Raw genomic sequence first — 72089 nt, 5'->3', positions numbered from 1 at the left:
TTGATGAGAATATAATTATTACTAAAATAGACTACCTTCAACATTTACATTTCAAACTAACCATAAAGAGCAAATCATAAGGCATCGAGATTGAATTTGGATGTAGAGGGAGTTCCTGTCATTCACAACAACATGAATAGACCTGGAGGACTCTTTAGTAAGTGAAATAAGCCAGACACAGAAAGATCAATAAGTTGATCCCTGGAAATAGTGGATAGAACACTGTTTACCAGGAACTGAGGAGGATGAGGGGTGGGAATGGGGAAAGATTGGTCAACAGGTGCAAAGTTACAATTAGAAAAGAAGAATATATTCTGGTGTCCATTTGCACTCGAGGGGGATTATAGTCAACACAAATTTCTTGTGTATTTCCAAGTATCTAGAAGAGAGGATTTTTGATGGATCCACCACAAAGAAATAATAAATGTTTGAGATGATGGATATGCTAATTACCTCAATTTGATCATTACACATGTATACTTGCATTATTAGTACATCACACTGTACCTCAAATTTTTAAAATTTAAAAATTAATACTGAAAAAAAATTAATTTGATAGAAACTCTAAGTGTTCATGGCAGGTCCCTCACATCCCTGGACATTTTGTATGTGACTCTAGATTTATAATAGCGTATTTGCCTGTAAAAGCAAGCTCTCAGCTGACACTGTTCTTTGGGATACTTCCCTCCGGGTACTGAAGCAGATTAGCTTGAGCAGTCAGACAGAGCATAAGCAATCTTGAGTCAATAAATGATGAATGCAGCCATAAGCCCAACTCCCATTGCTGGGGCCAGAGGAAAATACGAAATGTCTGTTGTAATTTATGGCTGAGGCTGGAACATCAAGAAGAATTGCTCTTCTGCTTGGCTTATTCCTGTTCCATCTTCTCAACCTCCTCTTCCACCTCACATGTTTTGCTTATACTTCCAAAATTAAATAGACAAGTGAATCCGCCCCTAAACATCTGCTTACAAAGAAGCTAATTTAAGAGACAGAACTTTTACAAACATAAATGAGACCAAAGAAGTTTGAATAAAAACAATCATCTTTGTTCTATCTAAAAAAAAAACAATTATTTTAGAAAATTCCTTAGATATTTCAGTTTTAACATCATTAAAACTACCCAAGATCTTAAAACATGTTAATATCTTTAAAATATGGAACCATATTCTAAATATGGCTCTTTAGAATGGTCTGGTCTAAAACGGCCTTTCAATTCTTATCTACTGCAAAAATTCTAAGTACAACCTATATTTAAGCCATTGTAAACTTCACTGATCCTATGCCAAAAATTATGCTAGTTATGCCTAAATTTATTTTTCAATCTTTTTCCCACTTGTTGAAATATAACATTTTGAGCTCCAAACCAGAAATAATATATTATATAATTGTCCTTTTATGTTTTTGTTTTTGTTTTCTGAGACAGAGTCTCACTTGGCTGCCTAGTGCAGAGTACTGTGGCATCAGTCCAGCTCACTGCAACCTCAAACTCCTGGGCTCAAGAGATCCTCCTGCATCAGCCTCCCAAATAGCTGGGATGACAGGCTTCCACCACAACGCCTGGGTAAATTTTCTATTTTTGGTAGAGAGGTTCTCACTCTCACTCAAGCTGGTATTGAATTCCTGAGCTCAAAAGATCCACCTACCTCAGCTCCCAGAGTGCTGGAATTACAGATAAACTGCACCCAGCTAATTGCAAAGAAAAATAATATTTCAAATTAAATTGTGGAGGAAATAAAATATTTGGTGTAAGAAAAGATTACTTGATAATTTCAACATTAATAAGAGTGAGGAAATAAAGTTTATATCAATAAAAAAGGAAAAAAGGATATTTTCTGAAGTTATTTATGTTTAATTATTACCAAAATAATGGATTGATACATTTATGTTTATGAATTACAAACTTAAAAATAAGGTCACATAAATATTAGGCAATAAAAAGGAAAAAAATAATCAGGAATGAAAAACGACTTTACTAGAAACCTTTTAGAAATTAGGAAGATAATAAACATTTTCTTTACTGAGAGCAATAAACTAAAAGATGCTTGGATAACTCTCCAAAACACCCCTAAAAAAAATCACCATCACACACGGCCAAAACACAAAAAAACTAAAAGTGTTGAAAGTGGACAGAAGCAGACAATGCTAGTAAAGAGCATATTCTTGAAGGACAGTTTGGGGGATCTTTATTAAATAAGATTGTGTTTGAGGCATCTAACCTGCAGCTAAATGCAATCGATGTGTCACAGACAAGTTAGCAGGGGGAAAATGATTTTTCTATGTTGGACTACAAGAAAAACAAAACCTGGGAAATCAAGGCTACTGAAAATTATGGAAGAGTTCTATAAGGGCAAGAGAGAAAGACAGGATATCTAACTCTTATCTCCCCTTATGTCTAATGCCCAAATCACTCAGGCAATATGTCCACTAAAATGAGAAGATCTCAGCTGAGGCCTGATATGCCACCCAACAATCAGGATTTATAATTCAAATTCAACCAGGGAAATGTCTAGCTATATCAAGAAAAGCAACAATAATTAAGGAAAACAATAGAACCTGTAATCTCTTCAAGGGAAAAATTAATATAATGTTCAGTATAGAATTCACAATGCCTCAGCATATGAAGAAAAATAAGAGGCACAGCTATTGAACATATGCTTAAGAGAAAAAAAAAATCCACCAAATATGACTAGAGGTGGACCAGAGGTGTTCTTTTACTTTGTTTTATATTGTCTATTATATGTATTCTAAATGAAATAAAGAAAATTAGTCTAGCAATGAATAAAAGGATAGAGAAGAATAGGGTGAAACCTAAACAGATTGACATAATCAATAAAAAAGAAAAGAAAGATAAATTTTCAAACCAAAAAAATCTAAAATTAAAACACAGAATGGTCAAGGGATGGTACAGTGTAATGAAGTAGCAGAGGAAAGACTGAGCAAACTTGAATAGAGAAATTATTTGGTTTGAAACCAGAGAGAGGAAAAAAGATTGAAAAAAAATGACCAGAGCCTCAATAAGCTGTGAGAAAATATCAAATTATTCAACAGGCGTACCACTGGAATCCGAGGAGTGGAGAAGAGAGTGAACTTTGGGATTTGTCTTTTCACTTGCATAGCTTCTCTTGAGAAGTCTTGTCTAATTTTTGAATTTTGCATTTTTGAATGTAATATGTGTTTTTGGTTTTATTTCTAAATGCTTTGAAGGTTTGCTCCCTATCTTTATTATTGGAAGTTTAGATGTGATATATGTATGCATGTTTTATTGCCCTTGCCATTTTTGTTTGTTTTTATTCTGACTGAGATGATCTGAAGTTAATGTATCTGTACTTTTATGCTGTTCATTTTCTGTGGGTATTTCTCAACCATTATCTCTTCAAATATTTCTTTTTCCTGATGTTCATCTCTGATGCATGTTTGTTTGCTTCATTCTTAACCATTCCAGTTGATTCATTCTTACATTTTCCTCCTTTCTGTTGCTATTTCCATCTACTTATTGATGTTTTCCACATATTTCACTAGATCCTTAACATATGATTCAAATTACTGTAGAACATTTGTGAGTTGACCACCCAAGAGACTGTAAAAAACTAGTCAACATACAGAGGTAGTCAACATAAGGAACTAGGCTTATTGAACTGATACATACATATGGTACATTTCTAGTCTTTGAAAATTAGATCAACTTAAGGAGATGGTTAATGGAGGGAAGTGGTCAACTATGGAGGTTCTACTGAATTTTAAATTCTCTCTCCACCTCCAGAGTGGCAGTTACAGTGATAGAAGTCTTCATGGTCAAATTTATAAGAAACCAGTAGTAGAAAGGAACTTTTTAATCTGCTCAAGAGTTTGAACAATAAACTGTAGCAAACATTACATTTAATTGCGAATTACTGAAGTCATTCAGACTGGGAGGTGTACAAGGATGTTTGCTGTCACTGTTTATATTCAGCATTGTACTGAGGTCCTAATCAGTACAATAATAAGGAAGAGAACTAAAAGACATGTGTATTAGAAAGAAACAAAACTTTTATTATTTACAGATGAGATGATGGTATATGAGAAAAATTTAAAAACTAAAAGATAATTATTAAAAATGTCATTAAAATAATGCTTGAAGCCAGGCATGGTGGCTCAGGCCTATAATCCCTGTGCCTTAGGAGACCTAGGGAGGTGGATTGATTACCTTGGAATTTGAGACCAGCCTGAGCAAAAGTAAGACACCATCTCTACTAAAAGTAGAAAAACTAGCCAGGCATTGTGGCAGATGCCTACAGTCCCAGCTTCTTGAGTGGCTGAGGCAAGAGGATCACTTGAGCCCAAGAGTTTGAGGTTGCTGTGAGCTATAATACCACAGCACTCTATTTAGGATCACAGAGTGAGATTCTGTCTCAAAAAAAAAAAAAATTAAAAAAGAAATAGTGCTTGAAAAAAGAAAGAAATAGTGCTTGAATTTAGTTGTGCTGCTAGATGTAAGGTAAAGGTATTAAAATAGGCAACTGTTTTAAGTAGTATATACATCAAAGTATTATTTCTATTGAAAAATATTAAAAGAACACTTTAAAAACTTAAATAAAGGGAAATTTAGTTTTCAAAGATTTAAAGAATTAATAATTAATACTGTATCAATTCTCTCCAAACGTGTATAGATTAAATCCATTACCAATCAAAATACCACTAGTTCCTTTACTAAAATTTCAAATTTTAACATTATTTATATATAAATGAAAATATCTGAAAATTGCCCAGGGGACCTTTAAGAAACAAGCCTGGAGCACTAGCACAATTAGATAGTAATATATAAAACCACAGTATAAGGAAAGGAAAATAAGTCAGTCAGGCAAGTTAGAGAGCTCAAGACACAATCAATTTCTTCATGACAAATGTTTCCAGCAAAATACTGGGTGAGAATCGAATTTTGAAGAAAAGATGCTGAATCAAATAGGTTTCCACATGGAAAAAAAGAAAATTGATTTTGATAACTACCTCTCAGTATGTAGAAATGTAGCCAGAACACTTTCAGGAGAAAAGAGCAATATCATCATTGCCTTGGGTGAGAAATATTTGTTAAATTAACACAAAAAATGTCAGCTTAAAAAACAAAATGATTAGACTACATTAAAATTAAAAGCTCCTGTTAACCAAAATTACCATCATGAGAATGCAAATGTAAACCACGGACCAGGAGAAGACATCTATAACACGTGTGTTCCAAGGGAGACTTGCATCCAGAAAAATGAAGAAGCCCACGATCCATAAGAAAAGACAACTCAGTTAAAAATATATATATTATTAATAAAAAAAAGACAACTCAGTTAAAATTGCCAAGAGACTTAAGCAGCCACTCCTCATCCGATAAAAAGAAGATATACACATTTCCAAATATCCAGCAAACATATTAACCTTCAGGGCAATGTTAACTAAAGCCACCATGAGATACCATGACATACTCACTAAAAATGCTGAAATGTCAAGAAACTAAAAGCAACAAGACTTGATTAAGATGTTGAGCAACTGGAACTCTCACACTGGTAGTAAACTAGTACAACATTTTATAAAAATATACCAAAGCTAAGCAAGCAAATGCTCTGTTATCAACAATTCCTTTCCTAAATTATACACCACAGAAATGTACTAGATTATTCCCAGTGTTCTATTAGAAAGAGCCAGCAATTGAGGACAACTCAGATGCCCTCTGCAAGACAAGATAAACATATTCTTTATCATGGTAACATAGATTGAGTTCTCTGGAGGAGGATTCTGAGATGGAACTTGGAGTGGAAGATATTTTTATTAGGGAACAATACTTGTGGAAAGGAAGACAAAGGAAGTATTTGGTTGAACAGGGGGAGGAGTTGAACTTTGAAGCAAGAACAGCAAAGCCTCAGTTTGGAACAGGCTGGGATCTCAGGCATAAAAACTGCCTGTCTGAGTTGTCTAGTTTGAATTAAAATAACCAAGACTATGAAATAGCTATCACACTCAGTAACCAGATGTGGGATGTCCCAGGAAGTACAGAACATGACTGAGGGAATTCTCTGCAGCTGAAATAGAACATGAGGAGATGATAGCTGGGGGCTGTTTGCTAGAAATGCTCAGAGCTGGGCAACTCTGAGCACCCATTTTCAGGTCACCAACTTCTGCAATCAAAGGTTATATATCCAGCAACAATGAACATATTATTGTTATATAAAATGTGAGTGAAGCTTGCCAATATCATGTTAGGTAAAAAAAAAAAAAAAAAATGACATAATTCAATTTGTATAAAGTTCAAACCCAGAAAAAAAAAATCTGATTTTCAAAGCCAGTATATGGTGAACTAAGGGGAGGAGTCAGTGACTGGGAGGAGAACTGGGTGATGGTGTTTTGTTAAAATTAACTCAGAGCTACCCTTATGATATGTTTGAATCTGTCTAGATAAACTGTGTGCTAGGAGGCAATTAAAAAGTAATTGATAGTTACGCTTCTCAAAGCAGTGAAACAACTCTCATAGAGCAGAAGCAACAAGTTATGCAACGAGAGAGAGAAATAGAAGCTCAGTGATCACAGGTAATTTTAAGTCCCCTCTCACAATTAAGTGGACAAAATATTAGTAAATGTTGATGGTCTAAGAAGCATAATCAAAAGTGTATGTGTGTATTTATATATATGCCATGATAAAAATACACTTTTTCGAATGCTCAGGGAACATTAATTAAGAAGTTCTTGCATGGGGTGGAGCCTGTGGCTCAAGGAGTAGGGCGCCGGTCCCATATGCTGGAGGTGGTGGTTTCAAACCCAGCCCCGGCCAAAGAAACCACAAAAAAAAAAAAAAGTTCTTGCATGTTAGACTGCAACAAAACAAAACAAAAATGGCACCCAGTAATTCCCCAAAATTCAAATAATGCAAATAGCACTCTCTTCACTACAATGAAATAAAACTACATTTTAGTATGTTAGAAATAAGTAAGTCCCTTCCATTGGTAAATAAGAACGACATTTTGAATCAAAGGGGAAGTATGATACAAATTTGGGAAATTTCTAAAAACAATGGTGAAAATAAAATGTATCAAAGATTATGGTCTATAAAGTATAGGTAGTAAGTTTCAACTCCCTTACCTGTACACTATCGCTCAAAAAAACTTGATAAAGGGAGGCTTGCCAACATATTTGTTCATAGAATATCCTTTTGTTCATTCTTTTTTTGTTTTAATCCCACATTTTATTCAGATCTAACAGAAATTATTAATAATTCCTTCATTGAATACCCTCTTTGTTCTCTATAACCCAAAACAAGATTGCTTTGTTTAGTATTCTTAGATGATATAAATGAATTGATTTAAATTCTGTTTGACTTAAAAGGCTTGAGTAGATATACAAATGTCTTTGTACAACTTTATTGATAATTTTATTTTGCTTTGTATTTTGTTTATTGTCAACTCTTTTTAATCTTCAACTTAACCCAGAATTGGGCCAAATGTTATGCATCTTCAATAAATTGAATTGCTAATAACTGGTATTTAATAAATACTTAAAACTAAGTCAAAATTTTCTTAAAATATTACTATGTATTTTATTGATCTAGCCTTTATTTTCTTTATCAGGTACATTTCCCAAGTAAAGTTTTACTATATCCAATTGTAATTATGATTTTGTCACATGTATTTTACACAAACTTCTATGAATTCAATAAATTCAATAACATACAGTTGTGCACATCTTAACACATGTAAAAATTTCAGTTCTGAATCAGCATTTCTTAATGAACCATTTTGAAAAGGTTTGATGTATTAGATGGAAGCAACTGCGATATCCTTTTCCAAGAGCCTCTACAGAAAAAAATAATCACTGATAGCAAGCAGACTGCTCAGTCTTTGATGAGCACATTTAGATCACTTAAGTATCTTTGTTGTTTCTTTTAATGACAGACTATTACTTTTAATGTTATATACCATCCCTATTTACAGTGGAGGTTGAGGTCAGATCAGGGTGGATTTTCTCAAGTGCTTTAATAATTAGATAATGTTTCTGGTATGTACATGAAAACTACTGGCATAAAATTTAATATGTCAGCATGCCAAAAAAATAAATGGTGGCACCATTCCAGAAAGGATTAAATTCACTGAATAGCTTTTAATAGGGTTTTTACTCAAGAGTAATACTTCTTTTTCATTTCCTCTCTCTGTTAGCAACTCCAAAAACAGCTCTCCCTAATGAATTATTGGATCAGCCAAGATAAAATAATATAAATGAACAAACAAAATTTTCTATTAAATGATACAATCCTAAAGAGGTTTACAAATTCACTTATTATGTAAAATAAGCTTAGATAACAAAATAACATAAAAACAAGATGAATAAGTACTTCCCTATGACAAAAGACTTATGGCGAAATGTTAGTTATACATAAATGCGTCCTTAGTGAAGGTGCAATTTGAACACGTACTTTGGACCGCAAGTGTAGAAAAAGGTGGGGAAAAAGAAGCTTTTTCATGTTTCTAAGTGTAAGAAGTCATTTTTACAATAAAGGAAGCTCACTTTCTTATTTCATGCAAATTAGTTACATGATTCATAAAGAACAAATTTATATTGAGATACTAGTTTTGATGGTTAGATGCTTCCCACAGACAAGTGAGAAAATTATAATAATGTGCTTTTCTCCTTAAAAATTCATGCATTCCCTCTTTGTGTTTCTATACTGGTATACAGGGCCATCAGGGAAGGGATACAGCCATGTACTATGAAAAATAAAGACATATATAGCTGGATACTTTCTGGACAGGTGCTGTGTACTTGGGACCAAAAAAACTAAGTACTAAATATTCAGGTAGGAATAGTATCAATATAATAAAAATGTGATTTCATTAAGTTAGAGAAATTTATTTTAGAGACTCTCTTTGACTTGTCTATTACCAATATGGATAAAAAATATCCTTCACAAAATTCTGTATTATTCAAATGTCAGTTGTCAAGCTTTTCAAATTATTGACTCAAAACTATGCTAACGTGTTACTTATACATTCAACAAATCTTTGTTTTTTGACCTTAAAATGATCGTTCAGGCATGTGGGTTGGATGCTCCTGTGTCTGACTGATTTTTCTGACCTGCTGTGTTATCTCGGAAAATTCAGTTTACCGCTTTGACCTTCAGTTTTCTAATATACAAAATTATTACAATAACAGCTTTCTCTCAGTGATATTCCAACAATTAAGCATGATAACCCATACAAAGGGCTTGGCAGACTGTCTGGCTCGTATTGACTGCAAAATAAACAGAAACGTTATTAATGGAACCGTCATTAACACTGTCATGATTATGGGTAAGGCATCTGTGTGCCAAAATCACCTTTAGATCTTTTTGAAATTGTCTTACGTTATATTCAATAGTTCCTTCTAAACTTCTGTAAACCCCAAGCGAGCTGGAGTTGTAACCTGCAATAATAATTATCTGAAAGAGGTACAGCCTCCGCCAAGCACAGCAAGGGCCAAACCTGCTTTGTTTTTTTCAGTAGCAAAGCATGTGCTGTTTAAAGTTTCCGAAATTAGGAGTCATTTACAATAAAGGCCCTGTGTTTCTGCTTACTTGGTAGAAGAAAAATACCTTCAATTGAAAAATCTTCAAATTACCTATTAGAGGGTAGAAGGATAAAATATCAAAAATTTTATAGTGTCCTTAGCAAATATTTGTTAAATGAAGGAATCAATGGAGCAAGGGACCTAAGTAAGGCTTCAATATGCCTTCCTGGGTGCTGCCCTGGACCATAAAGTCTTCCACTTTCTAATATACCTCACATACCAGTGACTCATAGAGAGTTTTTCCCTTGGAAGTTCTAAAACACAGGATCGACTTTATGCTTGCTTGATCTTTCTGTTTTCCTTTTTTTAACATAGAAATTCAGAGCCTTTGGTGACACTAACAGTTAATGAGATTAATATTAGAGTCTATTGTTTATTCATCAAAGCATGCATTGCTTTTGATTTTTTATCACACAAACAAAGGTGCTTGTGTCAGAAAAGTATTATTCATAACACAAGATTAAGTCACAGAAAAAATAGCTCTATTAGTATTACAACTGTATCGAATCACTGCATCTTAGAACTGCAGGTATTTAGAAGCAAATCATGTTGTTGTTCTCTTCTAGTCTCCTGCACAATTTCCCTGACCACCCCTCTTATTGTCTGCTCCCCTGCAAGAAGATCTCAGCAGATCCCTATGATTCAAATATAAGCATTTTATTTGAAAGATGGAGAAAACAGTCTCAGTAATGGAGGAATGAGGTGAGAAAAGGGTAGGAAGCTAGCAACCACAGTGATCACTATAATTTAACCACATGGAGAAATTATGAGAAACAATGTAAACACATGTTTTAGGTTTTTCCTTTATAGGGACACCTGTTCTTCATAGGATTAAGATTGTGCCCCAGGCATATAATTCCCTGGCAAGTAGATGTGACCCTGAAGAGAGAGTGTGTTTCCAAATAAAGTCCTCAGACGCTAAGATGCACATTTTGGCGACTGGAAGTCTCTGGTAAGCTGCCATGGTAAGGCACAAATATCATGGGCAGAAAACTCATGGCATTTATACATTAGCTTATAAGTTAAGAAAAAGATGCATTAACTCTGCAGTTGTTATAAAAGTGTCTATAAGAGAGAATTCAATTGACTTTTTTTCCTGTTAAATGTCATCTTACCATTTTATACATATGACAAAAATAAAATATAAAAAGTTGGTATCTTTTCATTTTTCTCATTTGTTATAAGTGAATATACACGCAGATGCCCACTTCCCTGTTACAGCACTCAGCAAAATTGAAAAAAAAATATGAAGGCTGCTTTAAAGAGGAAGGAAGTGGGATTCTTGTTAATTTTGAAGTGATTCAACTCAGTTTTATTTTCATTTTTTAATTGAAGTAGGCAAGTGAGAAAATTTCTGTAAAAAAGCAATTTAAAAAGCAAATTTTATTTCTCCATAACTTCACCGTTACTGAAAAAGGCTAACATTGCCTTGAGGATTCATCATACTCCCCGGCGGGTGATTCTGTTTTCTGTTTATACATTCACATAATACTTAATAATAGCAGATGAGATCTCAAAATGATTTTGTGTCTTCCTCTTCTTTGTCATCTTAGGATTTTTAATAAAAATAAGTAGATCCATTTTGTGACCCACAAAAGTGAAGAGCAAACACGTGTACAAAGGCGCCTTAAGTCTCCAAACCATCTTAGCAGCCACAACAATGACTTAGGTTAATGAAGTATTTGAGTTCATGAATGTTTGATGTGCAGCATTTGACACTCTCCAACTGAATTCTTTGACTCATTAAATTTTGGTAGATTAAACTATGGCAAATGTGGGAGCAAATACTTATAGACCCCAAAATATGGCATGATACTGAAATAAAAAACAGATCTCAGATGACGAATTCCACAATTATATTTATACAATTCCATAATTATATTTATATGTTCAAATAAACATATAAGCAAATTTCAAAACAAATCTGAATGATATACGTAAAAAAAAATAGACCACATCCTTTTGTGTTATTTAAACCATCTCCTTTATATCCTTATAACTATATCTACCATGGGGTGGATTGTCCTCTTCACTGATCTCCAGATGATGAGAATCCCAAAACAAGACAATATGCTTAATCATTGTATAAATAATCTTTTAATTTTAGAATAGTTTTGGATTTACAGAAAAGTTGCAGTGGCATATAGAGAGGTCCTATTTACCCCATACGCAGCCAGCCCTGTTATTAACACTTTACATTATTACAGTATATTTGTCACAAGTTATGAACAACCCTTATTAACTCAACACTATATTTATTTGCAGTCCATTAGTTTTCCCCCAATGTTCTTTTTCTGGTCCAGGATCCAATCATTTCAGGTTAGTACACTGCATTTAATCTTCGTGTGTCTTTACCCTCCTCTGGCTTAGGCAGCTGCTCAGACTTACCTTGCTTTCAATGGCCGTGAGAGTTTTGAAGAGTACAGCTCAGGTACTTTGTACAATGCTTCTCGATTTGGATTGGTCTCAAGGCTGGAAACAAAAATCCATGGGTTTGGGGAAGAGGATCACAGGGGTGACGCGTCCTTCTCATCGGGTCAGATCAAGGCTACGTACTTCAGCCTGATTTAACGCAGATGATGTTAACCTGATGGCCTCACTGAAATGTGTTTGCAGTTCCTCCACTTTGTGTTATCGTTTGCCCTTCGGTTGCTGTATTTTTTTGGAAGAAAAGCACTAAGCTCAGCCAAAAAGGGTGTAGAGTTAAGTTCCACTTCCAGGAAGAATGAGTGCCTCTGACATGTATTTGGAATTCTACTCTTGAAATTGTCTCTTTTCCTTCATATGTTTAAGAATCCAATAATTTATTCATATTAATAGACATTCATGGATATTTATTTTCTACTTTGGATAATAAGACAATAGTATATTGTTTACTTTTTTGTAGCTTTGACTGCTGAGGTCTCTTCAGCTTTCTCCGTGAGTCCTTTTATCATATCTTCATTGTTTTATTTTGTTTATATTAGTTTGTCCTTGATCATTTCTTAAATATTCAATTTTTTTTTCCCACAAAGTAGGAAAAATGGGCTGGCCAACACAGGGAATCACATCCAAAAGGATTAGTGAAACAAACAGCACTCTGTCTTAATAATCACCATAAACTTAAATTTAAGCTTTATTTCTGTTTGTGGTAAGCACAGACAGATCTCGGTACACAAAAGTACTGAGACATTTGTATTGATATTTATTTCACTCTGCCTTTTGGCATCTACATCATTTCAAAACTAATTCAGTTTTATTCACATTGACCTTGCATTTTAATGGATTTTTAAATATTTAGCATGTACGTATGTAATATTTACCATGTATTTTTCAATATATGCACAGTAACTATGAAATTTAAAAAAACTCAATGGCCCAATAATAAAATATCTGAGATATATAATTATTACCCAAGAGAATAAAGGTTTTGTTTCAACATAGAATTTGCTATACTACATCTTGTGACACTGAATTCATTCTAGTACCTGTATTAAATATTTAGTTAAATAAATAAATAGATTTGGTTAAATAAAAAAGTTAATCAGTACGTGTAATTTCCTTGAAAACCATGCCCACATCCAGCCATCCTCAGAAAGTAAAGTTTTAGTTGGCTGTTGATTTGTTCGATAAAATTGCATGTTTTTATAAGAATCGAAAAAAAAACAAGGTTATTTCTTTCACTGTTGTAAATAACTTCTTTGTGAAATTGTTATAACAAAATTTTTTTGCCTCAAAGGGTGCTAATATGTTTGTGGCTGGAAGGTGTCAATGAAGATACTGGAGGAAGATACTGGAGCCTAGACTCATGTCTGGCATATGCAAACACATGAGCATTGCTTATTGTTTTGGTTTTTGAAATATGCTGAGAATATTTCTATAAATATACATAAGTATCATGTAGTATCTTTCAACCATTTTATTCCATCCGTAGAATGTGTGTCCTTGTGGTTTATTCAAATAAGTGCTTACAGTTGAAGTGTGTCTCAATGTTTTGAACTGTACCAAACCTTGCCGTCTCTGCCATTCGTGTGAAAGTTTTCTGGAGCATACAGGTAAGGCATGCAGATATGTAGAACTTTAATAATCATTGTTAAATAACGTTTCAGCACACCTCTATCAATAATATTTTGCAGTCTAGCATCTGTATTAAATGCTTACCCACATTTGATATACCCATTTTTATTATGCTTATTATGCATTTCTTGTTGTGATTTCCTTGATTGCCAGTAAGGTTAAACATGATCTCATATATTGTTATCAAATAGATTGTCCTATTCAGTACATTGTTAGTATTTACTCTTCAATTCTGTTTAGGTATTTCTTGTTTTCTTTTTTTTTTCTTTCGTTTCTGATGTCCCATAAATATTTGAAGTATTTCCCTCTGAATCTTGCATTGTTTTTTACATTTTTAGGACGCTATTTCTTTTTGGAACAGAAGTTTACAGCCTATCAGTGTGATCGATCTTTTCTTTTGCTCTCCATTTTACATGGCATTTAAGGCCTCATTTGCCTTTGAACTATCACAAACTTCTTCTTTTATATTTTCTGGTAATATTTTAAGTATTTGTGTCTTTTTTAAAATTCACTAAGTTTTTAATTTGTCTTGGTGAATAGTGTGCTACAGAATAACATTTGTTATTTGTCAAATAGAGAAGGATCTCAAAACAATTTATTGATTTGCTCTTTCTTTCCAGAAAGTGTAGGAAATTGGTGTAGGGAATTCTCACATTGGACTTTTTCTGAGGCCACTATTTTATTCCACAAGTTTTATGGGTTTGTTTTGGCAATTTTCTAAATATTTTATGTGATTTTTGGAATTGGTTCATCACGTGCATGAAAATACTACAATTTCTTAACATTACACTAAATTTATGTATGAGTTAAGGAGGAATGACAAGATACGATATGATTATTTCTATATAGAAAACATGGAATGTCTCTCTATTCTTTTGAAACTTCTGCTCATTAGTACAGTTTTATATTTCCCAGTGTACAAATCTTTTTTTTTTTTTTTTTTGGTTGCATTTTTTGGCCGGGGCTGGGTCTGAATCCAGCACCTCCGGTATATGGGACCGGCGCCCTACTCGTTGAGCCACAGGCGCCACCCAGCCAGTGTACAAATCTTATACATTCTGAAGAGTCTGTTCCAATTGATTAATATGAATGTTATTTTAGATAAAAAAAATTTTCCTACTTAATCTTGAATTGGATATTATTGATGCATAATAGACCTGATAATTTTTATGTTAATAGCGTATCTGGTAACACTGTTAAATCTTTTTATTTTAATTTTTCTCAGTTGATTTTTTAGTATTTCCTAGGTCAATTATCATATTTTTCTAAAACTAAAATATTTGTCTCTTTTCATATATGTATATTGTATTTATTTTTTGTGCACTAGAAACTAGTGACCTTTTATTATTATTTAATAGTATTAGTGAGGACAACCATCTTTCCTATTTCTCATAATTTGGATTGTTTCAATATTTCTTCACTAAGCATGAACTTTGCTGAAAGAGCATTCTCTCTAGAAAAGACACACACATCAAGTTGCTGAATTTTCACAAATATATTTGGAGCATCAATTGAGATGGAAACATTTTCTCTAAAATATTATTTAAATTAAATTTGATGACTAATCATTTTAGTAATCAGTTATCGCAAAACAAAAGTGGGAAACTCACTTAGCTATAATGTATTATTACTTTAATACAGGAATTTACTTATTTTAATATAGATTTTTTAATTTATACATTCATACTGATACATGAGATTAACTCAGGAGTGTTGGATTTACTTTGTCGTCATTTGCGTGCTTTCTTGCTTTAGGGTAAGCTTGTTTGTTTTCCTTTACTTTTGTATTTTTTATCTTACCTATATTTTATATTAGAAATACTAGTATCATAAAATAAACTTAATATCTTCTTATCCTCACTTTTGTTCTGAAATATTTTATGTAATCCTGTAATGATCTGTTTCCAATGTTTAGAAACTAGTCAGCTGACAATTATCTCTATCTAGTGTCTAATTTAAGGATAAACCTATAACTTTCTTTCTTCTTATATTGCTATGCACCGTTCAGTTTGGAAGGGCATATATTTAGAATCTCTATAAACATCAAATATTATCTACAGTATCTAAAATACTATATTAGATTCAACATTTGAATGGCAATATCTTGTTTTCTCCTGTGTAAACCTCTCAATATTAACCCCACTGTGTGTATTTTCAAACCTGAATCCAGCCATAGTTGGGTGGGTGTAGAAAAGAAGTAAAGAAGAGAAAAGACAGAAAAATTTTAATTTGGTGCAAGTAGAATTTTTAACATTGCTAAAACATAACAATTGGTTCATGTGTGAAAAGGTTCAAATCATCTATGGGATCTGTTCACATATTTATCTCATGTGGGGGCACAAAAGAGTGATCCAGTAAAATCAATTTCAAGGCACTGTAGGTTGGAATAAATAAGGTTGCCTTCTATTCGCTCCGAACAGAATCCAGCTTGCCCCATAAGCCAGTTCCTCTAGCTTTAGTAGTATTAAGAGCTGCAAGATACAACTCCTACCTTGTTGAAGAAAACCTTTATACACTAGCATGTCACACATTTTATCTCCTTATTGTGTATCCTCTGCCTATTTGAGAATAGTGTTCTTGCTTTATCATCACATAATTATTGAGGCATTCTTTTCTAAAACAAAAGAAACTTCCATAAGTTAATTCTAACCTCTCTCTCTAATAAAAGTTATTTTTTATTAAGACTTGAAATCTACAAATACTTATTCTGCTCACTCTCAGCTCAATTCTATCATTAAATATCTCAGAAAATACAACTCTTCCATAATTATATTTCTGGTATCTAAGACTACAACCTACTATCTAGTATTATGTAATAGATAATAGTATTTGACATACGTATTTCACAAACATGCACACACACACATGCACAGAAGATAATATTCCATGTTAACTTTTTCAGGTCTGATATGCTGCTGTGTCCTTAATAATTTAAGTTGGGATAAAGCTGTCCAGGCTCTTTATAATCCTCCCTAATGTAACGAGTCTGGACGCACAGAATGCCTCTGTGTGCTATCTGGATTTTAGTATCTATCCTTCTCTGAAGAGTAAAGGGTGTAGATCTCCTTTCTGCTTACTCTCTTAGTTTTATAGCTGTAAAAGTAATAAATGTCGCTAGTCCTCCCCACAAAAAAACCACTTTGCACAGAGGTATTGAGACATGATTATGAACAAAAGTGATGGAACTTTAAAGCATCATCAATTTTCCCTCTTTTAGAATCCCAGCACCTCTTTGCCAGAGAGAACATGAGCCAATCAGCACAACTCAGCAACTTAGGGAGAAACATTTGTGCATTATTTCTTATGACTTTATTGCATTCCTACTACCAGAAACAACAAAATAGTGTGCTACAATTTATTTGAATGTTATGTTTTCACATTGATTCTTCAGTCTTTATACAATAATGGACATCTGTGTAAGCCTAAGGTGGAGGCACAGGGTGACTGATTCAGCATTTCAATATGCTTGTCAGATTGCAGTGTCATTGGAGAATGAAAAGTGGAGGCATCCTCGGTTTTTTATAACACTATTGCCAGGTTTTGACTATGTTGTTAATGAAATTATGATGCGAGTGGTAATCTGTTAAGAAATTTTTGGTATCAAGTAAGAAACCCAGTATTGATCCAAATTCTGAGGTGTAGTAATTCTACAGAAAGATTTGAGAACTTTGAACAACATGATGCTTACTCCACTCCCCACCATGCCTGTGGTGCAGGAAGAAGGAATTTTCCTGAATTCACGGAATAACACTTTATCTACTATCCAGCTCAAAGGACAGCATGAGTAATATTAATAGGAATTTTTAAAAACTTGAACTAATTCTTGATTGTCTCGAGTTTGAAGGTAAACATAGCTCTGAATGAAAGCGAGCAGGTGATCCCAGGCAGTCAGGAGTGCTGCAGAAGAGTTGGAAAAACCTGGGTTTCCATTTGGTTTTTGCATGATAAAGAAAAGTGTGAATTTCAAAATTATGTTAATTTGTCAAAAGTAAAAATAAGGTAATTTATTTTGGGGCCCAATTTGGAAGATTTCTTCTTCACCTAAAACAATTCTAATAAAAATGTCCAAAAAAAAAAAAAATGTTGTCAATGGCCAGAAGATAACATCTGTGGAAAAACAATATTTTTCTTTCCAAAATACAAGATCTGTCCCTGCAGTAATATTTTTACGGAGACTTCTCTATCCTCCAATATATAGTGTGTGATAAATTATATGTTGTGTTAATGCTACCATCATAAACTTGCTCATTGTAAATGAAGTATAGAGATATAAATGGACAAATTACTTCCTGTGAAGTGCTTAAACTGTATTTTGAAAAATCACAGAACCTAGTGCTTTTCCTAGCATAAAATAATTTTGAAAAATTAATTAAAATATAGCTAGAATATAACATTTCAGGTAAAGATACTCCAATATTATAAATCAGGGTAACCCACATGTCTTTCTTTCTGTTTGCTACACATCTATTCTTAATAGATAGAATGAAGCAAGCATAAACAATGTTATCCCAATACAGTAAGAGGCTTAAAACTTGACTTTTTTGTTGATTGGTTGGTTGGTTGATTGGCTAGTTTTTATTTTTCTAGACAACTTAAAGGCAATGTAATTTGAAAGGATATGCAATCTTTGCAAATGGAATGATAATTCAGCTTCTAAAAGCTCTTCATCAGACCTATAGACTCAGGGGACATGGATTTATGAATAGAGTCCAAGTTCACCGAATGCTAATCTCAGCCCTGATGGCGATTTATGATGTGAAACTGGGCAAACTGCCTAACATCTCAGTTTTCTCATCTACTAAAAGGAAACAATAAAAACACTTCTCTTGATACCCAAAATTCCACCAGACTTATCCTTACTCTCCATCAATGTGAATGGCTTAAACTGTCCTCTAAAGAGGCATAGGTTAGCTGACTGGATACAAAAACTTAAGCCAGATATTTGTTGCATACAAGAGTCACATCTCAACTTAAAAGACAAATACAGACTCAGGGTGAAAGGATGGTCATCCATATTTCAGGCAAATGGTAATCAGAAAAAAGCAGGTGTTGCAATTTTATTTGCAGATACAGTAGGCTTTAAACCATCAAAAGTAAGGAAGGACAAGAATGGTCACTTCATATTTGTTAAGGGTAATACTCAATATGACGAGATCTCAATTATTAATATCTATGCACCCAACCAGAATGCACCTCAATTTATAAGAGAAACTCTAACAGACATGAGTAACTTGATTTCCTCCAGCTCCATAATCGTTGGAGATTTCAACACTCCCTTGGCAGTGTTGGATCGATCCTCCAGAAAGAAGCTGAGCAAAGAAATCTTAGATTTAAATCTAACCATCCAGTATTTAGATTTAGCAGACATCTACAGAACATTTCATCCCAACAAAACTGAATACACATACTTCTCATCAGCCCACGGAACTTACTCCAAAATTGATCACATTTTAGGTCACAAGTCTAACCTCAGTAAATTTAAAGGAATAGAAATTATTCCATGCATCTTCTCGGACCATCATGGAATAAAACTTGAATTGAGTAACAACAGGAATCTGCATACCCATACAAAAACATGGAAGTTAAATAACCTTATGCTGAATGATAGCTGGGTCAGAGATGAGATTAAGAAAGAAATCACCAATTTTTTGGAACAAAATGACAATGAAGACACAAGCTATCAGAACCTCTGGGACACTGCAAAGGCAGTTCTAAGAGGGAAATTTATAGCACTGCAAGCCTTCCTCAAGAGAACGGAAAGAGAGGAAGTTAACAACTTAATGGGACATCTCACGCAACTGGAAAAGGAAGAACATTCCAACCCCAAACCCAGTAGAAGAAAAGAAATAACCAAAATTAGAGCAGAATTAAATGAAATTGAAAACAAAAGAATAATACAACAGATCAATAAATCAAAAAGCTGGTTTTTTGAAAAGGTCAATAAAATAGATAAACCTCTGGCCAACCTAATCAGGAAAAAAAGAGTAAAATCTCTAATATCATCAATCAGAAACAACAAAGACAAAATAACCACAGACTCATCAGAAATCCAAAAAATCCTTAATGAATATTACAAGAAACTTTATTCTCAGAAATATGAAAATCTGAAGGAAATAGACCGGTACTTGGAAGCACGCCACCTTCCAAGACTTAACCAGAATCAAGTGGAAATGTTGAACAGACCCATAACAAGTTCAGAAATAGCATCAACTATACAAAACCTCCCTAAAAAGAAAAGCCCGGGACCAGATGGTTTCACGTCAGAATTCTACCAAACCTTTAAAGAGGAATTAGTACCTATATTACTCAACCTGTTCCAAAATGTAGAAAAAGAAGGAAGACTACCCAACACGTTCTATGAAGCAAATATCACCCTGATCCCCAAACCAGGAAAAGACCCAACAAGAAAAGAAAATTATAGACCAATATCACTAATGAATATAGATGCAAAAATATTCAACAAGATCCTAACAAACAGAATCCAGCAACACATCAAACAAATTATACATCATGACCAAGTTGGTTTTATCCCAGGGTCTCAAGGCTGGTTCAATATACGTAAATCTATAAATGTAATTCAGCACATAAACAAATTAAAAAACAAAGACCATATGATTCTCTCAATTGATGCAGAAAAAGCTTTTGATAATATCCAGCATCCCTTCATGATCAGAACACTCAAGAAAATTGGTCTAGAAGGGACTTTTCTTAAACTGATAGAGGCTATCTACAGCAAACCCACAGCCAATATCATATTGAATGGAGTTAAATTGGAATCATTTCCACTCAGATCAGGAACCAGACAAGGCTGCCCATTGTCTCCATTGCTTTTCAACATTGTAATGGAAGTTTTAGCCACCGCAATTAGGGAAGAAAAGGCGATCAAGGGTATCCATATAGGGTCAGAAGAGATCAAACTCTCGCTCTTCGCAGATGATATGATTGTGTATCTGGAAAACACTAGGGACTCTACTACAAAACTCCTAGAAGTGATCAAGGAATACAGCAGCGTCTCAGGTTACAAAATCAACATTCATAAATCGGTAGCCTTTATATACACCAACAACAGTCAAATTGAAAAAGCAGTTAAGGACTCTATCCCATTCACAGTAGTGCCAAAGAAGATGAAATATTTGGGAATTTACCTAACAAAAGACGTGAAAGATCTCTATAAAGAGAACTATGAAACTCTAAGAAAAGAAATAGCTGAAAATGTTAACAAATGGAAAAACATACCATGCTCATGGCTAGGAAGAATCAACATTATCAAAATGTCCATACTACCCAAAGCAATATATACTTTCAACGCACTCCCTATTAAAGCTCCACTGTCATATTTTAAAGATCTTGAAAAAACATTACTTCGTTTTATATGGAATCAGAAAAAACCTCGAATAGCCAAGACATTACTCAGAAATAAAAACAAAACAGGAGGAATCACACTACCAGACCTCAGACTTTACTACAAATCGATAGTGATCAAAACAGCATGGTATTGGCACAAAAACAGAGAAGTAGATATCTGGAATAGAATAGAGAACCAAGAGATGAATCCAGCTACTTACCGCTATTTGATTTTTGACAAGCCAATTAAAAACATTCAGTGGGGAAAAGATTCCCTATTTAACAAATGGTGCTGGGTGAACTGGCTGGCAACCTGCAGAAGACTGAAATTAGACCCACACCTTTCACCATTAACTAAGATAGACTCTCATTGGATTAAAGATTTAAACTTAAGACATGAAACTATAAAAATACTAGAGGAGAATGCAGGGAAAACCCTTGAAGAAATTGGTCTGGGTGAGTATTTCATGAGGAGAACCCCCCGGGCAATTGAAGCAGCTTCAAAAATACACTACTGGGACTTGATCAAACTAAAAAGCTTCTGCACAGCTAAGAACACAGTAAGCAGAGCAAGCAGACAGCCCTCAGAATGGGAGAAAATATTTGCAGGGTATAACTCTGACAAAGGTTTAATAACCAGAATCCACAGAGAACTCAAACGCATCAGCAAGAAAAAAACAAGGGATCCCATCGCAGGCTGGGCAAGGGATTTGAAGAGAAACTTCTCTGAAGAAGACAGGCGCACGGCCTTCAGACATATGAAAAAATGCTCATCATCTTTAATCATCAGAGAAATGCAAATCAAAACTACTTTGAGATATCATCTAACTCCAATGAGACTAGCCTATATCACAAAATCTCAAGACCAGAGATGTTGGCGTGGATGCGGAGAAAAGGGAACACTTCTGCACTGCTGGTGGGAATGCAAATTAATACATTCCTTTTGGAGGGATATATGGAGAACACTCAGAGATCTAAAAATAGATCTGCCATTCAATCCTGTAATTCCTCTGCTGGGCATATACCCAGAAGACCAAAAATCACAACATAACAAAGATATTTGTACCAGAATGTTTATTGCAGCCCAATTCATAATTGCTAAGTCATGGAAAAAGCCGAAGTGCCCATCGATCCACGAATGGATTAATAAATTGTGGTATATGTATACCATGGAATACTATGCAGCCTTAAAGAAAGATGGAGACTTTACCTCTTTCATGTTTACATGGATGGAGCTGGAACATATTCTTCTTAGTAAAGTATCCCAAGAATGGAAGAAAAAATATCCAATGTACACAGCCCTACTATGAAACTAATTTGGGACTCTCACATGAAAGCTATAACCCAACTACAACTTAACAATAGGGGGAAGTGGGAAAGGGGGGGGTGGGTGGAGGGAGGGGAATCGGTGGGATCACACCTGTGGTGCATATTACAGGGGTATTTGCGAAACTTGGTAAATGTAGAATATAAATGTTTTGGCACAGTAACTGAGATAACGCCGGAAAGGCTATGTTAACCACTGGGATAAAAATGTGTCAAATGGTTTATGAAGTGAGTGTATGATGCCCCATAATCATATCATTGTATACACTTATGATTTAATAAAAAAATTAAAAAAAAAAAAAAAAAAAAAAAAAACACTTCTCTTGAAGAACCTGGGTGTGGCTCAACTAATCAAATGTCTTAAAGCATTAGGTAAACACATTTCCATAAATCACATGCATGACATTCATGTGACACATTCTGGTTCAGGTTCGGTTGTGTTCTAGTAAACTTTTTTAAAGCTTGCCCTTAATAAGTGAATTTATTTTTTGTACATTCAGGATTTACCAAAAATGTACACTTAGTAAGAGCTTAAAAAAGCTGCTATACTCCCGTCCCTTGGAAATACATCCACACCCATATCTATGCTTATTTGTTGAATGCCAAACTGAGAGCAGCTATTGACTCAGAAGGATTAAACTTTAGTGCAGAATGCCAAGTAATTAGAGGAGTGACATTAGACCACCATGTATGTCCTGTGTAATCGTGAATGACAATCAACTGAAACAAGGGCAAATGAATAAATACTTGCAGTTCACAGAAAAGCATAGTACCTGCAAAACTTAACACCCAAACAGCAGCCCAGAAAGGATTCCAGCAGAATTTTGAAGCAATTATTGCCTGCCTTTCCTACCAGCCGTCAGTATTAATATAATACAACAATTCTTGAGCCAAGTCAATAAACTCACAGTAACTGTTTTCCCATATGTGCCCGTTCAGTGTGGAAAATTACAGTAACAGTTCTCCTTATCAGAGTAGGATAAACATGTCCCATGACAGGGAACGTGCCAGCATTTAGTGGAGACTTAAACTGCTGACACTAACTTCATTCAGGTAACAACCATATTTTTCCAATGCATTATTGAGGAGCTTGGATTTTCACTTATGATTACTGTCAATAAATGTTTAAAATAGCCAAACCTTTAAACATTTAACTTTTGAAAACAAATCTTGAAACACTCTAAAATCTAGAAGACAATTTGCTTAGGTTCTTTAACTTGCTTTTGCTTCATGTTAAAAGAGAAATGTCTACATATTTGTAATATCAATTTTTTTTTAAGTTTTTAAAGACATGACAGTGTATTTTCTACTTTAAAAATGGTTTTCTAGCAGTAAAATAGTCTCAGGTGCCATTTGGGAACCAGATCAATGATTTCAGGAAGGTGCAGGAAAATTTGAATGAATGTTCCCATTTAGTATGATGTTTAATTTCAAAATCAGTAAGAAGTCAAATAAACTAAAAATTGATTATATATATATAAAGTAGTTAATATAATTTTTTTATTTAAAATGTAATATAATTTATATTTCCAAATGACTTGTGACATCATACTGTATTATGTAAAATAATGTCGACCAAACATGTACTGGTTTTTAAAGCACGTACAAATGCTGCCATTTAATCTTCAATCAAGTACGTGAAGAGTCAGTAATTCATTGTGCGAATTATTTCATATGATACAGTTCATCATTGGTGCCTAAAAAACTGCTCCAAAACATGGTGGCTTAAACAAAAAAGATGTATTATTGCCCATGAGGGCAGAGGTCTTTTGGTGTTTCTGCTTATCTGTGTTGGGTGAGGCTGATCACAGTGGGGGCTGCTCACTCATCTGCAATCAGCTAGCAAGTCAGTTGTGGCCTGGCTGGTGTACATTGGCCTCACATGGGTGATTTACTGGGTCTGGTCCATCTGTCTCTCCTCCTCCGTGGGCTTGGCCAGATTAGTTCTCACATAAAGGCAGGGATCCAAGAAAATGAGCAAAAGCACTATGCCTCTAGGCTTAATCACAGACTTGGCAACCCAGTATTTCCCCAATATTCTGTAGGCCAAAGTAAATCACAGGTTTGTTCAAGTTAAGAGTCAAAAAATAAGCTACTTTTTGATGGAAGAAGCTGTAAAGTCTCACTGCAAACAATATATATAAGGGAATAAGGAGGAATTGGGGCCACTTTTATAATCAATTGGTAATAATATCTAAATTTCAAATAAGGATACTTAGAGAAATTTAGAACTTTAAAAATCCAAGTTGAAAAAATGTTAAAAACAACTAAATATTATGATTTAAAATCTAGAAATATTTCTGCATCTGCATATCTATAAGATTGCTTTAGTACATGTCCCCCCCCAAAAAAAAAAAACTTCCAACAAAATTCAGTTTCAATTGCCAAACTTGAGTAAAATAAAATCCTACATTAAATTATGTTAGTACTTCAATGTGAGATGAGATTTTTTTTCAATCTCTACTAGAATACTTACCATTTAAATTACAAAGAAAGAGTGGAAAGTGGAAACACAAGGATTTCAGTACAAACAATCCCAGCATCTAAAGTCTCCTACTGCTAGAATACAATTATTATAATTTTTACTTCATTAATCTGCAAACCTAATTATTTTCACAAAATATCCCAGCAGTTTCAACTTACTTCATGCAAATATTTATATCTTAAAGTAATTAGTTGTTTTTCCTTGCAACCTCATTACTTTCATAAAGCATACATTAATTGGAAAATATGTGAAATAAATTAATTTGAATTGGCTGTGATCAAGTAAAACAAATTGTATCTTAGAGTAAATCTGGCTTTTTACAAGTCAAAATCCACAAGATAGAATAGTGGGCTCTACTACTTCTGGGGAAATTAAACATTTTGTGGAAATCTCAGGTGTATTTCAACAAAATGCCTGTGTGAAAACCTGAAGAGCATCAGAGTAACTGTAGGATCTAGATGCTCATTTGACAGGGATCTGGCGTTAGGACCAATTTTCCAGAAGCAATAAAGTGTATTACCACAAAATAAATCAGTTACCTGTTGTTACATGACAAAGCATCCTAATATTTAATGGCTTAAAACACCTATTTTTTTATTTTTTAAATTTTTCTCAAAATTTTTATTTCAAAATATTAAGAAACTACAAATGTAGTAGGGACTTTTGGCACACCCATCACCCATATAGTGATCATTGTATATCAGTAAGTTCCCAATTATTACAGAGTACAACATGTAGTATTTCTTTGTCCATTCCTGAGATATTGCACTTAAGATAATAGTGTCTAGTTCCATACAAGTTGCTACAAAAACATTAATTCATTTTTATGGCTGAGAAGTATTCCATGGTGTGTGTGTGTATAGAGATGATGCCAACAAATGTACACACATTTTAAGAAAAGAAAAAACTATATTAAAATTGTAATACTCAAAACACATTAGACTTCTGCAATTACAGGAAATAATATATGTGATAACAAAACTTACATATATTATAGACGCACACACACACACATGCAGCATAAACACACATCACATTTTCTTAACCCACTCATGAATTTGTGAGAACTTAGGCTAATTCTACGTCTTTGTGATTATGAATTGTGCTGCAATGAACATTTGAATGCAGATAATTCTTGATAAAATTACTTCTTTTCCTTTCAGTAAATATCCAGTAATGGGACTGCCAGATCCAATAGTCAAAGATATTTTTGGTGGATCTAATGTTCTAGTGTGAAAGTTTTTGTCCTTCAGCACTTTGAATACATCATACTTCTACTGAGAAGTTTACTGCCACATGTATCAGAACTCCTTCAGAAACTTCCCAAGATACCATGATTTCACTGCTAAAGTCTACCAAATATTCAAAGAATAATTAATACTGATTCTACTTAAACTATTCAAAAAAATTGAGAAAGAAGGGATACTTTCCAACTCATTTCACTAGGCATGTGTAATCCTAACACCAGAACCAGACAAGGAAAAACAGCAACAGAAACTGTAGTCCAATATCTCTGATGAACATAGATGAAAAATCCTCCACAAAGTGCTAGCAAACAAAACTTCATGACTCATTCAAAACGTTATCCATCATCAAGTGGAACTTGTCCCAGTGATGAGAGGATGGCGCAGCATGTACCAGTCAACCAGTGTGATACATCATATCAACAGGACAAAAGATTCAAAACTTAGGACCATTTCAACTGATGCTGAAACATCCAATATTCCTTCTTTAAAAAAAAACCTCTCCTAACACCAGGCATAGTAGGAATGTACTTCAACATATCTGATAGATCCACACCAAGTATTGTACTGAACAGAGAAAACTGAACGCCTGTCCTCTAAGATCTAGCAAGACAAGGGTACCCACTTTCACCACTTTTGTTCAACACAGTATCAGAAGTTCTAGCTAGAATAATCAGGCAAGTTATGAGAGGCATCTATGTTGTAAAGTTGTAAAGGAAGAGTCAAATTATACATCTTGGCACATAATACATTCATATTTAGAGGGAAACCTAAAGATTACACACACACACACACACACACTATTAGAACTGGTAAAATAAAAATGATAAAGTTGCAGGGTTCAAAATCAAAAGCCTGTAGCATTTCTATGTGCCAATACTAAACAGTCTGAAAAAGAAACCAAGAATGTAGCATCATTTACAATAGCTACAAATAAAATAAAGTATCTAAAAATAAATTTCACCAAAGAAGTAAAAGAATTCTATAGAACATTTATGGAAGAAATTGAAGACAACACACAAAAAAGTGGAAAGATATTCCATGGATTGGAAAAATCAATATTGTTAAAATGTCCATATTATCCAAATGTAATCTCCATTAAATGTCAATGATGTTCTTCACAGCCATAGGAAAAAAATCCTCTAATGTATATGGAACCACAAAAAATTTAGAAAATCCAAAGCCATCCTATGCAAGAAAAACAAAACTGGAGGAATAATATTATCAGGCTTCAAATTAAACTATAGAACTGTAGAAATCAAAACAGCATGCATAAAAACAGATAGATAGACGAACAAAACTCAATTGACACTCCAGAAATAAACCCACACATCCATAGTGAATTTATGTTCAACAAAGTCATCAAGAACATACAGTGGGGAGGGACTCTTCAATAAATGCTACTGGGAAAATTGGATATCCACATGCAAAAGAATGAAAGTTGCAATTATCTCTCACCATCTACAAAAATCAGATCCAAATGGATAAAGACTTAAATCACAGAACTGAAAACTATGAAACTACTGAAATAAAGCATTGGGGAAATGCTTCAGGACATTGGTCCATGTGAGACTTTTTGAGTAATACCTCCTAAATCACAGCCAAACAAAATTATACAAATGAGCTCACATCATCTAAAAAGCTTCTGCATGGCATAGAATCAACAAAGGGAGGGACAGTCCACAGAATGGGAGAAAAGATTTGCAAACTACCCATCTTACAAAGGACTAAGAACCAGAATATAGAAGGAGCACCATTAACTCAATATTAAAACATCAAATAATCCAACTTCACAATGGGCAAAGAATCTTACTAGACATTTCTCAAAAAAAGCAAATGGCAAACATGTTTATTAAAAAAAAAGATACTCAACAACATAAGTCCTCAAAGAAATGCACATCTCACTTCAGTTAAAATGGCTTGTATCAAAAACATACCCAATAATAAATGATGATGAGGATGTGGGAAAAGAGGGACCTTCATCTACAGTTGGTGGGGATGTAAATTAGTGAAACCACTATGGGGAACAGTATCGAGGTTCCTCAAAAAACTGAAAATAGAAAGAACTAACATATGACCCAGAAATCTCACTGATAAGTACATATTCAAGGAGGCAAACTCAGCATATCAAAAAGATATCTGTACCATGTTACTTGTAGCACTATTCACAATAGCCAAGATTTGGAATAATCTAAGTGTCCATCGACTGATGAATAAAGAAATGGTGGAATATTATATAGTTACAGTGGAGAATGAAATCCTGCCATTTACAATAATATGAATGGAACTAGAAGACATTATGTTAAGGGAAATAAGCTCACCACCAAAAGACAAATATTATTTGTTCTCACCTGTATGTGGAAGCTAAATACGGAGTGTCTCAAAGTCACCATACATAGGAAATATATATATCAGCAGATATCTTGGAACATGTTCACCACGAGTGGAAGAGAAGACTGTGTTTGGGGCGGGGGGGTGTAGAAGGAGGTGGCCAACACATAGAAAATATTTTGTAAAATTTTGTACTTAAGAAAGGTACATTTAGCTACAGTTTCCCATCTTCCTGTATAGCAACAGGTACCCCATAGATACAACTATTATGTACCCATAATAATTACATTTTTAAATGTTAAAAATATGTGGATTAAGCCATTATTAAATCAATAGTGAATATGAATACTGAATATATTTACTAAATTTGGGAAATGAATTCTATTTAAGCACTTTGAATGTGTTTCCTAGAAATCCAATAATCATTTTTAAACTTAGTTAAGTCACAGTCAAACTGCTTAAAATTTCTTGTCAATATTAATTATAATAACTGATTCTTGGGTGTTTTTATAACAGTAATTCGGGATGGCAATTTATTGATAGCACATGAATATTTAATTTTTTCAATCTGGATTTCTATAAGTATTCCATAATTCAGACATTACCTTTTCAATGAACGACAAATTTAATCAGTTACAAACACACTAATATGCAGAATTTGCATATTTTGTTATATAAATTATTTTACATTCTTTGTTGAGTATAGAATATAAAGGGCAGCGCTTGTGGCTCAGTGAGTAGGGCGCCGGTCCCATATGCCAGAGGTGGTGGGTTCAAACCCAGCCCCGGCCAAAAACCACAAAAAAAAAAAAAAAAAAGAATATAAAATGATACACTTAAGGTCATTCATTAGTATATTTTAATGTAGGGTTTTTTTAGTTAATGCATTCTCACTGTCATTGTAACTTTGTAATATTTAAACTTTACAAAGCTTACTTCAAACATAATAGGTACATTTATATAAAAATGTATGTATGTTATACACTCATGGATAATTACAGAATTCCTAGCATGAAATTAAATTTAGATTGACTAATAAATATATTGCAGGCAATATAGAATAATAATTAATCACAAGCTCATGAACAGTCTATGTAACTGTAATTCAGGAAGAGCACAAGGTATTTAGGCAAAAGCAACAGCAACGTAAGTATTTTCTTTGACAAAACTAATAAAATTGATAAAAATTTTGCAATTTTGGCCAAAAATAAATTATAGTTAACAAATTAAAAATAAAATAGGTAATATAAATAAATTTGGGCCATCACCCCTGAAAAATTCAAAACTAATCACAATTGTCATAAGAAATAACTAAAATTCTGTTTTTTCACACTTTTAATCTCTTCTTTTATATGTTTAAACATATAAAGTAGACTTCTTTATTCTCTGAATCCAATAATTCCAAGGTGTGTGTTTTTTATGATTGGGCCAAGTATTGAGAAAGATAACACTTTCAGAAAATACATAGTTTAATGTGTTTTGATTTTATGTGGCCCACACCTAACAGAAAAATACTTTTCTTTTAATAGAAGAAATCTGAGGGAACTAAAATAAGATTCCTTAAAAGATTAGAACTATCACTTTTTTGCCATCCCTCAATCTGAAAGAGAAAAAATCTCCTTAAGAGACAATAAGTTATAATAATTTAATAATTCCTTCTGTCTTATATACTGTACACACAACTCTGCTCTAAAACGGCATTGTCTTTACCTGTAAGATGAAAGTTTTCTCTCTTTTTTTGATAATTATTACTTCTCTCAATAGATCCAGAAATATTTAATGAGATCTTTGACTTTATAGAAGTCAAAGGCAGTAGCCTCCTTAGACATGTCCCTATAAGGAGGCTATCATCATCACCAACAATAACAAATAAATGATATTGGTCTATTACCTTCATATTTTCATGATGTAGGACAAGAATAAAATCCTCACTCCTTCTGAAAATGCATCAGGACTAAGAATCATTAAGAAGATTATTGTAAAATAAACTTTGTGTTTTATTTCTTCAAAATTGATAATATTTGAGCTGGCCATAAGGAGCCTAGAAAAGACTGCACAGACTACTTCTTAATTTTTCAATGTTATATGTAGGTTATGACAAAAAATGACACAGCAAAAAAAAAAAAATTCATTTTTGGGAAATAAGATCACATCAGAACTAAAAAAAAGTTACCAGAAAAGTACAGCCAATTTCAAAAGAACTTTCTCAATTTCTTTACTAAAAATATAACTTATTTGGAATCCACCTTCAATTCCACAAGTTCAAATTACCTCTGTGCTTTAAAATCATTTTCCCTGAGAAAGAGAGATTTATGTCATATATTTCATAGTGTAGACAGGGATAGCCTATATCATGATTTTATAGATGTGAAGTTCTTGCTTGAAAAATAGCTAGTCTACCAGACAAGCTCATTCATGTATTCACAGAGGTTGGATATTTTTGGAGAGCTTAAAACTAAACATTCTACCAGTCTAAAATTCTCCTGTTACTGGTAAGTAAAAGTATTGCCCCAACCTCACACCATATATTAGAATTAACACAAAATGTATCAAAGACCTAAATGAAAGCCAAAAATATAAAGCTTTTAGAAGAAAACATAGTGCATATCTTTATGACCTTGGGTTTGGCTAAGGACTGTTAGAAACACCAAAAGCACAGAAAACGTAGATGCTTGAATTCATAAAATTCAAACTTGTGTACATCAAAGGGCATAATCAAAAAAGTGAAAAAGACTGCTGACAGAATCAGAGAAAAAATATTTTTAAATATATATATGATTAGGGTATAGCATCCAAAATATATAAAGAACTGTTATAATTCAATAACAAAAGACAATCCACTTAATAAATAGGCTAAAGACTTAAATAGGAATATTTTCATGATGGCAACACAAATGGCTGACAAGCACATGAAAAGATGCTCAATGTCATCACTCATTAGGAAAATGTAAATCAAAACAACAATGCAATGCCACTTCACCATCACTAGAATGCCTATAATAGCTTAAAATTTTAAATAGAAAATAACAAGTAGTTGAAAGGATGTGAAAACATTGGAACCCTCATACATTATTTGTGGAAATGTAAAATATTTAAATGACTGTGGAAAAAAAGTATGGTGGTTTCTTCACAAAGTAAATCTGGAATTACCTTATGATCCAGCAATTATTCTTCTACACATAGATTCAAAAAAAAATAAAACTAAATATTCAAACAAAAATACTGTAATATACAATCTTTATAAAAGCATTACTTACAAATGCAAAAAAAATGGAAACTCACATATCCATCAATAAATGAATAAACTATATGTGGTGTTCACATGGAATATCATTCAATAAAACATTATTCAGTTATAAAAAAGAATAAAGTATTGATACCTGCTACCCAATAGATGAACCTCAAAAACATTACGCTAAGTGAAAGAAATTTAAGAAGATGAAAGGTCATGTGTTTTATGGTTCTATTTTATATGATGTATCCAGGCCCTAGGGGAAGAGAGAATGGTGAGTGCTATGGTCTGAATGTTTGTGTAGCCACCAAATTCATGTGTTTAAATTCTACCTTCCAAAGTGGTGTATTAGGGGGCAGTACCTTGACAAGGTGAGTAGATCATGACTGCAGAGTCCTTATTAATGGGATTAGTGCCCTTATAAAAGACGGCAGAGAGCTTGTTAGCCCTCCCACCAAGCGAGGACACAGAAGGCACCATCTATGAGGAATGGGCCCTCACCAGCCACTCAGTAGGCCTGTACCTTGCTATTGTACTTTTCAACCTCCAGAACTATGCTGAAAGAAATCATTTACAGTATCTTTGTTACAGTAGCCCAAATAGGCTGAGATAGCAAGGGACTCATTAATGGCTACAGAGTTTCCCATTTGGGGCTTTGAAGATGTTTTGGAATTGGGTAGATACCATAGTTGTACAACATTGTAATTGCATTAAATGCCACTCAACTTTACATACTTATAAAATTATTAATTTTATATTATGTGAATCTTTTTTAAATAAAAATTCTTTAAAAATAACATTCTTTTAAAAAAATTACCAAGCATCATTTCATGTTCAGATGGTTTTGTGGAGAGGATATTGAGGGTGATGTCCTCACATTAGAGTGACATCAGGAATCCCTGTAACTCAGGTGTACAGAAGCAAGCCTGTGAGTCAAAACAAACGCTGCGTCTGTGAGCCTTCAGTTTTACCACTATACAAAAGAAGAAACTCACGTGTTAAAGCCATGGTTCTCAACCTTCCTACTGCTTCAACCCTTTAATACAGCTCCTGTGCGCCACGACCCACAGGTTGACAACCATCATCTTAAAGGCTGTGGACAGTATTCCACTGTATCATGTAAAAAAAACAAGCATGTCGTTTTTACCTCTTAGTAAGTAAAGGACACCTATTTATTAGACTTACTGTACACACATTATCCTTTCAAAAAACTAAAATTTATGTATCTTGAGAGTACATAATAATATAGCCTGCAAAATATAAATGTTCAATAAATAGCTTTTAAATTGCTTAATGAAACTAGAAGAAACATGATTATTATATTTTTCTCAGATATATTGTTTTATGAATAATATTAATTACTACTAATTACTCCTGTTAACTAGTGCTATTTAAATAACATTATTTATGTACTAGAAAATAAAATACAGAATAATATAAAATTTCAGTATATTTTATATATTTACTTATGTTAAAATGACAACAAAAAAGAGTATACTGAGTAATTATTTATCATTCATATTTTTTGGTTTGGTATGGCTGTGTTCTGGGTTGGACTTATAAAATTCAATTAATCTAGTAAAAATTTGTATGAAGGTGATCAAGAAAGAATCCTTGTTTTAGGAAAATTGATCCTTGAACATGTAGAGGAGGAGGCATTATGGTTATAGCCTTTATTCATATGCTTCAGAAAAAGATTAATGATAATGGCTATTGATATAGATAAAGCATAAAGCCGTCTAATTGAACATTTTACTATATGTAAATTATGACTTAATAAAAAAGAATTTTTAAAAATTCGCCCTTAAATCATTTTATGTGTTAAGCATTATATGTAGGTCACTATGACTATTTTGAGACAGATTGTTCTGGTCCATTATTTCACTTCCAGGAAACACAGTTGCCAGTATCCTTTCTGGTTCGCCCATGACAAGCAATTGGCTTTCCAGTGTTGCTGGGAGGGCTTCATTTGTTTCTGTTTGTGCAGATTTTACATTCCTTGATATTTGTGTATCTCAAAACTTTCATAATGACCCACATTTATGGCTAAAACTATTTTAATTCTATGTCCTTTGTTCTGTAGCAGAAGCAAACATACCTAAAGGTTTTTAAAAAATAAAAGCTCTTGCAACATTCCTCAAAAATTTTGGTTTAGATAAAAAGGACACTGTTTGCTCCCCTAGGGGAAAGCAAGGTCATGGCTTTTGCACCCCACAGAGCCTGGCAGAGTGTTGCCATGTGGCAGGTGGACAACAAGCCATTCTTGAACTGAGCTGAGTGAAGGGTTCACGCAAGCAGGACAAATGTGGCAGAGTACGGAGCCGATCTGCCCACCTGCTATGTGCCACGAGGCAAGTCATTTAGAATTTCTGAGTCCCAAGTTGTCTTTTATACACCAACAAAATCAGAATCTATCAAACCATCCAGCTTTACATAGTTACTATTCCTTTGATTCTATGAACAAGTAACATGAATATAATTATTTGGTTCAGTGAGGGATATACCGCACTTAAAACGTAAATAAAAGAACAATATTTCTGTATGATTCACGTTGCCATGTTCTGACATACCAACAAAAGGACGGAGAGTGTGAAGGGAGAAGCTACAGATGTCTGAACGTTCACATCAGCTTATTACCAGTAGGCTGGGCCTGACGGCTTTGAAGTGAAAAGCAAACACCAAGTCTGCAGGGCAAAGCCTTCCCCTGAGATTTCTCAAATGTGTTTGATTTTGGCAGGACCCCTCAGTCTTCCAGAACATCCTTTTACAACCCCCAAAACGTCCCACATTTTAAAGTGAAATTCTGAATTGTTTTAAGTCCTGACTATTCAAACAATTCCCCATATTTTAGTTGAATGATTTTTAATAAAACTGATACCATATCCTAAATTTTTCCTGAAGTTTTATAGTTGGAAAGATAGCTATAGACACATAGTTACCAAGTTTTCTTAGGGTAAATTTAAATGTGTTTCAAAACATTTTTGTTATCTTTACTTTCATGTATATGTTTATAACAAATTTACAACTTTAAAAAGATGCATTTTGATGATCAAGAACTTAATTCTCATTTTCATTAGAACAGAGTTCAACCAACAGTCAAATCCTTAGTACTGAGTCAACTTTGTGAAATCGATTTCCTTACTTCCCAGTGTAATTCCTCTGGGCTTAGTTTACAGGAATGGTGAAGACAAAGGAAAACTACTACTTTGGTGTTCATATTAGGTAATTTTATTAATTAGTTGATGTTTATTTTTATGTTGCTATCATTTAAATTATGGCTTTGTGACTAAACCAGACCCACAAGTAGAAGCAATATCTTCTCCAGTTTGGGAGGACTGGGAACTAGAAGAGACATAGAAAGGATTTTCTCAAGGGGATGTGAACTTCCCAGATCCGTGTTTTAAAAATTATGTCTGATTGAATAACTAATTCCATGAGACATTAAAAAACGTTCAGAAAATAAAATCATTCTGTCATCAAATTTACATAGTAAAGATTCCCAGTTTCCCTTCATGGAAAATCACAATACCCATCTATATTTTCAGGCTCTGGGAAGGACAAAAGTGAAATGAGCTTTTTCAATTTATCTGAGTTTGACCTGGTTTTTTCCCGGTCTGCTTACTACCTGGGGATCCCTGCATGCTAAAACTCAGTTCTGACTCAATGTTTGTTGAACCTGCACCTGGTCATAGGAAGAACCTGAAACTTGACCGTAGACCCTGGTAGTCTGTGGATTCTAGCCTCTACAGTGTTTTCTTAAAAGAAAGATAAAAATAATTTAATTCTCAGAACAAATGATCAGTGATGTCCTCTAACCTTTGAAATGACTCTCTAAGTCCATTTCCTCCTTAACCTTTTTCTGTTGAAAAAGTAACAGGGTTGTATTAAAATATCCATGCATCCTAATATCAAATGCACTCTCAGTTAAAGGAAGAAAACATTCTTAAAATTAAAGCTTACTTAGAAAACTCATCTGGAGTATAGAAACAGTCTAGCATTGAATTATATTCTGTTTGATTAATGCTTTTCTAGTAATTGCAAAAAGTGAATTTAACTTTTTTTCCCTCTGCTTTTTAAAAAAATATAAAACTGAAGTATATTCATAAAAATGTGTCAAACTGGGGCCAAGTACAGTGGCTCATGCTGGCAGGTTGAGGCCGAAGCAGGAGGGTAGCCTGAGCTAACAAGTTTGAGACTAACCTGAGCAAAAGTGAAACCCTGTCTCTACTAAAAACTGAGGCAAGAGGATTGCTGGAGCCGAAAAGTTGGAGGCTGTTGTGAGCTATAATACCATAGCACTCTACCCCGGGCAACAGCTTGAGACTCTGTCTCAAAAAAAAAAAAAAAAAAAGGTTAGAAATAACGAAAGAAGAAAAAAGAAAATGTATCAAACTGGGAAGCCCACAGACTCAGGCAGAAGTCCATTTATTTACATTGCATTTGCATTTCTCCACCTATTTGATTTTAATTACTCACTCACTGTCATTTTTGTCTATTTTCATTTCTGTCTCCTGTTGTGGTGTTTGTTTGGGGTGATGTGCTAAGTATTAAAAATGATGAATCCCAGTGATTTTGTGCTAGAATGCAACAGGCGAAATGAAGAAAGAACATTCTCTATGCTAATTTCTCAAGCACCCAATGTGTATTTATCTTCTGGCTCTCTCAACAACCCTACCAGGTGGGTATTATCATCCCCATGTTGGAGATGAGGATTTATGCTGAGAGAGATTTTCTTTTTAAAAAAAATCAATGATTCTGTTATCTAAATTTCCTCACAATATTAATGGACTACCTAATGGTTTGGTAATTGATATTAAGAAAGTCATTATTTATTTGCAGTTTGTTCATTCGGTTAACTTTCCTACAATTTGTATCCTTCCTTTTGTCCTTTTTATAAGATATTAATTATATTACATACACATTAGATTCTAAACATAAAACAGCAAGGATTCATAGCATCTTAATCATGGACTTCTATAATTATTGACTTACTCTTTATTCAAGACTTATCAGTAATTTTTGGTAATGGGCCCACAGATGGTGAAGAAATTCTGATAATTTCCATCTAACTGTTGTATTCATTGAAGTAGAATATTTTCTCTATTACTCAAGAGAGCGGCAACGTAATCCCAGACGACCATGATCCATGCACAGTGATGAATGATCTAGTGCTGAGCAGGGCTGCGTATGAGATAAGTCATTACGGATGCTCATGTCAGTCAGCTAACTTGATCAACACCACTCAGTATGATACAGTACAATTCCAGGTGGGAAGAAACAATGACTGTTATTGCTAACCACTTAATTGTGCTTAAATGTTCAACGCTTAAACACTCACACAGACTTACAGGCTTACATAGCAAATGCAAACCCTCTAGTTGTAAATGTATTGATTGAGCAAGGTACCTCTAAAGGTAAATTACCACCAGCCCTGCCAATAAAGTCAAGCTCCAGTCATCCCATTGTATATGTCAAAATGATACTGAAATGAATAGTCATGATAGCAATTGAATAAATGTTTTGAAGTGGTCTTTAAGGGAGTGTGCCAAAAAAGTTCCTATTTCATTTAAAGGATGAGAATTGGTGCATTCTCTGCTGATATTTTCGCATCGTAGAGTAATGTGCTCTTCCATTTATCAAAGGGAGCAATTTAAAACTAATTGTCAACAGCATTTTTGGCAAAAGTGGTAAACAAAAATTTTCCACTTACCTGAAAGGTTTTTATTTGCAAAAGACCAGTGAACGGAATGCATCAATTCTACATGTAAACCACAAATATAATGTCCCTTTTTTCTGAAAAGTGAAGAATGCAAAAACAGGAGAATTGGTCTTACAGAGGAAAACGGAAGTGAATAAGCATTTCAAAATCTTACAGATTTCTTATTTCTTTTTTTTTTTTTTTCTGCAGTTTTTGGCCGGGGCTGGGTTTGAACCCACCACATCTGGCATATGGGGCCAGCGTCCTACTCCTTTGAGCCACAGGCACCGCCCAGATTTCTTTAACAAATATTTTATGCCAGATCTGAAATCTATAAAGGTTTATGAGATATATCAATCAGACCTTTGAATTATTGAGAGGTATCATGTAGCAAATGCTGGACTCAATGCTTAACATGTATGAGGGCTGTCCAGAAAGTACCTGGCCAAGTATGTGCCCAATATTCCATGGCTGGCTACTTTCGAACAACCCAGCTACTAAAAATCTTTAGCAGTTTTGAATAATGTCTGAGGGAAGTTTTGCTAACCCTGTTTTACAGAGTATAAGAATTTAATATTGGGGCGGCACCTGTGGCTCAGTGGGCAGGGTGCTGGCCCCATATACTGAGGGTGGTGGGTTCAAACCCAGCCCTGGTGGAACTGCAACAAAAAAAAATTAATGTACACAGCTATGATTTAATAAAAATTAAAAAAAAGAAAAAATAAATAAATAAAATAAAACCATCCCTGTGGGGGGGGGAATAAAATAAAATAAAATATTCAAGAAGAAAAAAAAAAAGAATTCAATATTGAAGGCTTAGTAAATCAGCAAACGACTGGTCCAAGGACAATGAGCAAAAACCACTGCGTGGAAATTCTGCATCCTACAGCCTCTCAGATTTTCCTGATTATAAAGTGTAAAATATCAGGATTCCCAGTAGCACTTCTCTGCCCTCTGCTGTGTCGTGTAGACTCAGTCTTCTGAGGAAACTGTGTGAGCAGTTGCACGAGAGGCAGGATGCATTAGTAACACCCAGCCACCTGCAAAACCATAACAAATATGACTTCATAATCAGCTCTCTCCCAAAGCTGTGATGTCTCACATGTCAAAAGTGGTAAGCAGTTCCCAGAGCTCTGACAAAATTACACCCAAATGAAATTTCTTCCTCACCAGGGAAGCTCCAGAGCAATGAATTGCACTGGTGCAGCATTTACAAACCCTACCCATGAAAGCATAGGGATATCTTTTTTCCTCTCTAAACAACCCCCAGTAAATAAATCCAAAAGACTAGCCTGAGGGGAGTACTGTGAAGTAATTCTTGCATCAAATATTATAGTCAGGAACGTAATTATAGAAAAAGTTGACCTGATACTTTCACCCAAGAAATTAGACACCAGACTTAGCTAAACCTTGGGATGGAAACCTTGCTGTAAATTGATATGAGTGTAGCAATGAGTTTCCTTCAGGTTCTCTCTGAGCTCCCTGCTGCTGAATTGAGTAGAGGCTTCTCAAGGGAGTGCAGAAATCACTTCTAAGCCCCCTGAATGTCATTTCTCTGCTTGGCTCTTGGGCATGCACCAAAGTCTTGCAGGTGCCAACTGTGCCCAAGGCGGCAGGATGCTGACAAGAAATTCTTTCCTCTCACCGAAGAATAAACCTGAATTGAACAGACATACAAGGAAAGAAAAAAAGGAAAATGCTTTCCCTCCATTCGGGGTTTTAGCTGTGGTAACGGACTTCAAAAGTAACAACACAGGAAAATCAAACTGAATACCAACAGAATCTATGTAGTTTTTCACCTTGCATTTAAGTTAGTCAACTGGCTGAGCAAACAATACACACTTTTCAACTTAGTTATCTTAGTTTTAACTTCATGGGAGGAAGACTCTTGGTAAATTAACTATAGTTGTTCATGTTAATTGCTTTTCTTAAACTATTATATTTTCCTATACATTGAAATGTAAGTTTCTCCGCATGTAATTCTAGACCGTTTATTATAACAAATAATTTCTTTCATCAAATGCTTTATCATTTTCAAGTTTCTCTGCATGAATGTCTTTCTCCCACGCTTTCCTCTCTGCCTCTCAAACCACATAGATCCTTTTCTATTTCTTTATTAAAACTTTTCATACACATCACTGCCTCCTCCACTCCATTTCCTGTTAAAAACAAATGCTGCTCTAAGCCTTCTGTGTTCCCACAGCACCGGGTTCCTAACTCAAACACAGTATCTAACCCACTCTGTCAAATTTAGTTCCATTTGCTCTAGGAGGACCTTATCAGAGCTTTGTTCACCACTGTGTCCCAGTGTTTTTTGAAAGGGAATCAATGAGTGAATATGTTTTATATTCATATATCCATTATATAACCTAATAGATTAAATACAGCAGGAGTCCAAAAATTATTTCTGAAATGAATAAATAAATAAATGGATCATTGATTCTCTTGACCTTATAATTTGTAAGTCCAAGAAACATCTTTATGCCATAATATTAGGATGCAAACTGAAAGTAAAAATGTGTATTTGGTTTATCATCAGTCTTTTTCCTTAAGACTTATTGACCCTGCCCAATTGAGAAAACTTCTTCAATTCCTAAGAAATGAATAGAATGGCTTTAATTTAAATGCAGCTTCCCCTTTGGAGTTCTACAGGGGTAGAATTGGAGATTCCCCTTCCTCATTCAAATACATTTCACAGAAATGACAAATAAATATTCAAATGTAAACACCAAAGAAGGGAAGATATTGCCTATAATTTAACTATGAAATCATTAGAGGATAGGAAGAAAGGGAAATTTCAAGAGCAAATAATTCTCAATCTCTTTGTGAGATGTTTATGTGAAAAATACTTATAAAAAATTCCTTCTATAAAATATTACTTCACTAAATTTCACTTGGTGATCTAATCAAGAATGCTAGAATTTTTCTTTCTATGTATACAGAAAGTTGAAGGGGATCAGATAAATCACAACTGATGAAATGTTGATAATGTTTGCAACTCACAAAGGTATACTGTAGACTTTTCTCTGCTTCCACATAGTTCAAAAATTTTCATAATGGCAAATGGAAAAAAATAAAATTGAGTCTTATTGAGAAACAAACTCAGAGTGCCCTTTGTCAGTGGCTAAATGTATTTCTCGTCCTTCTTAATAACTTCCTTTTCTTATTTATTCTCATTCTTTATGTTTGTTTCATTTTAAAGATTCATGTTGTGTCATAGAAATTACTATATTCTGTTAAATTATGTTATTTAACTCCACCGCTGGTTAATTAACAATAACACATGAAATATGCCTAACAGTGCCAAGAACATAGTAGTTGTTAACTAAATTATGAATATCATTATTAACTTCAGCAATAGTTTTAAAAGCTTTTTAGAGAAGATATGAGTATGACATCACCATAATAAAAATAATGTATTCATCAAGTTCCCCAAAGCAATGGGCATTGTGATATAAAAGCTAATCTCGATGAACCCTTAATTGCATCAAAGACTGCTTTCAGATGAATTTAGCTTGTCACAAAAATTAACTGTAGAATCCACCAAATATCATAATAGCATCATTGAATCCTCAAATAGCTAAAAATTCTGTCATTAATATGATGTTTTGATTCATCTAAAAGTGAGATCTGTTTATCACTATTTCTCAATTATTTAGAAAATAAAGAGGAAATATTTGTTTAAATTAATACAAACCACAGGAATTTGTCAGAAAAGGAATTTAGAGTAATTCAAGACACTTATTAAAATTTATTCCCAACACTCAGTTAGTTACATTAGGGAATGGGTAATTTAACTCTTGTATAAATTATGCAACTGAGTATAAAATTGAAATGTTTCTAAAGTAAAACGTAACCGAGATATAATACTGATTGGTTTCATTGTTCCTTAAGAAATTAAAAATAAATGTTTAGACTAAGATAGGCTTAAAATATTTCAGCATATCCATGTAATTGTAAAATAAATTCTTTCAGTGAAAAAGACCTAGAAGAGGAAAAAAATAACAAAATAAACCTAATCAGACATCCTAAAAAAGGAAAGGGTCAAAAATCCTCAAGATATTTGGTCTGTAGTGAAGAAAAATTCTGGTGAGCTAGAATTATATAACTATCCTGGAAGTGAAATGATTTCCTCATATAGACCCTACCTCAGTATGTCGGGAGTAATTCCCTCCCCATGTGGTATTATTCAGTGACAGAAACACATTCTGAGAAATGTGTCTTTAGGTGATTGTGTTGCTGTGAAAACATCAGAAAGTATAATTATGCAAACCTAGATGGTATCACACACTACACACCTAGGCTATATGGCATCATGGTAGCTTATTTCCCTCAGAATATAAACTGTGCATAATATGTTACTATATTAAATATCATAGGCAATTGTAACACAGTGGGAAGCTTCTATGTATCTAAAGACATCTAAGCATAGAAAATATACAGTAGAAATACCATATCGATGATAAAAAAAATGGTACATTTGTAGAGGGAGGCCCCAGGGTATTCTCATGAGACCACTGCTACTTGTTGGCGCCATCATTGCCCCAAACATCCTCAGGGAGCACATGTCTGCATCTACTTTTGTGTCTGGGTGGCTATTTCTTCTCCATCCATTGTGGCCATATATGAAATGGATGTTTGAAAGTAGACAGTCTCTGGAGACTTCCCAGGTTAATATCCACTTTTCTGCTTGCTCACGATTAGAAATTTCAGGATTGCTTGTGGAATTGGAAAAAAATGCAAGGTTTCCAGCCCAGAAATGTGATTTCTTTGATAACAAAATGATCTCGAGATCCATTAGGCATCTGGTCTATCCACCTGTGGTTGGTTCTGTGTGTTGGTTGCTTGATTCAAATTTCTTTTCCACACTCAACAATTATGTAAACTGCATCTTATTAGTTCTTACCGGATATGTTTGCTCTTAAAGCTTGACTCGTGGAGCACATTAGCTGCTAGGATTTAAATCCTGTGAGGTCCCTAATTTCTGGATCTTTTTTTCTCTGCTTACACACCTGACACACCTGAAAATTCTTACTCAAGTGAATCTGTTTTGTGTAAGACTTTGTTAGAAATGGCCAGAAAGCAGGGATCACCACCATTATTGCTTTTTCTCACAGCATCAGGCGCTATAGAGCATTTTCCTTCCAAGTAACTATACAAGCAGATGAAAATTTTAACAAATGTCTGACCGAGGACTCACAAGTTCCTAACCTGTTACTTCAGATTCAAACCTGTTATCTGACTGCTATTCTAACACCACATGTTTTACAGATCTGTTTTGTTATTTCTGGTTTTAAATACAGTCAGGCAGGGGTCAGAGGAGGAAAAAAAGCTTGTTATCCTAGGGGTTTTAAGCATAAAGAAAAGTATAGCGTAATAGGTTCTTACAAAATCTTGCAAAGCAACAATCCTCAACCTTTTTGGTGACAGGGATGACTTTCATGAAATTTTCACACTGATCATGGTAGGGCAGGGCATTGTTTCAGGATGATTCAAACACATTGCATTTATTGGTCACTTTATTTATATCATCACAGCATCACATTATATAACGAAATAATTATATAACTCACCATAATACAGAATCAGTGGGAGCTCTGAGCTTTTTTCCTGGAACTAGACCATCCCATCTGTGGGTGATGAGAGACAGTGACATCTAAAGCGTGTCACTGCTATAAAACTGGCCACCAGATGCAGTTTAATTGTCACTTGCCAGTTACTGATAAGGTTTTGATATGAGTCTGCAAGCAATTGATTTATTGTAGTCTCTGTACAGTCAAACCTCTCAGCTCATAATAAATAACCTGTATCTGCAACCACCCCCACCCCTCTCACCCACCACCGGCTCTAGCACACTGGCTCAGCTCCACTCCAGATCCCCAGACATCAGATTCTCACAAGAACCTAGATGTCCCTCAGCTGCCCTGATCTGACAGGAGGTGGAGCTCAAGCGGTGAGCGAGGGAGAGTGGCAGTAAAATACAGATGAAGTTTTGCTTCCTTGCCCGCCAGCTGCTCACATCCTGCCGTGCAGCCTGGTCCCTAACAGGCCTCAGCCAGTACCAGTTGGACCCACAGCCTGGGGGTTGGGGACTGCAAGGATAAAAGGACTCATTCTAGCCTAAGCCTCTGGGGAAACTCCTCAAATAGAGAACTGACTCATCATGGAGCTCCTTCCTCTGGGAGTGCGGCTGGGATAACTTCACAGGCCCTGCAGCTGCTGCCACTACCATAGCATCCCAGATAAGGAGAAAGGCCAAAGTAGGTAGCTGAAGCCATAATCCAAAGAATATCAAGTCAGATAAAGAAAACAGTGAGGATTTTACTGCCTCTTGACACCCAGAAAGCTAGAAATGAACCCTGGTACCTGCTTTAGGAACATGACTAGGAACTAAAGAAGGTATTTCTTTGTTCCAACTTTCATCTTTCAGATTCACATGAAATATTTCCTTTGTACAATTTAATTTATACAAAGGACACTAAATCCAAGGAATATAGAAAGCCAATTCCAAAAGATACCACAATGGCAGAAAAAAGGCAATAAAGGGTAAAGGTCAAATGTAGGGATGGCTACTGTGGCTGAATTCTGAGACGCCTTCCAAAGGTCTTGCCCCGGTTATTCAATCAAATGCTATTCTAACAACTGCTCAGAAGGGATTTTGCAGATGTAATGAAAGTTGTAGTCCTTCAAATAGAGAGAGTATTTTGGACGATCCAGTTGAGTCAATGTAATCACATGAATCTTTCCAGAGAAGAAAATTTTCTAGCTGGAGGCAGAATAGATGATGTGGAAGAAGAAGTCGGCGAGATTCAAAGCATAAAAAGGATCCAACCCACTGCTGTGGCTTTGAAGATGGAGCAACGAGGTCATCTGGCAGCCTCTAAAAACTGAGATAGACCTTGGCCATAAAGTAGCAAGGAAATGGGGATCTCAGTGTTCTGTCCACCGCGTGGATATGAATTCTGGAAACAACTTGTGTCAACTCAGGACCAAAGTCATCACCAGAACCTCAGAAAGGAATAGTCTACTGACACCTTGACACTGATGTTGGGAAACTAAGCAGAGAATTGCCTGAGCCATTCTGTGTCTAAAGATTTGTCTGAAAGAACCATAAAAGCCACTAACTCCATATAATTTGTTATCGAAAGCAATAGGAAACTAATACACCAAATGCCATCAACACCACACACACACACACACACACATCACAAAATGCAGGAGGGGAAATTCAGAGTACAGATTCATCAATTCTGACAGAGTTCTCAAATAAAATTCTTTAAAGAAGATGGGTGTGAGCTGTATAAGGCTTAAATTAGTTTAAAGTGGTATAGAAGGGAGGAAAAGTTATCAGTGAGAAAAATAGTCTGAGGAAAGTAGAGGTGATTCAAGAGACTGTAAATCAGGTCATGGGTTGGGGGAGAAAACAGCAGCAGAGCAAATGCTGAAGGATCAAGTTGCAAATGGAAACTGAGACCAGAAGGTGGAATGGCTGGGATAAGAGGCACCTAAAAATTTTCAAAAAACAATGTTCATATCACAATACAGATTAGATGGGCGGCGCCTGTGGCTCAAGGAGTAGGGCGCCGGTCCCATATGCCGGAGGTGGCGAGTTCAAACCCAGACGGGTTCAAACCCAGCCCTGGCCAAAAAAAAAAAAAAAACCACAATACAGATTAGAAATGAAAAGTCTGAGACCCAAAGTAAATGTCTATCAAATTAAATACTACCAAAGTTTTCATCAAGACGTTTCTGCCCACATGGCTCAGCCCTCCTGTCTCTAAAGTTTTCTTCCAACTATGAACATCTTTACCATGGATATCAAGGTTCTTAAATTTTTATTTCTATGCATACAATTCCTGCTGATGTCTGTCTCTATCTTCTATTTGCCTGCCCCTATTTGGCCATGTGTATACAATAACATAAAAGAACCAGGAGAAGATAAGTGAGAAAATTCAGTATCTCTATGTATGCCTGCCAGAGATCAGGAGGGGAAGTTACATGTTCACTCATTTGCATTTTGACATTTTTTACATGTGGACATCATCTTTTCCCATAAAAAATTGCTTGTGTATTACACAGTAAGTCTTTATCACTCAGTTATTTCATTCATTTCTCACTTAGGCTACTGCCAAATTGTATCTGTTTAATCTTTGTTCTTTCAAAGTCACCAGATTCTCCTACCTAGGTTTCATCTACAAATAGTTTTTAATTTCCCAATAAAGGGTGTCAGGATGACTAGAACACTCACACGTTTTTCTAAATGCATTCCCTTTTGCTTGCCAATTGTAGAATGCTGGTGCTGGATAAGCATTTGTAAACTGAGAAATACAATCACAAAAATAAACACATATAAAACGTTTTAGCAAACTAGTGGTTGCCTGCGGAGCTGCCATTCTCAAATGATGCATCCAGCTCATTCATGCCTCCAACTGGAACAGCATTAAACAAAAAATGCAAGAAATTGAGTTCCAAATTTTAGTACATGCCGGCAACAAATTCTGTGTACTTCCTCATATGTCAGCATTACAGGTTGGCTAGCTAAAAAAACAAACAACAACAACAACAACAAAATTGCATTATGCTGGTACCACCAATAATTGACTTGCAAATAACCTCAAATAACCTCAAATACACTCAAATCGACATAATCAATTACATGTATAAAAGGATGCTCCCTTAGATTTTAAAGCAGACATTTGTTAAAATATTAGTTCATTATTTTAATTGGGCCTGGATAACACAAATGTCTTCTGTTTAGATTACTATTAAAGCTCTATGATTTTTTGGTATATTAAAACTCTTTGTAGGACATTTTCTGCTATCACACTAAGTTTTTGCATATAACAGATCTGGTTAGCAGAAAATCAGGAAAAATATGCACCCAACTTCAATAACCATGCATAAAAAATAGTTTTAATCTATTTGTAGAGATATCATCAAATAGATTCTTTTCCCTCCAAAAAAAAAAAAAAAATAGATCTAGTATTTGAGAGAAAGAAAAAAAAGAATACCTGGAGGGTTTCATTATAAAATATCAATTTCTCTCTTCTCTTTTAAGTTCTCAGATAAGAGAATTCAAACTTGATCTTCTAATCAGTCTTTTCTGCTTGTTAACGTCTTCTGTTACCAAAAAAATTCCCAGCGACATTCTAAGCACAGAAGACCAGAAACAAAAACAAACAAACAAAAAATGTATACACATATTTAAAACATATACTTTATATATTTTCAGTTTGGCTCATGTTGTCATAGAGCATTAATTAGTTTTCCAATTTTTGTTTTTTTTTCATTGTTGGGGATTCATTGAGGGTTACAGGTTACACTGATTGCAATTGTTAGGTAAAGTCCCTCTTGCAATCATGTCTTGCCCCCACAAAGTGTGACACAGAGAAAGTTCAGGTTTCCTAATCTAAGAATAATATACTGATATCTAAGCCTGTGCACCCTGGTGCAGAGACTTAGATTACAGCATAAGCACATGACTGGTTATTATCCCTCCACTATTTTATTTAACATTCTTTTGTGAGCATTTCTTATATTGACCTATGCTTAAAATATGCTTGAAGATAAATCTTTTTTCTTTTTGCAGTTTTTGGCTGGGGCTGGGTTTGAACCCACCACCTCCGGCATATAGGGCCGGCACCCTACTCCTATGAGCCACAGGTGCCACCCCAAAAGATAAATCTTTTATTTTTCAACTCCTCCTATTATCTGGGAAGTGAGTCAACTAGGATTTCCAGGCCAAATTAATATATCCCTGGAAGGCTTCACAAATCAGAAATCAAAATATTAAGAAGCAAACCTGTGAAGCAGAAACTAAAAACCAATTGTCACGTAACAGAAAGCTGAGGACCTCTTCAAAATAAGTGGGTTTCTTTTAGACTCAGCACCATTAAGTTCTGCACAATTTCAGAAAGTTTTATCATGTGATCTTTGGCATGCATTTACCTATGCAATTAAAACGTGATGCTTCAGCTCATTTCTAGATTTTCTTCATTGTAATTTATTGCAAATATTTCTTCATTCAAAAAATTAAAAAAAAAACTGTCTCAAGAACTTATCTAAATTCTGATTTGTTTACTCACAATAAATACCATTCAAAGCTTGGAGGGGCCCATGTGTGCTCTAATTTAGAAACACAAAAATTGGGGGGAATTTCTAGAAAGTTTTTTGCTCTTTTTTTCACTTATACTAACTTTATGCAAAATAGTTATCACAGTTAATTACCTTGGCATGGCTTGTGTTGTGCATTGTAAAGAGGATAAAACAGATAAGCTCTGGAGAACTTCAAACACTTGGAGGTACAATTTAAAAGAAATGGGGTCGATATGAATTAAAGAAGTAGATATGTTTAGTAACTGGAAATACTCAGGCGTATTGACTTACAGAAGAATCTAAGTATGAAATCTACTTAATCACATAACTCCCAGACCATTAATTACTGTTATATGTAATTATTATAAAGAAGAGATTCTCATTTTTCCTAATACTTTGAAAATGTGCCAATCACTATACATTTCTCCTCTAATAAGATGCCGTAGCCCATATTTGTTATCGAATCTCAAAGGAAACAAAAACTAAAAAAAAAAAATAAAATACTTCTAATCTAAGGAAAGACTACACAGACTGTTTCTTGATGTAAATGTAGGTTTTTCTTTTTTAATTTATAATCAGGACCCATTAGAAGTTTTTTGGACACAAGCAAGAAATTTTCTGAGAAAAAGTAGGGAGCAGAGGATGCCTGCTGTTATCTTAAACTTCACCATCCACAGAAATTTCAAAGAGAGTGGATCAGATGGACAGGTTAATAAAGACATTGCAGAAGACATTTCTCAATGTGAAATTCTCAGCTAGGCATCTACACCTTGCTGGTTGGAGAGGTGGGTTATAGGCTCCTGCTTAAGTTCACCAGTCTGTGGTATTTGAGCAGAATAGACCACATGTCAGGTGAGAAATGTGACCCAGTGGGAGGTCTGGACCAGCACGAAGAGGTTATCATGAAACTCATCTTTCATTTGTCTTCTTTCTATATTTAATCAGCAGTGGGAATGGTGGAGAGGTAGAAATGAAACACATAAGGTTTCTTCTTGAGCGAGCACATTGAGAGACTGGGAGCTCTAGACTCTGCTCACAGAAGTGTCTGTGAGCTGTCAGAAACTAGCTCTCAAGCACAGCAGGACCCTTAATGAACAGTGGAAATAATATCTCCATATGTAACTGTGAAGACTGAGAATAAAAGGAAAGTAATAGCAAATGAATTATATGATTGAAACCCTAGTTTTAAGTGAAATTGTTGAAATACATCCCTCTTTGGGGAGGTGGCAGCAATTTGTTACAGCACACGAATCAGCAAACTTTGTTTTTATTGTGTTCTTATGAATCTGTGACTGAGGGTCTGAGCATATGAAAAAGCAAAGATGATAAATAGATTTGTGTCCTGAGGAAAATGAAGTAGTAGATGTTTAGGTGTGCATGAAAAATTTTCAATAAATTTCTTCTATCTGATGCTTGCGATCTGTTATTTGATAAGTAGAACAGACATTGAATAATTTGATTAGACTTTGCAAGGCATTTACCTTATTAGAAATGACTCAGGGAAGTACAAAGGCAGTCCAGAAGTTGAGACACAAACAAAAGCTAATAAATGTCCAACTGGGCCTTATGGGGTGGTCATGAATTAAAAATGTACTGAAAAAGCAAATGTCAGGAAAAAAGTCCGTAAGGAGTTAGCAATGTTATTAATTTCAATTGCACTTGGCCTCTGACCCTCTCAAATGAAGTTTCTTAGGCTCTTACCCTCTCCTTACTCCACAGTCCTCAGGGATTGTGGCACTACTCAGCAGCCTCTCTGCAGCTCAATGGCCTTTTCACTTGAACATGACTATTTCTTAGAAGACAAAACATGTGACTCTTCCACCTGACCTCGGTGTGCTTCCTGGGAAGTCAGCCCTGAGGACAGGATGCGTGCACAAGAGGTTTAGCAAGGATGGGAGCCCCGGAACAATGGGTGAAAGGAGAGTGGAAAGCAGGACAGTGAAGAGGAAAAAGCCAAATAAGGACGAGATTGCAGAAAAAGGCTCACTCCAGTGTAATCAGAGAGCCCAGCTTTGCAGTGCTAATTAGGCCTCCAAATTTGTTCTGAAAAATTGCTGGAGCTGGGCTGCCCTAGTCCCTCACCCAACCTTGAATATGGATTCTCCCCAGTCTCCATTCCCTATCCCCAGGGTCTTAAACTCCTAAGTACTTCTAGCTTGGTCTGACTGGGCAAAGTGGCTTCAGCAGCTCAGGAGACAGTCCTACAAAGAGAACAGACTAGGTTTTCTAGGGCTGCCATAACAGAATACTGCAGACTGCAGGGCTTAGATGATAGAAATTGATTTTCTCATAGTTCCGGGGGCTGGAAGTCTGCAGTCAAAATGTAGGCAGGTTTGTTTCTGCTGAGCCTCTATCCTGGACATGCAGAGGGCATCCTCGTCGCTGAGTTCTCTCATGACCATCCCTGTGTCACTCCTCTGACTCTAATAACCTCATTTAGCTTCCTCGCTTCTTTAAAGGGGTGGCCACCTCCTACAGCCACATGCTAAAGTACCAGAGGTTCCTTCCACATATAAATTGAGAGGGGAGTTACACATAATTTAGCCCGTAACAGAGTTGCCAGTACATGACATTACAAGTGACTGTGCACAGAATCTGGGGCTAACAGTGATCCACCAAAAGGGATCCCAGCAGACTAAGATGGAACCAAGCCCGTGAAGCCACCCACTTTGCAAAGGTGCTCGCTGCTGCCTCCCATTCCCACTGACTGCCTGGCTGCTCCACTGATTCCACTGAGGACTGCAGTCCTGATGAGCAGCGTACACCAAATGGAAACAGTATTCTGCAATTTTTAATTCCAATGAGAGCCAGCTCTCCTAAGTCACTCGCTTTTCTGCCTGCAGTCTAAGCTTCATTGCGAATATACTGAGTGTGCTCCTCCTCCAAAGTCAAAAATGCTATCAAATATTTTTTCTCATTATCTTCTATTTCTTTAACAATCAGCTTCAATCACCCCCACGCACCTACACTTTGACTTCAGCAGCAGCTCCAGATTAATGACTCCTCTAATTTCTGTCTTTCTATTCCTCCTAATCACACTTTCCTGAAACTTACTTGAGATTCAGTTCAATTAATTTTTGGATAATATGCTGTACTTATTGGTCTTGTTTCAATCCACCCTGCCAATCAAAAGATAATCCAAATTCGAATGTCTTCAAGTGCTCACTTTCTCCCCAGTGTAGATTCATGTCACATAATCCAACTGAGCCTGCAAGCCCACCAGAGTTTTTTTTTCCTTAACTAATTTTCTGCTTTACCTCATTTCTGATGGTACACTATGAAAGAATTTAAAAATCATTGAGAACCAGAAAAAAAAATCAGAGAGTTTTTCAGTGAGTAAAATCTTATTATACTTAACAAGTTTTAGGCAAGACTTCTCTTGTCTCAAAATTTCAGCCTTCACCCCAAAGACTTTAGTTCCTGAAAACCAGGTTTTTCTGCTAATCACACAGTCCACATAAAAAGTAATGTATAGTATTTCTATGCAGAACATGTTACGATGATATGAAAATTATTACAATAGAATTAACTTTTTACCCATACTGAGCTATACTTTCCTTTACAACTGTAATTTTCGGTTGTAATTTTACTGAGCTACACTTTTCCCTCCAACTGTAATTTTCAACTACAGCTTGATAATTTGGTGTCGGAGGAGGTTAGTTGGTATTGTTGCCATCTGTAAAACTAACAATAAAATATCTCACACTCCTTTTTATCATTCAAACATGAATCTTCTGCTTAGAGAAAATGGAGCCCACAAAAGCTTTACAATAACCTTTTAATGCCTAACTTTTAATAAACAAAAGACCAAGGAGCCTATCTAAAACATAGTACAGAAAAAAATGAAGTAAAAACAAACAAAGCAAATAAGGTGGTAGGATTGAAAGACAATGCAAAGATCAGAAAACAATTAACAACTTAAAAATAATGAAAAAGAAAAAAGATTTGTAAAAGTGAAACTGTCAAAAAATAAATAAAAACAAACTTCATCTGAAGTTCAGAAAGCAAGATTGAGCAGATATTTCCAGAAGAAGCAACAAAAAAAAAAAAAGTTTTTTTAAGAGTAAAATGAAAATATAAACAATAATAAGACACAAAAAAATGTACTCAAGATATTTAGGATTACATTCACAGGAGCAGAAAGGGGGTGATTCCTTCTCTCCCCATCATAAAGGTCACAGCCAACACCCTTGTCAGAAGGATCTTTCAGAATGAAGACCCCAAGATACAGCAGAAGAGCTCTAGGTTCCGTGAGGCATGGATAACATACACATGTGTGATTGGACAAGAAAGTCATGTTCCAGGCTTACTAGACTGAGTGGGGAAACCAAGCGAAGCCTGTCTGTTTAGTTTCTTCTCAGCCTCTCTGTGCAGGATTCCTCCTTTATGAGTGGGGGGCAGGATCCTCTCTGGCACATGGACATTATGGCCTGCAATCAAACAAGGTAGGTCAAAGAATTTCCTTATGGGTGGATTGGGGGAAAGGGATTCTAGTTTCTATCACAGGCTGTTGGGGAGAGAGAGTCTCGTTTCTATGGCTAAATGAAGTGAAAATGAGGGATGAGAGAAAACAGAACAGAAGGTCAGAGAGAAACTTTGCTTCTCAGGCTGCTGCCGACGTCTTCACCTGAGAGAACTGAGCCCCAACATACTAAATAGAATACCAAAAAAGAATACAAATGGAAGAAAATTACCTAATATATAACACAAGAATTGGTGGTTATAATCAATAAGCATGAGCCTCCAAATTAAAAGAATCCACTGATTTCAGAGAGGAAAAAGTAAAGGAAAAATTACTCATAATGAGACACAGCATTGTAAAATTCTAGAATATTAGGTATAAAGTAAAGATTAAAAATATTTCAGAAATGGAAAAATAAAATTTACATGGAGAAAATTAAAATCAGACTTGCATCAGACTTCTCAGCAAAAATAGTGCTGAACGATAAGAGAGTAATGATTCTGGAGAAAAAGTCATTTTCTTTTTTTTTGCAGTTTTTGTCCGGGGCTGGGTTTGAACCCACCACCTCCAGCATATGGAGCCGGCGCCCTACTCCTTTGAGCCACAGGCACCGCCCAAGAAAAAGTCATTTTCAAGTAAAATTTTTAATCACTCAATTATCAAATTAGGTGAATACTTCCTCTTCTACCAATATGGGAAATAAATAATCTGAAAATATTCTAAGTTAAAAAAAATTCCTTTAGTGAGTGCATCTCCTAATAGCTTCAGAATTGCAGCGTTCTATGTGAAATATATATATGTACACAATTATAAGTTACACACATATATGCGCTTTCAAGCATCTTCATGGTGAAAAATAATGACAGAAATGGCCACATATAGTCCTGAAATGCATGAGAGAGATGACTGCAAACTTTCTCAGGAAAGGCAAATCCTCACACCCAGCTGCAATGGATTTCTATGAGTAAAACACACTGAATAAAACCACACAGCCTACAAATACCAATTGTGACTTAGTAGTTACAAAAGTAATTTTCTTAAGCTTCTGATTCTGTGCGTCAGGAATTTCAGCATGAAATATCAGGAATGGCTCCCTTTTAACATACAAATGACTAAGGCCTCTGATAGGAAGACTGAACTGCTGGGCGTGGCTTGATGATTGGGATCATCCAGTAGCATCTCCGTGCCTGTGTGTAGTGCTCAACCTCAGACGTCAGCTGAGACCTCACCTAGGGCCATCAATGTGGGACCAACACCTGGTCTCTCCATGTTTTCTGAGCCCCCTCCCAGCACATTGGTGTCAGAATAGTCTAACTTCTTACATGATGGACCGAATCTTCAAAAGTTATTGGTTCAGCAGATAAGTAGAAAGCTACCCAGATACTTCTATGTTAGTTCAGGTTATGTTAGTTATGTTATATGTTAGTTCAGGTTATTTGAGAAGCAGATACAAAGGTGGAGATCAGACATACAGGAGATTAGATGGGTGAAACAACCTGGAGGAAAATGTGAAGGAACTCACAGAAGGCATCAAGGGTGGTCAGACATCAATGCTGATCTGACTCCTTTAAAGGACAGACAGAAGGAAGGAAGCCTGGACAGGCAGAGATTCAGAATGGAAGACAGTTCTAAGGTCTTCAAGCAAGTTGGTGGTGAATCTTCAAGCTGAAGTTACCTAAAAAAGAAGTCTGGAGTGAAGTAGGAATGGACCTGCCTTAATATCCCTGCGACCTTCAGGCCCTGGCTGGGAGCAGCCCACCACAAGTGTGGTCTCCGTGCAGATGAGGCTGAGTCCTGAGTGGAGCAGCTGGGTCCTCTTTCAGCTGTGCTTCCCGCAGCAGGAGATCTGAGAAGCGCATTTTTTTGTGGCCACAACTAACTGCACAGATCATGTATGTTCTACTATATTCCACTGGGTATGTGCAAACTCATAACTAAGCAGTAAACGAAATAGATACACACAGATTTAATGAAAGGGGACATAGAATCTATCTTTCAATGGAGAGAGAATCAAAAATTTTCATACATCTATTTAAAAAGATACTTGCCACATCCAAGTAAGTGATGTCCTCCTAAAGAACCTGTATCCTCCAAATATAACCACATTGGCACTTAGGGCTTAAGCATATGAATTGTAGATGAATATGATTCAGTCCATAGCAATAAGGAATAACTAAGAAATAAAAGAATTTATGAAAGACTCAGGTTAGCTAGAGCTCTAATGGAGAGATGGGAAATGGGAAGAAGTTGAGAGGCCGTGTCTTGAGGGTATACATTAGAATGTATAGAATTTTATAAGTAGAAAATGCCTCCAAATAGGATGGCACTATTTGAAAAGTTATGTGCATTGTGTAAAGATAATCGAGTTGCGTCCAGGGTTCTCACCATACCACTGTCACTTGTCAATCAATTAACTTCTGGCTCCCATTGTTTCTTTAGAAATAAAATGTAAATAAAATATGAAATTGTGTCAGTACAATCATTCTTCACCCAGAATATAGGAATTCATGTTAAGTTGCTGCATCAGCTGTATCAAAGAGCTGAAAAAGAAGACATTAATATGTGAAATAAAATAAATTGTTAAGCAGGAAAATGCTATGAAAATATTAATGACAATAAAACTGCCTTGGGATCGTGTTCTACACGAACACCTTAGTGTTCCTTATCTTTTTCATATGTATTTTCTTCAGGTCCAAAATATAAAATGAACTTACTCATCCTCTCACCTGAGTAACTACCCTTTAAAGTTTATGCAGCTAGTTGGAAATACATATGTTTCATCTGAAGCCGTTCTTCAGAAATCTATCCTTAATTGCATGTGATATGACCTTTATTGTACAATAATATTTATTAGACAATAATTCACTTTGTAAAGGTTAAGCCAAATTTCTTAATCCATTCTAAGTTTTGTAACAAAAGAATGAAAGAAATTATTAAAAATGCTGTGCAGCTGGGCATGGTGGTTCATGCCTGTAATCCTAGCACTCTGGAAGGCAGAGGCAGGTGGGTTGCTTGCTCAGGAGTATGAGACTGACCTAATCAAAAGCAAGACCCCATCTCTACTAAAAATAGAACAATTATCCAGGTATTATGGCAGGTGCCTATAGTTCCAGCTACTTGGGAGGCTGAGGTAGGAGGATTGAGCTTGACGTTGCTGTGACCTAGGCTGATGCCACGGCACAGTGTGAGACTCTGTCTCAGAAAAACAAAACTTTATTTTTAAAAAAGTGCTATGCAAGAAACTTTTCTCTAGTGCTTGTAATTTCATCTCGACAAGGGCCATTTTACTGTAGGAAATAAAATCCCCACTCTGGCTGTGTAACTGTCCCCAGTGATCACTTGCCTCTGTGGTGTCCTTCACATTCAAGCCTAAGCACAGACAATGTGATCACTTCTTGGGATCCATAATGTCCCCAGGACAGAATAAGTGGCCTGGCACTATTCCAGTTTATATAATGGTTTTCTTCCTACCAAACATTTTGTTACATTTTCTTTTTTTAAAGATTTACTTATTTATTTATTTTGTTGCAGTTTTTGGCCGGGGCTGGGTTTGAACCCACCACCTCTGGCATATGGGGCTGGTGCCCTACTCCTTGAGCCACAGGTGCTGCCCCTACATTTTCAATTAAATATAGCACTTCACTGTATCAAATCCCTATGTGTCAGCATACAGTCGCAACATTCTGGTGTGTTCTTCACCTTCGTGACAGGTAATATTTGTAAAGTCTGTGCATTTATAGCCTGAAAGACCCTGTGTAAATATAAACTACAATCAGTTCCATCACCGACCTGACTTTGCACATTTATGAGGGATCTGCAGACCCTCAGTGCCTCTTCATACTGTCAGTAGTTTCTTGGAAAGATATTTGAGCATTGTCCAAAACTTTTGTGAAGGTATATTTCCTATTTAATAGAAAAAAAATTTTATACCAAGGGGACAAAATCTGGATAATTTTTCAGTTACAGAAACTGCATGGTGAACCACATAATACTAGAAGTGGCCATCTAGCTCCATAATGCCACCTGCTTTCTAAGTGATTAAAGACAAAAGACTAACAGTTCATTGGTGAGTTTTCAAAAGAAATAAAAAGGAAAGAGAAGCAAGAACTCTGATTTCATAAAATAGTAGCATTTAATCATATGACTAGCTCTTTGTTTTTTGTTTTGGGGTTATTGTGAGGGTACCAAAAGCCAGGTCACAATTTTTGAATTTGTTGAGTAGAGTCTCTTGTTGTTGTGTCCCGCTCCCAAAAGTTGTGGAAAACACTCCTACCTTGTTGCCTTTAAGGGGAAGTGCTCCAAACCCTCCTTCCTCTCCCGCCCCAGAACTTCCCCCTCCCCTCAACTTGAATAGAATTAAGTTTTTCTCTTATGTGGGTGTGTGTTAGATTGTCTACTGGAATCATAATAAAATTGAGTACATTGGATACTTGCTTTTCCAATGTTGTGATACTTTACTAAAAAGAATGCTTTTCAACTACATCCAGCTTATTACAATAGATGTAAAGTCACCATATTTTCTTATGGCTGGATAGTACTCCATGGTACACATATACCACAGCTTGTCAATCCATTCCTGGGTTGGTGGGCATTTAGGCTGTTTCCACATGTTGGTGATTGTAAATTGAGCTCTGATAAATATTCTAGTGCAAATGTTTTTATACAAAAGTGGTATTTTTCCTTCTGAATAGATGCCTCGTACTGGGACTATGGGGTCAAATGAGCAGTCTAATTTTAGTTCTTTGAGGATTCTTCATACTTCTTTCCAAAGAGGCTGTATTAGTTTTCAGTCCGACCAACAGTGTAAAATGTTCCCTTCTCTCCACATCCACAGGAGCATCTGCAACCCTGGGACTGTTCTTATTGGGCTTAGGTGATATCTCAGGGTGGTTTTTATTTGTATTTCTCTGATAATTAGGGATGATAAGCATTTTTTCAAGTTTCTTAGTCATTCCTCTGTCTTCCTCAGAGAAAGCTCTATTCATGTCTCTTGCCCAGTGATACATGGGATTGTTTGCTTTTCTTTTTTCTTTTTTTTTTTTTGTGATTAATTTGAGTTCTCTATAGATCCTAATTATCAAGCCTTTGTCAGTTTTTGTTGTTGTTGTTGTTATTGTTTTGGGACAGAGTCTCAAGCTGTCTCCCTGGTAGAGTGCTATGGCATCACAGCTCACAGCAACCTCCAACTCTTGGGCTTAAGTGATTTGCTTGCCTCAGTCTCCCAAGTAGCTGGGACTACATGCGCCCACCAGAATGCCCAGCTATTTTTTGGTTGTAGTTGTCATTATTGTTTGGCAGGCTGGGGCTGGATTCAAACCTGCCAGCTCCAGTGTATGTGGCTGGAGCCCTAGCCACTGAGCTACAGGCACGGAGGCCTTTGTCAGATTTTTAATATGCAAATATCTTTTCCCATTCTGAAGTTTGTTTATTTGATTTAATTGTTGTGCACTTAACTGTGCAAAGCTTTTCAGTTTAATTAAGTCTCATTCGTTTATTTTTATTGTTGCAATTGCCACCAAAGTCTTCTTCATAAAATCTTTGCCCAAGGCTGACATCCTCAAGAGTTTTTCCTGCACTTTCTTCTTGGATTTTTATTATTCTATCTCTTAGATTTAAATCTTTTATCCATCTTGAGTCAATTTCTATAAGTGGTAAAAGGTGTGGGTCCAGTATTAATCTTTTACATGTGGTTATTATCCAGGTCTCTGAACACTGTTTATTGAATAGGGATTCTTTCCCCCAATATATGCTTTTATTTGATTTATCAAAGATTAGATGCCTATTAGTGACTGGTTTAATCTCTTGGTTTTCTATTTGATTTCCTACATCTATGTCTCTATTTTTGTGCCAAAACCATGCTGTTTTGATCACAAAAGACTTGTATATAGCTTAGAGTGTGATAGAGTCATGCTTCCAGCATTGTTTTTATTGTTAAAAATTGCCAGGGCTATACAAGGATTTTTCTGGTTTCATACAAAACAAAGAACTATTTTTTTCCAGTTGTTCAAAGTGTAATATTGTTTTGTTTTGTTTGAGACAAAGTCTCAAGCTGTTGCCCTGGGTTAAGTTCTGTGGCATCATAGCTCACAGCAATCTCCAACTCTTGGGCTTAAGCAATCCTCTTCCCTCAGTTTTTCAATTTTTTAGTAGAGATGGGGTTTCGTTTTTTGCTCAGCCCCGTTTCGAACTCATGAACTCAAGCTATCCACCTGGCTTAGCTTTCCAGAGTGCTAGGATTGCAGGTGTGAGCCACTGCACCCAGCCTAAATATTGTTATTTTAATGGCTTAAATTGTTAAATTTTAATAGGTTTAATTGTTATTTTAATGTAATCTGTTTCATCTGTAGATTAATATAGATATTAGATATTTTGGTTAATATAGATATTTTATAATGTTGCTTTTTCCTAGCCACGAGTATGTTATGTTCTTCCATTTTTTAATATCTTCTGCTATTTCTTTTCCTTGGGTTTCATAATTCTCTTTGTGGAGGTCCTTCACCTCTTTCATTAGGTATATTCTTAGATCTATCGATTTCTTTGAAGCTATTGTGAAGGTAATTGTTGCTTTGGGTAGCTCGTTAATTTGGCTATTATTGGCATATACAAAGGCTATTGATTTGTGGACATTGATTTTATACCCTAAGATGTTACTAAATTTCTTAATCACTTCCAGGAGTCTTATAGTTGAGTCTCTGGGTTTTTCTAAGTATGCAAACATATCATCAGCAAAGAGCAAGAATTTGAACTCCTCCGTCACTATTTGGATGTCCTTTATTTCCTTCTCTTGCCTGATTGCTGTGACTTCCAGCACTATGTCAAACAGTAGTGGTAATAGAGGACATCCTTGTCTATTTCCTGTTCTAAGTGGAAAAGCTTTCATTTTTTACTATATTCAGTATGATATTAGCTATAGTTTTGTTTTAGATGGCTTCAGTCATTTTAAGGAATGTGCCACCATTCCTATATTCTTAAGTGTTCTTGTTAGAAAAGGATGCTGAATTTTATCAAATGCTTTTATTTCATCTATTGAAAGAACCATATGGTCTTTGTTTTTGCATCTATTAACATGGTGAATTACATTTCTGAATTTGTGTATGTTAAACTAGCATCCCTTGCATGAAGCCTATTTGATCATGATGTATATTTTTTTTTTGATGTGTTGCTGTAGTTTATTGGCTAAGATTTTACTGAGTATTTTTTGTATCAATATTTGTTGTGTGACCAGAGATGTGAACAAACAGCAGCTTTGCTGTGGGTGTAAACTCACTCCTGTAATTAAGTCAAGAAACAGACTACATGGGAGGGGATGGCATGTAGCGAAGTTCTTTATTTAGGGGTTTGATTTTATACCTTTCTAGTCACATACACACTTAATCTATTATCTGTTAGTCTCACCATTACCTCATTTTACCTATCAGAAATTAACTTGAAAGGAAATATCCTGTTACCATATCAACACAATCACTTTTGCAGTAAACATCTTCTTCTAGACACTGACTAATCTCTGGGCAGATATCTAAATAGATATTATAAAGAAGAAAGTAGCCACAGGGGAACAGAGTTAATGGAAAAGTATCTTCAAGCATTCAGTCAGTTTACTCAGTATGAAGAAACGACTGTGTCTTTTCCTCAGGGCAGCACCTATAGACCTCTGACAATATATTGTTAACATACGTCAACCCTCTGGCCTGTATCTCTGAGGAAGGGCAGCATGCCCTTTGATCTCAGGCTTCATGGGGTGCACAGCTTCAGGGAAAGGGCTTGTGGAATTTTTAACTCCAGGCAAGCCAACTCTGCGTGTATCCCAGGGGGGCCCAGGTCCCTTAAGCCTCTGGAAGAATAGCAAGTCATTTTAAACTCACACTGAGTTCACTTTGTGTGCTTGATGTAGGATATGTTTATTTCTAAATATTATCCTACAATATTCATTTGTTGAATATTGGTTTGTAATTCTCCTTTTAGTTGAGTCCTTTCCTGGTTTTGGTATTAGGATGATATTTGCTTCATAAAATGCGTAAGGAAAGACTCTTTCCTTCTCAATGTTTTGGAATAGGCTCTACAGCATAGGTATAAGCTCATCTTTGAAGGTTTGATAGAATCCTGGTGTGAAGCCATCTGGTCCAAAGCTTTATTGTTGTTGTTGGAGGATTTTTTAATGTTTTTTCAATCTCAGTGCTTGATATTGATCTATACAAGAGATCTATTTCTCCTTAGTTATGTATACATAGATTGTATGATTCCAGCTATTTATTGGTTCATTTCCTCCACATTGTCAAATTTTGGGGTGTAGAGTTTCTTATAATAGTCAGAGATAATAATCTCTTTTATCTCGGAGACATTTTTTATTTCCCCTTTTTTGTGTATGATTGAGTTTATTAAAGATTGTACTTTTCTATTGCTAGTTAATTGGGCCAATGGCTTATTGATTTTATGTTTTTGAAGAACCAACTTTTTGTTTCATTGATTTTGTAAATGATTCTTTTGTTTTCAATTTTACCTATTTCTGATTTAATTTGTGGTATTTCTTTTCTTCTGCTAGGTTTGGAATTGTATTGCGCTTCCTTTTCCATTTCCTTAAAATGATTCATTAGATTGTTAATATGCTTTCTTCTTGTGTTTGGATATAGGCATCTAATATGATAAATTTCCCTTTTAAGACTGCTTTTGCAGTATCTCACAGATTTTGATACCTTATAGCTTTATTGTTGTTATGATCTAATAATTTCATCTTCTTTAACCCAGTCATCAGTCAGCATAAAATTATTTAATTTCCATGCCTTTGTGTGGGGATGAAAATTTTTATTGGAGTGGAGTTCCACTTTTATTGCTTGTGGTTTGAGAAGATACAAAGTATGATTTCAATTATTTTAGTTTTGTTGAGGTTTTATTTTTTGACCTAAGATATGATCTATTTTGGAGTATGTTCCCTGGGCTGATGAGAAGAATTTATATTTATTAGCTTTGGGATGGTGTATTCTGTAGATTTCTATTAAGCCCATTTGTTCTAGGGCTGCATTTAAGTCCTTATATATTTTTTTTTAGTTCTGGCTTAGATAATCTGTTCAATTCAACCAGAGGGGTAATAAAGTCCCCATTTATTACTGTGTTATAGGATATCATACTGTTCAGACCAATCAATGCCTAATTCTTAAATCTGGCATTTAAGTTGGGTGCATAGATATTTAGAATTGAAATGTTCTCTTAATTTATTTTCCCTTGACCAGTATGAAGTGACCATCTTTATTTTTCTTAACTTTAGTTGCTTTAAATCCACATGTATCTCAGAATAAGATTGTCAAACTTCCTTTCTTCTGATTTCTATTTTCCTGACATATGATTTTCCATCCCTTTTATCTGAATCTAGATTTGTATTTCAAGGTTAGGTGTATTTCCTGGAGACAACATATGGATGGCTTGTGCTTTTTTATACAATCACCCAGCCTAAGCCTCTTCAGTGGGGAATTCAAGCCATTAATGAGAGAATTGATAAGTATGGTGGAGTGCTATTCATCTTATTTTGTGAAGGTCCATTGCTTAGTTTTATCCTTTGCACCATTGTGGAAACTAGGTTTTGTCCTTTAGTTTGGAGGCATTTACTTTACTGATGGTCTATTATGATGATCAGTGTGGAAAATAGGTCTAAGTACTTCCTGTAGAACTGGTCTTGTTGTGGTAAATTTCCTTAATGTTTGCATATCAGTAAAAGATTTAATTTCTCCACCTATTTAGAAGCTTCGTTTAGGAGGATACAGAATTCTGGGCTGAAAATTGTTTTGTTTAAGGAGGTTAAAGGGAGATGAACATTCTCTTCTGGCTTGAGAAGTTTAGCTAAGAAGTCTGCTGTCATCCTAATGGATCTGGCCCTGAAGGTCAATTGTGACTTCCTTCGGGCTGCTTGCAGAATTTCCTCTTTCATCTTGACTTTGGAAAGGTTCATTGTAATGTCTTGGAGATATTACACTTGGGCTAAAATGACCTGGAGTTTGATATTCCTTTGAAAGGAGTGTTTCAGAATATTTAGTGATATTTGGAAGCTTTCATTTATGCTATCCTATGGTAGGGCTTCCATTCCTTCAGGATGTCCTTCTTCTCTTTCAGGAATACCTACAATTCATATGTTTGAATGCTTTGTGAAGGCCTATAAATTCTCTGAGTGAATATTCTGCTTTCTCTCTTCTTTTTGGCTTCTTTAACTGTCTTAAAGCTCTCAAGGTCTTTATACTCTAGCTCTGAGATTCTTTCTTCTCCATGGTTTAATCTGTTGGTAATTTCTACTGCATCTTCAGTTCCCTGATTTACTCTTTTAAGTCCTTAAGGTCCACCATATCCATTCTTCAGGGAGAATGGGAACCAAAGATCCCATTCTTGGTAAGGGAAAACACCCCCAGAAAAGGGTAAAGACAGGGAAATAAGCTGAGCAAAGATAAATAAAAATAGTTTAGCAATATTACATTTAAACTAATAGTTAAATTACTTGTCTGGGCAGTTTCTGTTTTACTGGAAGCCTGGCCTCTAACGGGTACAGCTTATAAACATCCCTGCTGTGATCTGTAAGCACTCTGGAGATGAATGCCTGTAGTTGAAACTATGAGCAAGGCCTGAAAAGAAACATTAACCAGGCTGACACCTGCCCAGTAAACAGTCAAAGCAAATACCCATTGTGGGAATTTATATTATGGCCAGGGCAGAGATCAAGGATGACCGCTCAAGCTCAGCAGGTACACTATAGCTGGTTGTGCACTAGGACCCCCTGGATTGTTTCTCCGTCATGGGAAATCTTCCCATGGTGGCAGTATCCTTGCAGCAGCCAACCCCATATGAGAATCACCCCACTCAGCATTCAACCCCAGTCACTGGGTGCTGTTCTATTCTATTTCCTACTCCAGCAAGCAGCCCAGTCCAAAATCAAAATACTATAGGACAGCCCTTTCCTATCTCCAGGCTTCTGTGAGAGACAAAATCAAAATCAAAATACTGTAGGACAGCCCTTTCCTATCTCCAGGCTTCTGTGAGAGACCTGTCCAACTTGCCAGTCTCTTCCCGTACCAGGAACTGCCTTCCACATTGGTTTTCCTCAGCTCCAGACTGCCTCCTTGGCTTCTGAACTCTCCTGCTGCTTCACCTTGCCCCTGGAGTGATGTTTCTGTGCTTATTCCCCAAGCTGGAGGTGGATAACATTCACATTTCCCTGTCTCACCATGAGTAGCTGGCAAGGAGATGTGTCTAGTCCACCATCTTGTTCTACACCGCCATTCACATGACTAACTTAATAAAGATACATTCTGGCCTAGTATGGTGGCCAGTGTGTTGACTCACACCTGTAATTATAGCACTCTGAGAGGCCAAGGCAGGCAGATCTTTTAAGTTCAGGACTTAGCAGTCTGAGCAAGAGCAAGATCTGATCTCTAAAAATAGAAAAATGTAGCCAAATGTTGTGGTGGGAGGCTATAGTCCCAGCTACTTTGGAGGATGAAGCAGGAGGATAGCTTAAACCTAGGAGTTTGAAGTTGCTTTGAGCTAGGTTGATGTCATGGTACTCTTGCCCAGGGCAACATAGTGAGACTCTGTCTCAAAAAAAAAAAAAAAATATATATATATATACACACACACACACACACACACATACATACACACATGTATATATATCTTCTACCTCATTTTAAAGGTCTGCACTTTGTTCAACTTATTTCTCCCAAGGACAACTTTGTGTTGATATGTGGGTAAGTCACTAACTATAATAGCTGTCAGTGATTTTCTCCTCTTTGTGGTGTTTAATAATACTCTATAATCAAATGAGTTGAACCATTTTATTTAATTCTTTAAGTCATGTCTGAGAATATTCTTCTAGTTAAATCCTAAGGCCTTTAAGCTTTATTTCTATATTTTATGGTGTCTGGTAGATTTTAGGGCACAAGGTACACATAATATGAATACATACAGATGAAAAATATCGGGCCCTGGGAGTTAACTGATTTGAGTTATCACAACCAGGTAATGGAAATACCACATCAAAGTAAGTTTTCTGTAGAGTCATCTTATCTACTCCATTATAGAATTACTCTCTGCAGAGAAGATTTTCCCTTAGCATCCTCAGCTACCCTTTGGGCCACCTTTTTGGATGGCATATATAATGAAGTAGAGCATGCCATTTCAAACCCAAATAGCTTCACTGATTTGAGAAGGAAACTTCGGGGATCTTGGAGAGAGCACATTAGAGGTAAATCCTACTGGTACCTAAGACCATATCATCATTAAGACTTTTCTGACTGGTAGGAAATCCACTCAAATCTAAACAGAACAAAAACATATTTAGCTCTTAGATAGAATCTATTCAGAAACTCTATAACCACCAGTTGCATCTGAGTTCTGGGCATTTCTAATATGTTTATATATTCATTCAAAAAATATAATATGAAAATAATAGAGAAGATATGAAATGAGTAATCTTCATTTAGAAAGACCACAGACATATCACAATCTTGGAAAAGAATTTGTTTTTAGTAACAGTTGTGAACATGGAGAGCCAATAATGGAAAAAAAGTTTAAGATGAGATAGTTTAGTTTAAAAAGAGCCTATATCAATGAGAATGTATGAGAAATAAAAAGGAAAGTAGCTTTTACATGTCCAAACCAGCACATCACACATGCTTCCTTGTGTGATCCTTAAAACAAGCACACAAACAGTTATTGCTATCTCTTCTATAAAGCTAGAATAAGTACATTGTAGAATAAAACAGCTTTCATAAATAGGTCTTTCTTACCTTAAAACCCTAGATCTTTTACAGTTTATGCTGCTAATAAACACAGGACAATATTAAGAGTATAGAAAGTGTATGTGAATTATATCTTAATAAAGTGTTTTTTTTAAAGTGTACATGAAAATGTTGTTAAATGGAAAAGCCTGAAGTATAATTTGTAAGGGAAGAAGATTGAGATGGCAGCTTAGCAGGGTTAAATACTTTCCAAGGTTCAAATGTCTCATCTCAAGGCTCAAGACTTGCCAATGCTGAAACTCTGAAACATTTATTTAGAGAGTCTTAAGAATGTTGGTAGGTTGCCTTGGGTTTCCCCCACATATCCCTTCCCAGGTATATGGGAATGAGGAATTTGATGCAGTTCAAAGTGAGTAGTGGATGTGAAGTTTGAAAAGACCAAAGTTTGGATGACTTCTTAACAGTAGTAGAGAAAGGGAAGAAGAACTTTGGCTGCAACCTTAAAGTAGGTAGTTTTTAACTCTGGATGTATTTTAACTCTGGAATTACCTGGAGAGTTACAAAAATAAATAATGTTATGGATACTTAAGTCTCAAAAATTCTGATTTTCATTTGTCTACAATGGAGGAAAAACTCAAGTTTTTTTTCTGTTGATTTTGATTTCCTTAGTGATTAAAATCTCAAGCTAAATTTGAGGATAAAACTCATAATCCCTTCCCCCATCACAAAAGGATGGGTTAAGTTTATTAGCCATTTCAGAACCCATAAAAAAGCATGAAGTATGAAACCTGAAACTCACATTGTTTTAAATAGCTCAAAACCATATTGAAAACCTAGAAAGCCAAATGAGACAATTACACATTGTGTTAATAACAATTACACATGAGATCTGCAGCGGAAAACTGAAAAGCTTTATTTTCTAGTAAAAACAGATTAGGGAGGCACAGCCTTCAATACACATGAACAAGTGTACTCTCCCAAGACCAAAGGGAGAATCTGGCTTAAACAGGGAAAGTTCTTGCCCTGGTTCTCAATTAGGTTTGTTTATGCAAATAAGGAATTCAAATATGTTCATCCCTGATTGGTCAAAATAGCTGAGTTCTGATTGGATGGTTTCCAAGACCAGAAATCTCTATCAGAAGTTTCTCTGAAAGGGTCAGTTGGTGGGTAGAGGAGTGGTCCAGGTGCAGTTTATCTTGGCACCAAACAATAGCAACTGATTTGGCTTGATTGTAGAAAGAGATTCTGTGACACTTTTACATACTCTGAGAATACAGAGTACATGATCACACCCTAACCCAGCCTGTTTTAACTCTGAGAAGCTCAGTTATTGTGAGGAATCTATTTTATGTGTTGGCTGGGGGCATACTTTAAAAATTGCAAAGAAGCACATAAGAATAAGCATCACTATTTTAAAGAGAAAATCAATCTTAATGTCACTTTTGAAATGAACATTCTGATTTGGATCAAAGAGATAAGCAGTTTTCTTAACCTGCTTAAGTCTAGAAAAATTAGATAAAGGTAACATCAAAGGTATATAAAGAAAAGGAAGAAAATCTATTCTTCTAAAATATTAATATTTTTCTTTTGTCTTCTCATGTTCTTTGAGTAAGAAAATTTTAATCTTTCTGTTGACTTTCTGATAACAGAAATGAAAATAAAGTTAAGGGAATGCTTGGCATTTACAAACAGAGAACAGAATTTAGCAGCTGGTTTGCCATAAACAAACTAATATTCAAAAAATTCATTTATTTTTACTGTATAGCAACTATCCTAGAAATCTAACTTCCCTTTTTGCTAATATGATATAGAAGGAACTTTCTAGCCATTCTACTTCTAAATGTTTTGGTAAGAGTTGGGTGATTTTCTTTTTATTACTAGGCAGAAATAATTAGATTTAGCATTCTGTTAAGATTATCATAGTTTACCTATTTGGTTATTGAAGGATCAATGTTGGCAAATCACCATACCAAAAGAAATATGGAAGCTTTAATAATAAGCACTTCCATTTGCAGCTACTATATTAAATTCAGTATAACCCTGAAAATTAATTTGCTCTGCCTAGTGAGAGGAAGCTCAACCAAGATATGTGTAGACACTTGGCATTGTTCACTGTGAGAAGCTCTGATAACCAAGCATTTGCCAGCTTTATTAATTCTTCATGACTGTTAGGTTCTCCTGATTGTTTATTTGTTTGTTACCATTAGTAGACTTCTTTATAAATTCACTCAAAGCTGCCATAGGTTGCCACCTACCATCAGTCATGAGTGGACTGGAGCAGCCAGCAGAGAAAATTGAATTATGGCAGAATTGAGGAAGAGTGTAGCTATTTCTTTCTTGCTGAAATACGATTTGTTCTTTTCAGCTGATGATATGAAATTAAAGAGAATGAAACAATCCTGGAACCCATTCAAATGTACTGTTGACTTTTTATAGAAATTAAAAAGCAAAACACTTCAGAGCTCATGTGCCAATAATATACTAGTAATGTTCAATGTATTTCTCTATATTTCAATCTTGCATGGTAAATAAGCTAAATATTTTACAAATATTTTCTTTGAGAGACTGTTTCTAGGTAAAATATCAGGCAGCTAGACTCTTCTGTTGTTATTGTTTTAATAAGAAGTTAGCATTTCTCCCTGCAATCACAGGAACTCTGTTAAAGGGCTTCAGTAACATCCAGGATTACATACGAGATAAATATTTTAAAATACTAAAGTGACACAGATAGTCTTTGAAAATAAATGAGTTAATAAGGTCAAAGTAACTCAGAAATTTGAAAAACAGCCAAGTCTGCCTGAATATGTGTTTCTACTGTGAAGGTACATTCTTTTTTTTTTTTTTTAATTTTAAATTTTAGATATCCAGAGAAACATTACTGTGAAAAAAGAGATCAGTTTTTAGGCCCTGTTCTGCCCCAAATTTGATGTATTTTACTAGCCAACTTACAACCACATACTTTGGTTTCTTTAATTAGTCCCTATCTCCTCTGTACCTAACAAGACCCACAGAGAGACTAGCAGGTGCTCTAAGAAGAAAGTACATTTTACAAGCATGGAGAATGTAAGGGACGATACAAAGGAGCAAAAAGGGAAGTGATAGAAGATGAGAATAAGAGATAACAGATACGCTAAATTGGGCTTTTCCTATTACATAAGGAGAGAAACTATTGGACTAGTGTAATAGAAGGACAAATTCATGTTCATGGTGCATCTCTGGCTGTAGTGTGCATAATAGTGGCCAAAGAAGGATGAAGAGAAAAATAGACATGGAAATAAATTTGGCTCTACTTCAACTGAACAGGAGAAAGTATGTTGGTGTGGTCCAGAGTAATAGTAACAGAAGCACAAGAAAGAAAATAGATTTAGGCTGTATTTTGCTTATTTTTCTTTCTAATGTTATTCTAGTTTCTATTTGAGTAGAATAGAGAGTAGAACCTTATTCTTTCTTTCTAATTTTGGGTTTAGTTTGTTCTTCTTTTTCTAGTTCCATGAGGTGTAAGTCGAAGTTCTTTATTTGAAGTTATTCTTATTTTTAATGTAGGCATTGATTGCTATAATCTTTCCTCTTAGTTCGGTTTTTATTGCACCCCGTGAAGGTATGTTGAAATTTTGTTTTCATTTGCTCGTGGTATTTTCTAATTTCCCTAAAGAAATATTCAAACTTCCTTTGTGACTTCTTTTTTTGACCCATTAGTTGGTTAATAATGCATTGTTTCATTTTTCCATATTCGTGGATTGTCCATTCTTCTTTTGTTCTTTTGATTTCTTATTTCACCCTATTGTGCTTGGAAAAGATACCGTGTATGATTTCAATCTTGTTGAATTTATTAGATTTGTTGAGTAGCCAATATGTACACGGTCTATGCTGAAGAGTGTTCCATGAGTACGTGAGATAACGTACAATCCAAGTACCAGTCTAGTGTTTGTCACTGTTCCGTATATTAGATCCATTAGCTTCGATCGATCTATACTATCTTACAAATCCCCCACTTTTTTATTAATCTGATGTTTGCTTGTTCTACCCACTATTAAAAGTGAATTATTGACATCACCTATAATTACTGTATCGCTGTCCCTTTCTCCCTTCAATTCTGTCAAAGTTCTAAATTTATATTTAGAAATTCTGAGGTTTTGTACATAAATATTTAGAATTTTTATGCTTTCTTTGTTAAAGTAAATTTGACTCCTCTATTATGTCTTTTGTCTCTTGTAATGTTGTTTAACTTATGGTCTATTTTGTCATATATAATTAAAGACACTCATGCACTCTTTTGGTTACTATATGCAAGGAATATCATTTTCTATCCTTTCATTCTCAACATATGTATGCCCTTAGATCTAAAATGAGTTTCTTAGATCTAAAATGACTTCTGTGGCAATTGCAACAGCAACAAAAATAAACAAATGTGACTTAATTAAATTGAAAAGCTTCTGTACAGCTAAGGAAACAACAACCTTCAGAAAGGGAAAAGATATTTGCATGTTATGAATCAGACAAAAGCTTCATAACTAGGATTACTCAAAAAAAAAAAAAAGGCCCAACAATCCCATTTATCACTGGGCAAGAGACTTGAATAGAACCTTTTCTAAAGAAGACAGATGAATGAATGGCTAACAAACATATGAAAAAATGCTCATCATCCCTAATCATCAGAGAAATAAAAATAAAAACTACCCTGAGATATCACCTAACCCCAATGAGAATGGTCTACATCACAGAGTCTCAAAGCTGCAGATGCTGGTGGAGAGAAGGGAATATTTTTTTTATATACTGTTGGTGAACTGCAAACTAATACAACCTTTTTTGGTAGGAAGTATGGAGATCCTCAAGCACTCAAATTAGATCTCTCATTTGATCCTGTAATCCCATTACTAGGCATCTACCAGCAGAAAAAAATCCTTTTATCATAAATACATTTGCACTACACTGTTTATTGCAGCACAATTTACAATCGTCAAAATGTGGAAACAACCTAAATGCCTACTAAACCAAGAATAGATTAACAAGCTGTGGTATATGTATACCATGGAATACTATTCAACCATTGAAAAAGATGGAGACTTTACATTTTTTGTATTAACCTGGATGGAGATGGAGCACATTCTTCTCAGTAAATTATCACAAGAATGGACAAGCAAGAATCCAATGTACTCAATTCTAATATAAACACAGAAGATGACCTAATACGAGGGGGAATATGGAATAAGCAAATGTAGTCAGGGAGTGGGGGTGGTCACAGTGTATGGCACACCTCTTGGGGGTGGGACACAATTATAAGAGGGACTTTATCTAGCAAGTGTAATCAGTATAACCTAATTCTTTCTACCCTCAATGTATCCCCCTCCAAAAAAATGAGTTTCTTATACGCAGCATATTGTTGGATCCTATATTTTTTATCCATTCAGCCATTCTATGTTTTTGTTTAATCCATATAAATGGAGTTTAATCCATTTATATTTAAAGTAGTTACTAATAGAGATGTACTATTGCCATATTGTTAATGTTTTTTGTGTCTTGTAGCTCATTTGATGGTCCTGTTCTCTCTTCCTGATTCCCTTTATGCTTCTTTGATTTTTTTTTTTTTTGGTAGTGACAATGTTCTCACATAATTTTGTGCATATTCTATGTTGTCTTTGTGGTTAGTATTCCAATCATGTAAAACATCTTAAAGTTTTGACCTTCTATAACAACTTAATTTCAATTACATGCAAATTCTACTCGTTGGCATCTCCAACCCCCACTTTACGTTACTAGTGTTACAAATTACACCCTCATATATTATATAGCCATTAATACAGATGAAGATTTTAATTTTTTATGGCCAAATTTATAATAGTCCAGGTCAATATATTTGACTAAATAATATTTTTTTTTACTGGAGAAACTTATATTCTCACATGTATTTCTGTTGCTGTCTACTGTCCTCTTGTTTCAACTTAGAAAAACTCTCTTTTGAATTTCTAACAGAAAAGGCCTATTGTAAATGAACCACCTCAGTTTATATTCATCTGCAAAAGCATTACTTTCCCCTTCATTTTTGAAATGCAGTTTTGCTGGATACAGTGTTCTTGGTTTATAGGTTGTTGTTGCTGTTTTTTTTTTTTCTTCTAGACTTTGTATATATCCTCCTACATCCTTCAGTCCTGCAAAGTTTCTGCTAAAAAAGCTATTGAAAAATTTGTAGCACCTCCTTCTATGTAATGAACTTGTTTCCTTTTGATACATTCAAGATTCTCTCTATGACTTTGACTTTAGACAATTTATAAAACTTGGCATTTTTATCTCTGGATTTATTATAATTGAAGTTCTTTAAGCTTCTTGAGTTTATACATCCATTTATTTTCTCAGATTATGTAACTTTTGACCATTATTTCTTCATATAAGTTCTCTGTACCTTTCTCTTTCTCTTCTGAAGTGATTTCCAATATGCATATTTTGTTCTGCTTAATAGAGTCCCATATATTCCTTAAGCTTTCTTTGCTGTCCTTCAGTTTTTTTAACTTTGCTTCTATAAATTCACTGCTTCTTTTATCTTCCTGTTCAGGTCTGGTGTAGAAAAACTCTTTTTTTTTTTCTAGTCAGTAAATGCATTGTTATACTGTAGAATTTCTAGGTTTTTGTTTTTTTATGGTTTCTACCTCTTTGTTAATATTCTCATTTTGTATGTTGATTGTTTTCCTGGTTTTGTTTAGTTGTTACATGTACTCTCATGTTCTCTCATTTAGCTCACTGAGCATTTTTGTAATAATTATTTTCAATTCTTTCTCATGCAGCTCATGTCTCAGTTTATTCTATTTCTTTCATTAGGTTTCATTTCTCTATTTATTTGTATGCTTTGTTATAATTTTCCAAGATTAGGCTCATTAAAAAACATTTCTACTAGTTTTTGTTTACTGGCTTTCTGCACAGGAAAACCTTCACCAATAAGCCTCCTGAAGGTTCTAGAAATTTTTATACCTTTTCTTATCTGTTGCCCCACCACCACCACGACTGTGTGTGGAATTGCAGTTCAAATATATTGGTCACATATTGCCAGCAGCTTCCAAACTCTGGTGCAGGCCCAGTCAGCACTCTGAATCAATCAAACAGAAACTCTCCCATCCAGCAGTATCCAGACAAGCCAGAATGTTGTATGTTTGTATGTTGTATATTCTTTGTTTACATCCCAAGAGAACATCCCAGTATGGAAGGTTGTTTCTTGGTTGCTTTATGCTATACTTCATTGAGCAGGACAAAGGGTGGCACAGACGAAAATCACCAAATGCTGTAAATAATCTGTCCTTTTTGCTAGAATCTATTCTTGGTTTTATAATAACACATAATGCCATAGTCTCTCAACTGGCTTCTTGAGTTTTCATGGAGATATGCTAGTTCATATATTGTTGTTTACTTAGAGTTTCTGTGAGGAACGAGGTCCGTAGCATACTAGTTTGCCACTTTACTTCCCTAGTATTTCTTAAATAGGACACTAAAACATTACCTACTAGCATTCATAGGACAAAAAGATTTGTCTTGCAAGAGACCTAATACATACATGCCATGAAA

Source organism: Nycticebus coucang, chromosome 1 (genome assembly GCF_027406575.1).
Source record: "Nycticebus coucang isolate mNycCou1 chromosome 1, mNycCou1.pri, whole genome shotgun sequence".
Classification (NCBI taxonomy): domain Eukaryota; kingdom Metazoa; phylum Chordata; class Mammalia; order Primates; family Lorisidae; genus Nycticebus; species Nycticebus coucang.
Note: the sequence above shows the minus strand (reverse complement) of the source record.